Below are 61,116 nucleotides of genomic sequence, written 5' to 3'. Positions count from 1 at the left end.
ACATTCTGTCCTGTCTGGAGCCAGGTTGCCATTTATTTAGAGATGGATGATAATTAGATCACAATCACCTTTCTCTCATATGGATCATGAGTGGAAGTTGGACCTTAGAAAAGGTTATATGTGGTTGGGAAATGATCCTGTTTCTTCCTTGTTAAGAATCTAAGATAAGATCATATTTGTTGCAATACATGCCATTAAAGAACAGATGTGAAGTAAAAGACAGCTACAAATTACATGTACACAAACACACCACATATGCATACCTAAATCAAATATTGAAATACTCTTGGCACATCTTTCAGGAGATGTGTTCAATAATGTAGAAGAGTATAGGAAATATATTAACAGAGTAAGGATAAGTACATATCCTTGCTTTAGTCTCTACTGTTGAAAACAATTCTGTTATGTGATGCACACCTGACTACATTGCATCAACAAGAATAAAGGAAATATATTAACAGAATAAGGATAAGTACATATCCTTGCTTTAGTCTCTACTGTTTAAAACAATTCTGTTATGTGATGCACACCTCACTACATTGCATCAACATTTTCTTTGAAACATGACAACCATGGGTCTGTTGACCAGCCTGTTGATGGTGAGTGTCACGCCTTTCCTGTTTCTATCAGGACATATTTATTATGGCCATGCCAGGGCTACATGGTGTACAATAAAGTATAAACACTGACCACATGTGTGCAAACAGGGCCTGCTTGATACAGGATGGGCACCTCTTTATCAAGCTATCTCAGTATTTTTAAAAGCTATCAAGCATAACATGAAAATATGCTGCTCCAAATTTAAAAGTGTAGCTGTACTCATGATCTTATTTAGATTAAACTGATAGAAGAAGATGAAGAAAATTTATTGTACATAAACACCCACAAGGGACAGAGTACAAGACATGAACATGAATAGTTATAATGAAAAGTTGTAAACATTGACATACACAATGAAATACAAATATTGATATGTTTTCTGAATATAATTTCAAGTTTCATACAGAAATAAAACCAACATAGATATGTTAGAATTTCCATTGAATTGTGTTTTTGTGCTCTAAGTAGAATATTGATATAATTTGTTCAAGAAATCAAGATAAACAGCGTAGTTTATTTTCAAAGAATTTATGAACCCCTGTCCTCATCAAACTCGGGAAGGTATTTCAACAATTAGTCTGCATCAACAGATTCCCTTCATGCACTCCCAACAACACACTGGCATCTCACACCTCCCAAGCAGTGCATGTCAGATGCTGTGATAGTATCAAGTTCCAGCATCGAATTCTAACACTTGGTGGAGATAAACCTATGGCAGTCCACAATGGCTGCCTCCCCAAACTTGATGGCAGGTCAACATCTATCGCTTCCATATGAACACCCACCCAACCACACAAGTCAATGGCTACCATCCAACCACCCAATTACCCCTCCACCACAGTGCCACAGCTGCCACTGTCAAATCAACTCACAACCCCATGGCTGTCACCATACGGGCTACCCACCACCCTCCATCCCATGGATGTCACCATCCAGGCTACCCACCAACCTCCATCCCTTAGCTGTCACCATCCAGGCTACCAACTACCCTCCATCCCTTACTCGTCATCAGTCCATCATATCTCCACCCAATGGCTGCCACACGCCACCATTCTACCATCCCACACCTCACAGTCAACGTCCCATGGCTGGCGCTCCCCACCTATCTGACATCACACCACCTCATCACATGAAGGCTGACAAACAACCTGCTTTCTGTTCCATACCCCCCCTCCCAATGCCTACCACCACAATACAATCTGGTGTATACCATGCCCTGCTGACATGGCATATACTATCTACTCCTATAACCCTGTACCTTCATACCAGACCTACCTCCTGTGGTCAAGCATGCACAACAGCATATGCCATAACTGTCTTTGGCAGCACAGGAACTGCCTCCATGGGATTATTTAGTGCTAGTTGTGTTGATGAGATGTGGAGGTGTGGGGAGTCCGAAATGGTGGTCAGTGACAGTCCACTTAGTCTACTTCACAGGTCCTGATCTAGTTCACATGAATCTAGGGCACCAAATTTGGTATACAATGAACCCTTGATAGTCAAATCTAGGATAACCACAAGACTTCACAACTGGAGCCATCGTACATGTCTTGAGCACAATGTTTGGGATATGAAAAGAAGAAAAACATGTTAATCTTTTGTGTAAATTAAGCCATACTTTTCGAACTATCAGTCAAGATTAGCTTGCCCTGTATTTGCCATCAATTCATTAAAACAAATACTCAAAATACCTCCCCATAGAATTTCTTTCTGTTCTAACTGCCCATGACACTTTATGAATTATATTGCAATGTAGAGTTTATGTTGGACGTTTGGCAAGACAGAGCATAGCTTATTTGACCAAGCCAAGTGGCCTACTGCTGGGGATGAAATGAGGTCATGTCTTGGATGAATCTGGATGCTGGTGGTCTAGAAAAGATCTGGTTACACAAGTGATTGGGTCTATTATCAGTAGAAGCAGCATGAGGGATAGCCCTGTGATTGCAGGAGGGTTTCCACAGGGGGTCCCTGTAGGCTGTCAGGACAGGGCACCTGCCTTCAGCATCACAATGACTGACACCACCTCATGTTGTGGTCATGGGCACAGATGATGTCTACGCTGACCAATTGCTTCTGACATGGACATCTTGATTGGTAACATGCATGGTGTTCCTCAGGTCATAAGGTTCAGAGTTCTGGTGTAGCCTTCTTTCGGACTGTCATCGAGATCCCAACCACAGACATAGGATGTTCTGCTATGATTTTAGCTGAGATGAGATGATAAAATGATAAAACACTGCTTTGGTAAAATAGGGACAGAAAACTTCCACAATAGACACAAAATACAATAACCGTAGAGGAGGATATGAGGTGTAAGTTTTTCACTTGTACTAAACGTGATGTAAGGTAAGATAATAACAAATACATCTGCAGATAATACACTACTTTCATTCTAAAATTATGATCAAAACTGTATGGCTATGAGAATTCATAAACACTCTGAGGTAAAGTGGCTAGAATTATTAGTCCTCGTCAACAAGTACTAGGTAAAGTGGCTAGAATTACAAGTCTTAGTGAACAAGTTCTTGGTAAAGTGGCTAGAATTACAAGTCTTAGTGAATAAGTTCTTGGTAAAGTGGCTAGAATTACTTGTCTTAGTCAACACGTTCTTGGTAAAGTGGCTAGAATTACTTGTCGTAGTCAACAAGTTTTTGGTAAAGTGGCTAGAATTACTTGTCCTAGTCAAACACATAGATTATCCTCGCTTGACACAAGAATGTCACCTGATTCCCGCTGTAGCCTATTGGTACTGTCTATAATAATACAGAGGCATACTCAGCAAAAACATACAAGAGTAAGTAAGAAAGATCAGTGAACAAAAAGGCCTTTTCTGTGTCTTGCACCCTCAAGTGTAGAGCCTCCTTGGTAACATGGTGAGATAGAACTGTGAGATCGGAAATAACCCCAGTGTTTATTACACATGGGTGGGTCTGCTGACTCTCACAACCTGGTTACACAGGATGTCAGAAATGGCCACAACCTTCCATTCTTCTGGCACACTGAGGGATTCCTGGTTATGATGTTAGCCAAACAATGTACTGATCAGAATCATCAAGGCAACATGTACTGGAAAGAAATTGGAAATTGGTCTAGTTTAGCTCTGGCTTGTCACAATGGTCTTCAGCACCAACTTGAAGAGTTTCAGCATTGCTGATACAGCAACATTCTAACCTTAATGACTGAAGAGGCCATTGCTCTTTGATATGTCAAAGCTGAGAAATAAACACATGTATTCCGTCTGAGTATTTCAGTCATTTCTTTAAAAAATCTGTAAATGTATGTTTCAAATGTAAAAAGTCTTAAGACATTTCATTCAAAATCTTTTTAAGTAGTTTAAATGTACCATTTTATATAATGCCATTGAGGTATGCTCCAATTCTTAAGGGACGATGTGGGAGAATATGGCCATAGTTTATCACTGTGGCAAATTCTTCCTAGGTCAGCAACCTACAACCCCAGACGTATCTCACTTATACATATGATGTCAATCAGAATGGAAATTTGAGCTGACTTGAAAAGCGATGCAGTGTTGGTCTTTGTAGCATGGCAGGGGAAACTTTATTATATATGAAAGAGAAATTGTTTATAAAAGACTTAAGATTTGGATATCCACAATCTTCAGGTCGAAATGCCTAAGTATATTTCAATGATTTGACAGTACTTGAAGGATCCTGACTTTTTCCAATAGAACTGACATTGTCCATTGAAATAGTTCAAACCCATACCAAGACAGTCATATAACAGACCAGTGATTATGCATGTAGATGCATGGTCCTTGGTTCTTTGACATTTAACAATTTTTAATTTGGATTCTTCATCCATTTTTGCTGAAGCAAATTTCTTTTTGTAGCCTGACATGTCAGACTGTCAAAACTTAGAAAATATACATTTTACTATTTTGAATTTGATAAGGTGGCTACAAGATTGTGACATATTAGTTCCATTGTTTTTTAACTAATGTTAATCAGGAGAACTTGTATTTTTCACATCTAAAGAAAAAGAACAAAATGCCCTTATTGTGTCATTCTTCAGTCAGGATTAACGATCAAGTGGTCTCCATACTTACCACAGCAGTGTTGATAGTATTTATATAATAGTTAATCATTCATGCAAGTGAATAAAAAGATTGTATGCCTTTTAAGAAGTTTAAGAAAATCAAATCAAATCAAATCAAATCAGTGTAGACATAATAAAGTTCTGAATGGTGAAAAAATTTAAATGAATCACATGACTGTCCCTGTGTATGTATATTGTATAAGCTGATATAATATGTGTTGTATGAAAAGAAAGATGGAACATTTAAGGTATAGCCAATTGCACTTTTGTGTGTTATTGGGTAATAGCCTGACATTGATCAAGATACAGATATTTTATGGGTCATTTGTAAGTGAATACAATATCCTCTTTGTTTGAGTTATCTCCCCTGGCTAGGCCCTCGGTGGATGCAAGTCAGTTTGAGCCCAACCCGTACTCAGCAGAGCCCGAAACCTGGCAGCGAGTGGGCAGTGGTCAAGGATGGCATTATGAGGGGGGGGGGGGGGGGGGGGGGGGGGGGGGGGGGAATTGCACCTTGTTAACCCTTTTACCTGCCTTGTGTCAACAACAGTACATATCTACTTTGGCACAAGGATTATGCATGTAATGTGTCAACAACAGAGATTAATGAGTCTTAATCATCTGCTGAAACAGATTCCTTTGAACACACAATGCCATTTAGAAAGTGGTCAAGTGTAACAAATGTTATATTTGAGATTACACTTTCTATGTAAAGTACAGATTCTTGTACTTTTGGGGGTTGAGTCCCGTCCGGGATTCGAACCCACACTGGACATAAAAGGTAAAATAGTGGTGAAAGATATATGAATGGATCACTGAAAATAAGTGATGACACCAGTTGTTTTCAAACAGGGCAACAAAGGTGAGTGAAAGAGGCCTTTCAGTTTTATATGTATGAATGACCAGATTGTTTAATACATGTATCTAAATACGTTTTGCCAACGCTATGCTAAAAATGTTCCCAATCGGAAATTTGGAGACATCTCCATAGACCTACAGTGGGTACCCAGGTAGGGTCGGGTAATAGGGGGGTGTACCCGGGTAGTAAATTTGGATTCGTGCCAGCCCTACTGGATTGTCTGGTCCGGTCGTCATCATACAGCTGGGATATTGTTGAGTGTTACATTTACCAAACAAACAAGCATGTCACTCTCACGATGTACACTTGATCAGTGATACAACATTCAATCATATATTTGAATGTCAATCATAGCTCCGTCATGAAGTATAACCTGAAAACTTAATGATTAATTTATTTGTTTCTTAGCGTTGGTATTATCTGACCAATATACTTATCACATGTAGCAATGTATTTACAAAGACAAATTTGCACCTGTGTTATAGGGAGATCCTGGCTCTCCTGGTCTGCCTGGTCTTCCCGGAGAGGCTGGTACACCTGGTCTGGACGGTCTTCCTGGTATTAAGGGAGAACCATCACCTGTCGGAGTCACCCTCCCAGGACAGAAGGTAATGTAGTCTAAACTCATCCATATGAGTCAATTGAGCCTGTTCTATGTTTGTTTGAAACAGAGCTAGATAAGACGCTTATTTGCATAAAACACCCACCCCCCCAAATTTTCAAAACCCAATAACTTTCAATTAACTTGCGTACAGAAACGCATGCATTAAATAAAGAACCCAAGTGTATAAAAACAGCACACGTAAATGCCCAATGAAGCTTTTTCAGCATGCATACAAAGGAGCCAATTTCGGAAACACAATTACGAGCTAATTTACTTCACGAGTGAAGCCGAAATATTTAGAACGGTTATATACATCTAAAACATTATTTCATTTTTTTAAATCTTAAAATGTTCACTAATTTTGGGAAAAAACCAATAGAGTGATGAATAGATGGGTGAAAAAATATTGGTTGTCCAATGAAAAATGTAATAACCCAATTAAAATAGAAACCCTAGAGTAAAAACTCAATTGCTCAAGAGTTATCTGGAGCTCTGTTTGAAAGGCATATGAATACATATCAAACAGCATGAATGCTGGTTTGCCTCAGTTTAAAATTAACAAACTTTTGAATGTGCAGTTGGATTTTAAGGGGAAAATGTAACCATATATGTTTAATTTTTAAAGAAAATTGTAATCTCAGGTCATTACATGAGTTGTAAACCTGTATCTCAAATTGTTTGCATTCAGTTATCATAATTATCTATAATGCTTTTAAGTGTTTCTATTGCCTCTTGATATTATTGTCTGTCATATTTCAGGGAGAGCCTGGAGCAGATGGCCTACCTGGGTTGCCTGTGAGTACATACGATATACTGTACTGTCTAGGATAATTTCAGATAAGCACAGACATTGTTTGAACTTTGTGCTTTGGAATCTGCCTTCTCCATAAAATTGAAACATGAAAAAAATTAAGATAAAAAGCAGTTTTTTTATTTTGCTGACCAGAAATAAGTGAAATGTAAAAAACACCAACCTGTTTACCATGTTTACTGTCACTATCAATAAAAGTAAATTATTTCAAATACTATAATTGAAACCAGTTATTGTTATTTATCCTCCAATACTGGTTTCCTAAGGTGATATTGCTACAATGAAATTGCATCGTAATGAGGTTTTGATCAGTTTCCATGACATCACAATCAAATGTCATCACTTAGCAGCACTTGTAAACAGAAACTGTCTACAGTTTACAAGTATAGGACAAATCTGTGTGAATATCTATGTAAACATGTGTTTGTTTATGACAGGGAAGTCACGGAAGAGATGGACCCATTGGCCCCAAGGGAGAACCTGGCTTGTCAGGACCGCCTGTATGTAGATTAGTGTTTTCCTTGTTAAAAATGTTTAAAACTTATCAAATAAGAAATTAAACACAGGTTAGCTTATGACATGTGTTCAAACATCTATAACATTACTTAAGCAAAGCTAGAAGCTCCGAGAACAATTTACAAATTTTACAAACATATTAAAACATTTCACTGCTTTCCGTTCATGTTACTGCTGCAGCCGTTTGTCACAGAGTGAGCCGTTCATGTTACTGCTGCAGCTGTTTGTCACAGAGTGAGCCGTTCATGTTACTGCTGCAGCTGTTTGTCACAGAGTGAGCCGTTCATGTTACTGCTGCAGCTGTTTGTCACAGTGAGCCATTCATGTTACTGCTGCAGCTGTTTGTCACAGAATGAGCCGTTCATGTTACTGCTGCAGCTGTTTGTCACAGAGTGAGCCGTTCATGTTACTGCTGCAGCTGTTTGTCACAGAGTGAGCCGTTCATGTTACTGCTGCAGCCGTTTGTCACAGAGTGAGCCGTTCATGTTACTGCTGCAGCTGTTTGTCACAGAGTGAGCCGTTCATGTTACTGCTGCAGCTGTTTGTCACAGAGTGAGCCGTTCATGTTACTGCTGCAGCTGTTTGTCACAGTGAGCCATTCATGTTACTGCTGCAGCTGTTTGTCACAGAATGAGCCGTTCATGTTACTGCTGCAGCTGTTTGTCACAGAGTGAGCCGTTCATGTTACTGCTGCAGCTGTTTGTCACAGAGTGAGCCGTTCATGTTACTGCTGCAGCTGTTTGTCACAGAATGAGCCGTTCATGTTACTGCTGCAGCTGTTTGTCACAGAGTGAGCCGTTCATGTTACTGCTGCAGCTGTTTGTCACAGAGTGAGGTACACATTTGGAATGACAAACCAACAGCAATTTAGAATTTACTTTGCAGGGTCCATTTGGAGAACGAGGACAACCTGGCGAGAAAGGTAACATGGGTTTGGGCACACATGGAGAGAAGGGACAGAAAGGCTCGCTTGGACCCCCTGGCAACCCTGGACCCCCAGGTGGTTTAGAAGCTCTCACCAACCCCCCAGGCCAAATCCAGGGACCGAAGGGACTGAAGGGCATGCTAGGAGATGAGGTGGGTGGTAATGGTATATACTGTAAATCTTGAAATTAAGGCGAGCGTGAATCAAAGGCGAAAAATGCGAGTGGTCTGTGCTTGCATTATTAAACATAAAATTTATATCAATAATGAGACATTATCACAAATCATGTGCATCATATCGTGATAAGAATAAAAACACTTGACTGAGTGTTAGTTTTGTCATTAATTGGTACACATTGGAAACATCTCTTAATGTACGTATTTCTCTATATGTTTCTCTGGTTCACGTTTCTTTTTGCAGTGAGTTTATTTACATTTGTTGGAAGCTTCGTATCCATTGGTTCAGCACTTGATGAATCAGCATCTTTGATAAATATTGTTGACTATGTTGTAGAACTCCATTCAATCATTATTAGAGTGACTATCAAGGTCATTTTGACTATTGCAATACTTAAAAACACTGTTGCAATACTACGGCAATAATATTTTTTATCTTTTCTGAATTTATGCCAATTTGTCTCTTAATACAAAATGTTAACTATTGATATTTTAATCTGTCATACATGTTTTGTCCTCCAGCATGGACATTGCACTGCATCACTAGTTTGGTCAGCCATGACACCTGTACATATTGAAGATCTGGGGGAGAATAGGTCTTCAGCAACCCATGCTTGCCGTAAAAGGCGACTATGCTAGTCGTAAAAAGCGACTGTCGGGATCGAGTGGTCAGACTCGCTGACTTGTTCGATGTATGTCATCATATCCCAATTGCGTGGATCGATGCTCATGAAGTCAATCACTGGATTGTCTGGTCCAGACTTGATTACTTACAGACCGTCGTCATATAGCTGGAATATTGCTGAGTGTGGCGTTAAACAACAAACAAACTCACTCAGAGTATCTGTGAGCACCACAGCGGTATGCTGTAAGTATGATGCTGTCTGTTTCAGGGCATGAAGGGTGAGCCTGGTCTGCCTGGCATGAAGGGACCCTCTGGTCTTCAGGTAGGTCCTCACACTCTGCTTCACCTGTCACTATTACCTCAAAGCAACATGTTTGGTCTTCTTCCATATAGTGAACTTTTGTTGTGAACCAGGTCAGTAATGATGTGAGAAACAGATCAGTTGACAGGTATTTGTGTTTTTACAAGATGGCGATTAGCGAATCAGATAGCTGGATCTTATTATGAGTAATGATAAAAATCAATACATTAATATCATGACATCGGCTGACAGATATTTGTGTTTTCACAAGATGGCGATTAGCAAATCAGATAGCTGGATCTTATTATGAGTAATGATAAAAATCAATACATTAATGTCATGACAGTATGTCATCATTGTATGAATAACAAATATAATGATAAACTCTGCTATTTGACAAGTTGTGTTCCTTATTGTATTAAGGATGCTGTTTCTATTCCTGTTTTTATTGTTTATTTCAGGGCCTACCTGGTCCACCAGGAATGTTTGGCGAGAAGGGTGTACCTGGCATTGCTGGTCCTCGTGTGAGTTGACAATACTAATATCTCTATGAAACAATTGTACTGAGAATCAAACTTATGAATAGCATTTATGTCAAAGAAATGAAAGCTCAAGTCATGATTTTTGACTTTCTTTGTTCTATGATTCTATTTCATAATATTTTTGCTTTTCAAAAGACATCAGAAATACATTGCGAAAATAATTTGTGTATATATTGCTAGTAAGGTACAGTTATGTGTAAGGATGCCAAATAAGGACTGCTTGAAAGTACAGATAAATGTAGTAAATGAATTGTTTGTTGTGAAAGCTTTATTAGCTGTTCATTTTTTATTGTTGATGTTTTCCAGGGTAAACAAGGTTATCCTGGTGTTCCCGGGCAACCTGGACAAAAGGTAATGTCAGCTAAGTAAAAGCGACAAAACCATTTCCATATTCATGTAAACAGAGTCGATTGTACGATTCTGACAATATCCTGGGCATGAGTTAAATAATTTTGTGTAATGGATGAGATCCTGCTTGAGATATTGTGGTTCAACACCCTGACATTAAGCAGAAGCAGACACTTGAGAGTTTCATAGTTTATCAATGCCAGGAAAGCATTTTTTTGTTTTTAATTTCTTAATTATATCAAAATTATAAAAAAATTTTTTTGAAAAAATCTCAAAGTAATAAAAGAAGTGAAAGCCAAGGGGACACATAATTGAAGAAATGGAGGTGAATATGGAACAGAACTGAAATGATTACAAATATTAACGTTAAATTAATCGGAATAATATCCTGAATAAAACCTTGTGGTTTTTAATGATGTAATAAATGCGATCAGAGTCAGTGAATCATTTATTTCAATGCTTTAAGATATGTGTGTGCGTGCGTGCGTGCATGCGTGCGTGCATGCATGAGAGAGGCATGTCTATATCATGATTTTTCCTGTCTGTTGTGTAGGGTGATCGAGGTATGGATGGTCTTCCTGGTCTGCCTGGCCTGCCTGGAATGAAGGGAGATCGTGGTCTGGGTGGTGTTGATGGTCTTCGTGGTCAGAGAGGTCCCCCTGGTCCTGCAGGAGTAAGTATGGTCTATAACCGTAACTACCCTTTTGAAATAGTCATGGATCAAACATCATTTCTGAGTTAAAAAACATTTGTATCAGCCGAAGACAGAATAGGGGAGAGAACTCTCACTTGCAAACTGCAGAGTGAAAGTACATGGCGCCAGTCACACTCTTGAGTATGACTACGGTAATTAAACAGACAATGAACAAAGACTTCATTGTCTTATCACAGAAGTTTCCACAAAGTCTTAGAAAAGAATTATTGTCAGTATTAATTTTTGTGATGGTTATAGCTAGGGTGTGATTAACAGGTTATTTATTTTTGCCTTATAAGATATTAGATATGAAACCTGTCACTTATGTTGTGTGAACATTGAGTACCTTGAATGAATGCTTTACAATACCATAACCCAGGTGAAAGAAGTGTCTTGCTCACCTCCTAATGTTACACTGTGTAGGGACCTGGAGGAGATGGTCCACCGGGTCCAGTTGGACCTGCTGGTCAACGTGGTCTGCCTGGTGATCCAGGACTGCCTGGCCTCCCTGGACCACAAGGTTTGCGTGGTAATGATGGTCCTTCCGGTGGCCCTGGAATCCCTGGCGTGCCTGGTACACAAGGTCTTGATGGTCCCAAAGGAGACAGGGGAGACTCTGGAGTTCCAGGTATAGTTTATCTGTTCATTCAAGCAACACAACACTTACCCCAATTAACTTAACATGTACAGTCGAGCAATAGCTGTTCATCTAGAGACAAATTCTCCATTTTCACAGAAATTATCTCAAGACTTGCGCTGGACATGAGACTAAACTACTGAGATGAGTGAAACATCTCCTGTGAACAAAGACTATGTTAGTTTCTTATCAACGATTATTTTTTTCTTTGAAAAGAGGAGCCAAACAAAAGTTAACTACAATAAGTCAGTAAAAAGTCACACACATCTGTTTGATTTACAACTTACCGCTCGTATAAAGATAAATATCAAATGATCTGTTGGTATGGCTTGTCCTCTATGTGACTATTTGACAGTTGGTCAAGGATGGCAATTGAAGGCCCATCTGGACATTTGTTGAAGAACTTAGCCAAATGCCGCAATGGAACTGATGCCTCTGTTTATCATCAGGTATTACTGGTCTGGATGGTCGCCCTGGTGCTCCTGGCCTGCCTGGACAGAAGGGAGAACCTGGTTTTCCTGGTGAATCTGGAGGAAGTATTCCTGGAGTCCGGGGACCATCTGGCTTACCTGGTCTGGATGGTATTCCTGGTGGCAAGGGAGAGAGAGGTGCTAAAGGTCTGCCTGGCCCACCTGGAAATTCTACCAAGGGTTTGCCTGGCCCCTCCGGTCCCAAGGGAGAGAAGGGTCAGGGAGGTTTCTCTGGTTTGCCTGGTCGTGATGGTCTTCCTGGTCTTCCTGGAGATAAAGGTCAGTTGGTAGAGATACTCACATTTTATATTCCCTGTGCTAATAGTAAGAGTCATGTTGTTATTTATCCATCTTCAATTTGAACACACTGTTAAGCACACATTGTAAAATTAAATGGAGTGTATCCTATGATCCGATTGATTGAAATAAAGTTTGGAACATGGAAATATTCGGGACTGCATTTAAATAGATGTCTTGTCTAAGTATCTAAGGTCATCGGTTGCAACTCAATCTGCCTGGGATCAGTACTCAATAACACACTCAAATCTGAAAACTCATTATGTTATCTTTTAAGTAATGCTGAAACAATATTGTTCCTATGTCCACAGGTGATCGTGGTGGTTCCTGCAGCCTGTGTCAGAATGGTCTTAAGGGAGAGAAGGGTCTGTCTGGTCTAGATGGTCTGCCTGGTCAACCTGGTATACCAGGAGATTCAGGACCAGTTGGAACCAAAGGAGAGCCCGGAGAGGATGGTCCTCCAGGTCTGTCTGGCCTACCTGGTCTCAGGGTTAGTATCTGCACTCAATTTACAGAAGATTTCATCAGCTTGGACATATGTTGAGAATTCAAGAATAATGACATAAATATGTTATTGTGCACTCGGGTACGTAAACTTTGAAATGTTACTTGCCCAGAGAAAAGATTTCTCGTTCAGCAGTGTAAAGACACCATGTTTGCAATTTGAGGTTATTGGTGTTAAATCATGATTCGGGGTCGTACAGTTTCCTCTATCACAAAACAATATGTTGTAAGTGAAATACTGTTCAAAGCAGCATTGAAACCCAGGTCAGCCACTCACAATTGATTCAAACTTCTTTTGAAAAAGTTCCCAGATAACCCTAAGTGCCTCAATTTGGGGATGGCATCTCTGAATGTCATGCATGTGGGGTGTGTTATCAAAACACAATCACCATCCTTAAACCCTTATGTCAAGTTTCATAATAAGTGTCTGTACATGGATATTTCAACCACATAATTCCTTTTTTGTACAACAGCTTCAGTTAGGTATGACTGGACAAGTTGTAGCATGGTAAATGCTGCACAATTGCTGATGCGACTTTAAGCAATAATCACTCCCCTATCTTGGTTGTCGCATATGGCAGATCACCTGACTATTGTGTGTGTACATTGTATGACATTGGCCAATGTCTCTGTATTCTAGGGTGAAGATGGTCTACCTGGCCTGCCTGGTATTCAAGGTATAAAGGGAAATGATGCAAGGGCAGAGGTCATCCCTGGCCCTGAGGGTAAGTACCTTGACCAACCCATTTTATAGCTAAAATGGATAGAATTATCATTAAACTGCCCACCTGTTATCAAAAATGAGCAGGCCACTGTAACCTGATAATGCCCTCATATTGCTTGACGACGGGCCATTATCACGCTTGTGTTAGGTGATGTCATTGGATGGGGATAGGTGACATCAGGTTCAATAGTGATGTCATCCAGTTTGTTCTCTGATGTTTCCATATTTGTAAAAGTGGGTCAATGACATTCATGTTGATTGCAGTAAATGTTTCAAAACCGATATTTCTAGGTTTGTCAGCACCATACCCATGCTTTTGGGTTTCACCAAAGTGGTAAATGTCTGATACCTGCATCACTTGGGTTTTCCTCCCACAGTAAGCTGAAACTCTGTGATATAATTGGAATACTGTTAAGCGGCATAAAAACCAACTCACTCACTCATTTGGATAGTGAGTGAGTATAGTTTTTGCTGCCTTAAGCACTATTCAAGATATATAAAAGCACAGGACTCCAGAAATCACATATTGTGCTTCCATTAGGCTGCTGCCCCTCATCTTGATAGAGCCATCAGATAGATAGCTATATATGTTTAGAAGGAATATCAACAATATGTTTGTTTGTAATGACTGCTGGTTACCCATTTCCAGTGTAGGTATAAAACTGCTATATTGATAAACATTCTAATGTTTGAGTCTACAAAGGGGTTTTGAAGTAAAGGAATCAAACTTGCTTGGACTTAATTATGTTGAGTTCGTCATTAAAATAAGAAAACTATGACCGACAGTCACAGAAAGCTAAGGAATTGTTACCTGTATGATAGTATGAAATTTTCATTAGACTTTGGATATTTTGACAGGATTCAAGGGTGAGCGTGGTGATGTTGGTCTTCCTGGTGAGTCTGGTCGCCGAGGTCTGCCTGGTCCTCAGGGACCCCCTGGGGCTTCCGGTCTACCTGGAATCAAGGGAGAGAGGGTATGTCAAATAGGAAGTCATACTTCAGCCCTACTTCATCATCCTATTCATTTTAAAATGAACATTCTTAATTGCGGCACAAATAAGTTTGATGCCCATGAATTGAAATCACTGATTCACTGAATATTTCATTGTTCTTATTGGTTTCTGTATCAGGGAATGAAAGGTCTTCCTGGTTTAGATGGTCGCCCTGGCAACTCGGGAGAGCCTGGTATTCCTGGCTCAAGAGGACAGCCTGGAATTGGCCTGCCTGGCTTCCCTGGTGACCGTGGTGACCCAGGAGTGTCTGGTCTGCCTGGTCTTCCTGGTATGGAAGGACAGAAGGGAGAACCAGGTAAGCTGTTCAATGTTCACAAGTAATAATAATAATAATGATAATAATAAAAAACTTTCAGCTCCCTGGGGAGTATTCAACCCAAATGTTCTTCATGTGTTTTTTCAAAGAGACCAATACTTCCAATATCCCATGGTTTTGTTCATAGCTTTAAATGATGGAAATAGTTTTGTTAAAAGTTTTCAACAGTTTGTTTCTGAAGATTTTTGGAAGTGCTCCGGATCACAACATGATTCAGAGTTGACTGTTAGAATCTGGCTGAGTTATCACAGTTTGAACATTATACTTTTGATTTTTCAGGAAGACTTCCCAGCAACATCAGGGACACATTGAAGGGCGAAGCTGGACAACCAGGTCTGCCTGGTCCGTCAGGTATTCCTGGCATGCCAGGATTGCCAGGACAGAAGGGAAATCCAGGTGAGAATGTAACTTGACCCCTCTGATGGTTTAATTGCTCTAAACTGCTAATGGAATGAAGCCTTCTATTTGATGTTGATTAATGATTTATAATCGACGTCTTTCAGGTTTGCCTGGTAACTCTGGTGTGGATGGCCTACCTGGATTTAAGGGAGAAGGTGGTCTGCCTGGTCTGCCTGGATTGTCTGGTCCAAGAGGTGAGGCAAACGGCAATGAAGTCAGTCTTTGTGTTGATGCTGCATCTAAGGTGTCCCCATATCACACATATACAGTGAAAAACTACACTACAAACAACAGAAATTACAAATCAACTGACACTACTAACTACAGAAACTACAAAACAACAGACAATACAAACAACAGAAACTACAAAACACAAACTACAGAAATAACAAAATGGTGACACTACAAAACAACAGAAACTACAAAACAACAGAAACTACAAAATGCTGAAACTACAAAACAACAGATGGTAAATTAACTTACATTGCTTGTCACTTCTTGTTGATATGAGTCACAATTTCCCCATTCGTTTGTCAAGTGTTGAGTCATGTTGATCTACTGTTGCAGGTCTGCCTGGTCCCCGTGGTGACAAAGGAGAGCCAGGATTGCCAGGATTGCCTGGACCAAATGGTCTGAAGGGAGATGGTGGTCTACCTGGTTTGCCAGGCATTTCAGGTATATACTCATTTGGAATGAACAAATATTCCTGCAAAAAACAGTTGTGTTTTACTGAGTTAGAAGTTTATCATACAATGAAATGAAATTGGTTCTCAGGCATTGACTTTTGAAAATATGTTGTGGGCGGTGTTCAAACAAGTATGTAACCAAATAATCATTTGTGTACCATCAACCTGGGAAAGGGTCTCCCTACATAAACAAGCATACAAACTCCTATTGCATGACCATAACACAAGATGCACAGTGAATCAGTGCCCATGTCAAGGGAAGTAACTGCATGCTATATTGGATCGCATTGTTTTTAAGTATTAGGATTTTTAAAGTTTTTTTGAAAATGGAAATATAAACGAAACGTGCTGCAGACATTATGATTATGGGTTTATTTTAGCCTTGTGCCAAAAGGAAATCTTGAAAGTATATTTGGATCTTTTTCCTGTTGGTAGTTTTGAGTGAGGCATTGATCTGGAAAATATGCAAATCAGGAAAATAATATTGGTCTATTAACACAATCATTTTTTTTAGCCTAACATATTGAATTCTTCTGCAGCATGATAATAAATGAGTTTGTCTGCATCATCACTCTCTTCTTCCAGATTGTCTTCAATGTATAATTCACCATTTTGTAACTATGTTCTAGGTTTGAAGGGAGAGCCTGGCTTTCCTGGAGAAGCAATGGTAGGACCCAAGGGAGAACCTGGTCTGCGTGGTCTCCCTGGAGAAGCAGGAATTGTTGGCTATGCTGGCCCAGAGGGTACGTGAAATAAGGGCAGATAAACCTGTGTTCACAATTAAGTGATTTCAAATGTAGATTTGATACATGTAAATTTCATTTGAAACTGATCACACCAGCTTGATGCACTGATGTAGTCATCAGCCAAATCATGGTCTAGAATAGTGAGTGAGAGAATATGATTTTATGCCTCTTTTAGCAATATTCCAACAATATCATGGCATGAGGCAACAGAAGTGGGCTTCACACATTGTACCCATGTGTTGAATCGAGACCTTTTGGCGGGACAAGCAAACGTTTTAATCACTAGACTATCCTACTGGCCCAGGTCTAGAATAGATTTTATATCTCTTCCAGAACAATCAGAATGCAGGAATCAGAATTCTAAAATATAATGGAAGAATTATTCTGTTCTGGAGTTCATTCAGTCAGTGACCTGTCAAGACCCGGGGTAGAATAGGTATTAAAAAAAACCATGCTTTCGTAAAAGGCGACAATGCTTGTCGTAGAGGCAACTTACGTTGCTCGCTGACTTGGTTGATGCATGTCATTGCATCCCAATTGTGTGGATCGATGCTCATGACATCAATTACATGATTGTCTTGTCCAGACTCGATTATTTATAGACCGCCGTCATATAGCTGGAATATTGCTGAGTGCAGCATTAAACAACAAACAACAAACAAAATCATTCAGTCAGTATGGGAGGTGTAATATTCATTTGCTAAAAAAATAAGAAGATCCTGTATTTCATAAGAGCATCCTCTTTTTTATTCAGTACAAACATAGATTATATAGCCTGATAGTCCAGAGATATTGTAGTTTATCATTAAGGTCATCATTAAACTGAAATATCTGTTTGTGATGGAACTATTGACATCTTGAATCCCACATTGTGGTTTAAGGAAAGAATTAAAACTGGCTTGTTGAATGTCCTTGAATGTTATACTTTGTGGTATTGATGTGATCATTCGAAACATTATATATTCGGTGTATTTCAAATTTGAAATCTGATATTGCTTTTACAAGATGATTTTCGAATGAATTTGTTTCCTATGGTAAATTTATTCATTTGTGCTATTGCTATTGTGACATATTGTCATCACAGGTACGAGAATAATTGTAGATTTATCAAATCCAATTTTAAAAACGCATTCTTGTTAGAGGATACAAGGAGAGGGCGATCTAAGATGTTGTGAGATGTACTCATTCCTTTTCTTAGAATAAAATATGTTTAAGCTGAGATTCACGGAGACTTTTCGTTTGCTAGGTTTGCGTGGTAGTCCCGGCTTGCCTGGTCTCAAGGGGGAACCCGGCCAGCCTGGTTTGCCTGGTCTTGATGGTCTTCCTGGAGTGAAGGGGGAGTCTGGACGGGATGGACAACCTGGCTTCCCTGGAAACGATGGACCGGAGGGTCTGCCTGGACTTCCTGGTGAGTAGGATGTTCGTACATGAAGACTGCTAAGACCTCCTTCCAGTTGAAATGCATACCCTGATGTTCAGATGTTGAGAGTCATCATTAGATACAGTACAAATCAAGTGTATAATAATATTGTCATTTATGACTTGCCTGTTGTTACCTGCTCTCCCTGAATATTTTCTCCATTTATTTCAATTCATTATATAATGCAAAGATTTCCACATTCATTATATAATGCAAAGATTTCCACAATATTCATTTGCCGACTCCCAAGTCAGGTCTGATAATTTATAGTATTCACTTGACTAAAACTAGAATGGGATTATCTGTTTGGGGTGATATCTGTGTTTTGGATCTCCTAACACTATCATAGTTTGATATGTTGAATCAGCTTTCATCTCCTTATTATATGATAAAAAACTAATAGACTATATGACGTCATTACCTGTTTTTATGGACCTGAAAAATGCAATATCGAACTCGGACTTTGTCCTCTGTCATTGTATATTGTATGTTGTTGTGAAGCACTAATTGTTGTTTGTTGTCCTCCACAGGTGAGCCTGGCAGTAAGGGTGACTCTGGTTTGCCTGGCCTCCCTGGACTCTCGGGGCCAAAGGGTGAGAGTGGTCTTCCCGGACCTGCTGGACAATCCGGCCTTCCTGGACTTAATGGCGTCAGAGGACAACCTGGACTACCTGGTCAAGATGGTTTGCCTGGACTGCCAGGTCAGTAGAAGGAACATTTGTCGTCTTCCCTTTATGATTTTCTGTAATAGAAATTTATGGTTACCATATACGGCCCAACAATTCTTTTTACCGATCCCCAGTAACCTATGCTGGTCGTTAGAAGGAACCAAATGGATGGAATGGTCAGACTGAATGGCTTGGTTGATGCCGTGTAATTGTACCTTGACAGCATGGATTGATGCCCATGATGTCAATCACTGGTTTATCTGGATCAGACTCGATTATTGACTGGCCGCCGTCATATAGCTGGAATAATTCTGAGTGCGGCTTTAAACAACAAACAACAATTTAAACAGTGTAATTGTCTCTCAGATACCAGATAATGAACAGTGTCAGTGTCTGTTTAACAACTCATTTCTACACTGCTGATGCTGCAGGTGTGAAGGGTGATCCTGGACTGATGGGTTTCCCCGGTGAACCTGGACGTGAGGGACTTCCTGGTCTTCAGGGTTTGGCTGGAATCAAGGGAGAACCTGGTGCAGCTGGCTACCCTGGAGAAATTGGTCGTGAGGGCATTAGAGGTAGGTAATACTTGGTGACCCTAATTCTCGACGCTTGATTTCCTGAGGTATTAGTTGTGGAAGTGTCAGTGGAAGGTGTTATAAAGTTACCCTAGTCCTGGTTTTCAGTTATGTAGGATCTTAGCCAATAGATAATGTTATTGACAATGGGTTGATGTATGTGATATGTTCATATTTAGTTGAAGATAATAAGTTCAGAGGTAGCATGTCACTGACTATGAAAAAAGAGTGATTAAGATGTTCTAATGCTGCTTGTGTTTGACAGTAGGTGCCTGTTTGTTTCAGGACCTAAGGGCAACGGTGGTCTGCCTGGACTGCCTGGTCTGAAGGGAGACGCTGGTGAGGCAGCACTGCCTGGACTTCCTGGTGACCGGGGTGAAGATGGTCTACCTGGATTATCTGGCGAACGTGGACAGGATGGTGGGCTTCCAATAATTACAATCCTGTTAAAATCCATACAAACAACTTGCTAAGCTATATTCAACCCCAGATATTACAAGTGGGATATAACACACAATCTGTTATATTGTATACTGTTATAATTCCAATTAGAGAGACAATTGCTTTTATCTAAATGTGAATATAAAACTTTGGTTTTGAGGGTTCCCAGGAAATTTCTATACAGACAATCCAAACTGATACAGAGAGACTACATAGTTTAACTGTGTGGACTTGTTTGAAGGTCTGCCTGGTCTGTCTGGAGAAAAGGGAAACCCTGGTGAGCCTGGTATCGGCCTGCCTGGCAGAGACGGTGAGCCCGGAGTGCCTGGCCGTGACGGAGAACCTGGACTCCCTGGCCTGTCAGGACCAAAGGGAAATCCTGGACCTGTAGGCTTCCCTGGCCTCAAGGGAGAGAGGGTATGCATTCCCACCATATGATAAGCTCGTATTTTCTCCTATAATATCGGTAATCGGTATATCAGCAATCTAAATCAAATATAAATGTTTGTTTGTTTGTTTTTTAATGCCGAACTCAGCAATATGCCAGCTATATGACGGCGGTCAGTGAATAATCGAGTCTGGATTGACATCATGAGTATCGATCCACGCAATAGGGATATGATGACATGCATCAACCAAGTCAGCGAGCTTGACCGGCTGATCCCATTTTTCGCGTCTTACGACAAGCATAGTCACCTTTTACAGCAAGCATGGGTTGCTGAAGACCTATTTTACCCCGGATCTTCATGGGTCCCAATATTAATGACTGTAGATATAACATTAAGATGTACCAGATGAATTTCAGGTTGGAATTTGTCATTACATTTTGCAAAAGCACAGGCTCATAGATGATGCATATATCTCCACTGATTAGTGTTTCCTAACTCGTTATGATTGTATTTTGGTCATGTGTAGGGACAGCCTGGTCTTGATGGTCGCTCTGGCCAGCCTGGAAGAGATGGTCTGTCTGGAATGAAAGGTACGTCATCTACATACCATATTTTCTAGAGTATAGTGCACACTGTTTGAAAAAAACCCACAGCTTTGTAGAAAGGGGTGCGCATTACACACGCCATAATGAGTTTTGACGTTTTTGAGTTATGTCTTAAACATCTATTATGTTCAGAATGAAACCATTTAGGATACAGAAATTATTACCCTTTTGTGTTGCCATATCATAAATATATATTAGGAATATGAAATATGTATTATGCTCACAAAAGACTCATATATTAGTTTTTAATTCTCAATACGAGGTATTTATGATAGAGAAACCCACTTGGCTAAAAGTCTATTGATTACATCTCCATTATTCTTATAATTCCATAATTCTGGCATTATACCTCAAAAAACAAATTACTTGATTTGTGACAATGTACTGACATTTTGATTGTAGGAAACTCTGGTCTTCCCGGCCTGCCTGGAGCTCCTGGTAACAAGGGAGAGTCTGGTCTGCCTGGCCTGCCAGGAACTTCTGGCCTCAAGGGTGATGGGGGTCTTGATGGGCGGCCTGGCCTGCCTGGTTTGCCTGGTCCTAAGGGAGAGAGGGGATTCAATGGACGGGATGGAGAGCCAGGTAAACACAGATGCATGTGGACTACCATTACAGTGTCACTTTGTTGTAACATGAAGTAATTACACAATGACCTATGAGCAGGGAGTACCTACCGATTATCGGACTATAAGTGCAATAATGAGACATTATATCCAATTTCACCTGATATCGGTTCCCAGTAAATTATTGTAATGCATTTTAACACAATTTAATGAAATTTTCTTTATATCCCCGCGGATTGAAAATGCAATCTTCATATCTGTAGCCCAGTGAGTGTACCACTAGGCTACAGAGGTGCTGATAAATCACTATGCTTTTAAGAATGTCTTTTTCAAGTACCGTACGCCAGCAACAGATATTTTATGCCCGTTTCCTAAGGTTCATGTAAAATATGTTTGAAACATTAACATATTGATAAGTGTTGTTTTACGTTTCTTTTTTTTGGTTTATAAGTAAGAGGAAACACTTACACTCGGGTTTTTATCCTTCAGGTTCACGTTATGTAGCATGAGATCAACATAAAACATTTGTGCTTCATATGATGTATGGACAGTTACCATGGTAACTCATATATCTTTTCAGGTCTTCCTGGACTTAAGGGAGATGTCGGTGACTCTGGTCTGCCTGGTCTCCCAGGTTTGTCTGGAGCTAAAGGATCACCTGGTCTGTCTGGTCTGCCCGGAGCCCCGGGTATGTGAATCCTTCTTTATCATGGATAATCTCACAAACAGGAAAGCTCTTCGTAGTCAGTCCATTTGAGTGAGTGAGTGAGTCCTTACTGTCACCACTATTGCCATACATGTGAGTGAGTGAGTCCTTACTGTTGCCACTATTGCCATACATGTGAGTGAGTGAGTCCTTACTGTTACCACTATTGCCATACATGTGAGTGAGTGAGTGAGTGAGTGAGTGAGAGTGTAAGGCTACATTTAACAATATTCTAGCACTATCACGGCAGTCATGTGAATATGAGTTGTAAACACTTACATGTAATAGTGTAATATACGAGGTGCTAGCTATATCAGGGTGATGCTTGCTGTAAATGGCGACTATGCTTGTCGTAATAGGCGACTAATCGGATCGGGTGGTCAGGCTCGCTGACTTGGTTGTTGCATGTCATTGCATCCTAATTGCATGGATCGATGCTCATATCAATCACTGGATTGTCTAGTCCAGACTCGATTATTTACAGACCGCCATCATATAGCTGTAATATTGCTGCGTTAAAACAAACAAATATATCAGGATGATATATAATCAATCACATATAAAGTTCTTACTATGAGCAGTGTGATGATGTTACAATCTGTGCTTTCTGTGTCCAGGAGAGAAGGGTGAGCCCGGATTCCCCGGTCTGGATGGACTTCCCGGTCAGTCTGGACAACCAGGAGAGAGAGGTATGTTGTACACTTCCCTCTGCCAACTTTCTAACTGCTTTGTATCAGTGTTATATAGATTATTGCACTTTGAATTGTTTACTATTAAATTTTGTGATCACATTTTGTGAGTATAGACTAGATATCACCTAGGAAGACATTGGGGAACAAACCCTCACGCTTATCAGTGGATCGTACTGATAATATTTCATTCCTACATGATACTGGAAATCGACTGGTTATATTTTGATTCATCTCGACATATGTGGACTACTTTGGCTTGAACAGTAGGAATAACTGGTATATTTTGAGTTCTTGTAAATCTCATGGGAATAATTTTCCTTAAGGGAAAGTAGTTACAGTTTGTATACTTGGGACATACGACCCGTGAAGATCCGGGGTAGAGTAGGTCTTCAGCAACCCATGCTTGCCCTAAACGGTGACTTTGCTTGTCGAAAGAGGTGACTAACGGGATTGGTTGGTCATGCTCACTGACCTGGTTGATGCATGTCATTGGATCCCAATTACATGGATCGATGCTCATGAGGTCAATCACTGGATTGTCTTGTGCAGACTCGATTATTTACAGACCACCATCATGTGGCTGTAATATTGCTGAGTGACGCGTTAAATAACAAACAAACAAACAAACAAACTTGTGACATACATTGTAGGTTTGGATGGCCCGGCTGGCCCTCCTGGTCTTCCTGGACGCTCCACACAGGGTCTGAAGGGAGAGCCTGGACGTGTGGGAGGACCTGGCAATGATGGACGCCCAGGACTGAAGGGAGATCCAGGTGAGCAAATCTTACTTTGTGTGTATATTTGGTGAATGTTTCAGTAATGTGGATGGAGTACACAGATAGATTGTATTTATCATATAATGGGTAGGTTTCTTGGCAGGATAAAGCCAACGGGTAAAAACGATATCGGATATTGGGTCATGCGTGGATAGAGATGCAAATATCAATAGTCAAGTAGGGACTGCTTTCACTGTTTATAAATAAATATGGCGTCTCCTTTGTCATTTGGCAATGGAAAAACTATTGGGATAATTGCTATCATTATCAAAAGAATGGTCTAATATTCTGAAAATCAGTGTATAACTGTGACATAGCTAAGGCTTTTACAAGTTTTGATAACTTTGGAGATATAAATTGCGAAACAAATTAGCGAGGACACTGTATAAGAAACAGGTTTCAGTTGGAACTATATTAACTGTTGTCACTGTTCGACTGACAAATCACTTACCTTCTGACATAATATATATTAATGCGCACATTCCAGGAAGACTTGCAATGTTTAGGTAATGTCTGTGAGAGATAGGAAGATATTTTTTGAGCACAGAATTGGAGAGTGACATTATACCATCCCCAAAACACACTCGCGTATTAACCTCTTTTTCATCTAATATATGAAGGTTGGCGGAGTAATAGATCATGTTTCACTTAATACATGAAGGTTAGTTGGATACAGAAATGGTATGTACAAGATCTGGGGTAGAATAGGTTTTCAGCAACCCATGCTTGCCCTAAAAGGTGACTTTGCTTGTTGTAAGAGGTGACTAACGGGATTGGGTGGTCAGGCTCGCTGACTTGGTTGATGCATGTCATTGTGTCCCAATTGCGTTGATCGATGCTCATGATGTCAATCACTGGATTGTCTGGTCCAGGCTTGATTATTTACAGACTGCCATCATATAGCTGGAATATTGCTGAGAGCGGTGTTAAACAAACAAACAAACAAAAGTTGCAATTAGCTGCAAAATTGCTGATGCAGCATTAAGCAATAATCACTCGCTTCATCTTCAGATTTGTCCAAGGATATACATGATAGGTAAAGTAACCCAATGGACCAGGTCTTGTTATCAAGAATTTCATCCTTTCATATTTGAATGATTTCATGACGGTCATGTAATGGATGATGTCCCTGGCTTGGTACGTGTAATGGAGGTGATGTTGAGCCAGAGGTAGCTGAATACTTCTTATGTTGCAGGTATGCCTGGACTGGATGGTCTGCCTGGTGTGAAGGGAGATCCAGGACAATCCACCGACGGTCTTCCTGGACTTAAGGGAGAGCCTGGACTACCTGGACGATCTGGTCAGTGTTAATTAAATTATGATGTTTAAAGAGGGACTATGGTCTTCTAAGGGGCCACAATTCGCTGTGAAGAGAAAACTATGATTTTGGGTTCGAATCCTGGTTTACCCCGATTACCTTTCTAGGTTTGTCAGCACCATACCCGTGCTCGTGGGTTTCACCAAAGTGGTAAATATCTGAGACCTGCATCACTTCAGGCTTTCCTCCCACATTAAGCTGACACGCTGTGATATAACTGGAAAACTGTTAAAAGAGATGTTAAAACCCAGCTCACTCACTCAAACTCACTATGACCTTTGTGAAACTGAGACATTGTCTTGGTGTCATTAGTGACCTGTGTGAAACTGAGACATTGTCTTGGTGTCATTAGTGGCCTTTGTGAAACTGAGACATTGTCTTGGTGTCATTAGTGGCCTTTGTGAAACTGAGACATTGTCTTGGTGTCATTAGTGACCTGTGTGAAACTGAGACATTGTCTTGGTGTCATTAGTGGCCTGTGTGAAACTGAGACATTGTCTTGGTGTCATTAGTGACCTGTGTGAAACTGAGACATTGTCTTGGTGTCATTAGTGACCTGTGTGAAACTGAGACATTGTCTTGGTGTCATTAGTGACCTGTGTGAAACTGAAACATTGTCTTGGTGTCATTAGTGACCTGTGTGAAAATGACACATTGTCTTGGTGTCAATAAGTTCATCATTAACTGCTAGATTGACATACATGATTGAGTTTTTAGACAAACAACTTGGTTTTGCTTTTGTGGACTGCCAACTGGCCTTATCATAGCACCCCTTCATTGCAACTGTGGTTTCCATTTTGTTTGAGCTGTGTTCCAGTGATTTTCCTCAAGAAAAATAGCAATAGGAAAATCATTTCATCAACAGTTTATAGGACAGACTTCCCTATAATGACCAAATTTGATAAATAGTTTCATGACATTTTGGATGACACTCCTAGAAAATGAAAAATTCTGAAACCCTGTGTTCTGTTTTGTGTTTCAAAAGATGCTTGTCTGAAACTTGACATTTCAGTTGAAATATTAGTGATGATTTATGATTTCTTGTTGCTGCCCAGGTCTGCCTGGAGATCGTGGTCAGTCTGGAAGTGATGGTCTGCCTGGTTTACCTGGCCTCAAGGGCGACCGTGGACAATCTGGATTCCCCGGAGAGCAAGGACGTGATGGACTTCCTGGTCTTTCTGGATCCAAGGGTACGTTTCTTCGTGGTTTTATTTTTCATAAACGAGTATTACCTCTTTATGCCAATTGTTTTTTTCTTTTGAAGATTTGAACCATTAATAGTATAGTTTTTGGACAAAATAAGTTTCAAAGTACCTAGCAGGGTGGATCGATTAACTGTACTTGATACATAGGACGCTTTAGCGGAAGGCAGATGCACCGTTTCATTAGGCAGCAGATTGTAAACATGATCAGTCAAGGTTTCATGTTTGGTGTGTGCCTTATCTTCCTGTACTTAATACATTGATGATATTTTGGGATATCAAATTGTAGTAAACACTTTGTAGCCCTAGTAGCTTGTGATGTTGTACATGAAGAATGTAACCATATTGAATCTCAACTGAATTCTCAATGACCTTTCATTCAGGTAACTCTGGCTTGCCTGGACTCCCTGGCATCTCTGGTCAGAAGGGAGAGAGTGGTCTTCCTGGTCTTCCTGGACTCCTGGGACCAAAGGGAGAGGCTGGTCTGCCTGGTCTGTCTGGTCTGGATGGAGCACCTGGTTAGTTACTATTCATATACACTGCTGCAGTTCTCTGTCTGGTCTGTCCGGTCTGGATGGAGCACCTGGTTAGTTATTATTCATATACACTGCTGCAGTTCTCTGTCTGGTCTGTCCAGTCTGGATGGAGCACCTGGTTAGTTACTATTCATATACACTGCTGCAGTTCTCTGTCTGGTCTGTCCGGTCTGGATGGAGCACCTGGTTAGTTACTATTCATATACACTGCTGCAGTTCTCTGCCTGGTCTGTCCGGTCTGGATGGAGCACCTGGTTAGTTACTATTCATATACACTGCTGCAGTTCTCTGTCTGGTCTGTCCGGTCTGGATGGAGCACCTGGTTAGTTACTATTCATATACACTGCTGCAGTTCTCTGTCTGGTCTGTCCGGTCTGGATGGAGCACCTGGTTAGTTACTATTCATATACACTGCTGCAGTTCTCTGCCTGGTCTGTCTGGTCTGGATGGAGCACCTGGTTAGTTACTATTCATATACACTGCTGCAGTTCTCTGTCTGGTCTGTCCAGTCTGGATGGAGCACCTGGTTAGTTATTATTCATATACACTGCTGCAGTTCTCTGCCTGGTCTGTCCAGTCTGGATGGAGCACCTGGTTAGTTATTATTCATATACACTGCTGCAGTTCTCTGTCTGGTCTGCCGGTCTGGATGGAGCACCTGGTTAGTTACTATTCATGTACACTGCTGCAGTTCTCTGTTATTATTGAGCTTGTTTAGTCAGTGGCGTTGATATTATGTTGATACACTTCATACACTGCAAAATATGTTAACAATTACTGAAAAGTAGTTTTGTGGAATGTCAACTGTTAACTTTAGCATACTTTTACTTGTCCTTTTTTAGGTCAGCCTGGTGGCTTTGGTTTGAAGGGAGAGCCTGGTTTGCCCGGTGTTGTGAATTACGAACAACTTCCTAAAGGAGATCGAGGATACAAGGGAGACCCCGGTCTTAATGGTCTGCCAGGTCTGTCCGGACCCAAGGGAGAACCAGGACGCCCCGGTAAGAGAGACTGCTTGTTCTAATGTAATGGTCAAATACATATGTTATTTTGGAATAACTATTTTCTTGATTTAGTACGTTTGTGGAGGATCCTGTGGTAGGACAGATCGTGTGAACCTACTAAATGGGTGAAGTGTCATTGTAACACAGAGGTGTGGATCCTTATATCAATCACTTGATTGTCCTGTGTAGATATTTTAGGATACACCAGTCAAGACAAAGCTTCAGGTTATATATAGGCGGTTGTCATATAGCCGGAATATTGCTAAGAGCTGCATTAAACAACAAACAAACACACAGTTGTGAAAAAATAACATTCTTTGCTTTTGGACTAGTTTTTGATTTATTACTGATGTACATGTACAGCCAAGAGGAACATAAATGTTAGATGTTCCATCTTGTGTTTTTCTCTTTGCTAAGGCAGATGCAGGTTTTTTATACATGGCACATTGCACAGAGAGGACACAAAATGCTGGAAAAGTGTTCAGACATGAAATTTTCAACAATTATTATGACCTGATTTTCAGGATCTCCTGGTATTCCTGGTGAGCCTGGTCCAAGTGGTCTGCCTGGATTCAAGGGAGAACGTGGTAACTCTGGTCTGCGAGGTCTGGATGGTCTGCCCGGTACTGCAGGAACACCAGGTAATCCTAATTACTGATGCTAGTATTGAAAACAGTGAGGTGGCAGTGTTACAATGTTCTCTCATGATGACAAAGTTCTGGCATCCTTCAATATGATATTACTGGAATATTGCTGAAAGTGGAATAAAACTGTGCTCACTCACTCACTCACTTAAAAAGAGTGAAGTTATTTCCAGAATGTTTGTTTTATTATAGGCAACATTAACCTCGGTAGTTATCCCATTTTTTGGCAAAACGTGTACAATGAACAAAACAATGTCCTGAACATTTTGTGGGAAATTTTTAGTAGTGAAGACTGAGCACACTATTTCAGTGAAAATATCCACCAGATTAATCAGGATCCCTTACTTTTTGAAAAATGATACAGAAAGAAAACATTGGTACACATTTTTTGTATGGTATACCTGACTATCGTAAAACCTGAACTCTCTCTCGTCTGAAGGTCAGCGTGGTCCATCTGGCCAGCCTGGTGACCGGGGTCTGCCTGGCCGCTCCCCACCCACCGGCTTCCTCCTGGTGCGCCACTCCCAGTCCCAGGAAGTACCCAGCTGCCCACGTGGTCAAGCCCAGATGTGGGATGGTTACAGCTTGCTCTACATTGAAGGAAATGAGAAGTCACACCACCAAGACTTAGGTGAGACAGCTTCACAGACAGCAGAGGGTTCCTGTATCAGCTGCGGGGTAGAAAGGGCCATCTGACTTTACAGGACTTGGTGGCTACAATGTTGTGATGTGCAGATGATGCCCTCATCTGGAGCCTGTGGTGTATAAACATATACTGTCCTCTAAAACCAAATGGGAGTGTGTGCTGACATCTGATTGGTTGAAAATCAGTGCAGGGCTTGTGTTGCCTTATTGTTCTAAGCTATGTCCCAGATTTCTTATTGGTGTTAATGATTGCTGTTTTGCATCAATGATTAAATAAGCCGTCTGTGAAGTTATCATTGTTGACATATTTATTATGTATTAACCTCAATCTGTTTTCGCATTTATGCCTCCATAAATTCAAAAAAAGATTGACGTCAATTCTTAATCATAGGAATCTTTAGTTGATTTTTGCAGTTGATTATGTGGAGTAATGAAACCGGCAGGTGATCATCTGTAAACAATTAATGTTAAAAGAGCAGTTGCATGTTTGCTCTTAGGGTATATCCTGATGTACCCTATTTTTGAACAGTTAAGATGGCATTTCTGATATTTCGAGGGATGAGTGAATCAAAACTCAAATTCTGGTTCATAACAGTAGGTGATGTCTTTAACGATAGAATTCAGCTACTTTCCGATATAAAAAAAGTCCTCGATGAATGGCGTGACCTCCATTTCCCTGTCTGTAAACTTCCGCTGCACTCGAGTGACGACACCTATTTTTGAACACCTGATTGGTTTGGTACTTTAGCAGTGTTTCGACATGTGAACAGATATGTTTTGGCGCACAGTTGTCAACATAATTACCCAGGTCGTTTTTTAAACTCAAACAGTGATTGAAAGTTTGAAACCTATTCACAAAATATGAATACTTCTCAAATTATAGTCTTCACACTATTCCACTCTTCCTTTTCAACATGACAAGGGCACCAAAATTCTGAATGACGACGAATGTTCTGACAGGTGTAGAGTACTTCACATGAACCATATGTTGACAGGCCAATCGTGTGAACTGTCAAGCCTTGATGACATCACACCTTTTGTTATAATGCGACAAATCACTATCAATATGGCTGTTTGAAAATAGGTGTCGTTCGAAAATAGGGTACTCAACGATATATGTTATGAAAGATTCAGTCAACTGTTGATACCCATCAATCAGAAAAAATGATTGTTTACTGACGATGAAGGTACTTCGTCAGTTCATATGAGGACAGTCATAATGTCTATCACTGGATTGTCTGGTCCAGACTCGATTATTTACAGACCACCGTCATATAGCTTGAATATTGCTGAGTGCAGCATTAAACAACAAACAAACAAACAAAGATAAGGACAGATCATTTATAAAGGTTAAGTTTCAAAAAGTGTTACTATATAGTACATTGTTTACAAACAACATATGGTCATGAGTGAAAAAAATAGTTGCTTGTGCATCTTTGATATGTTAGTTTCGTATTTAATCCAACTTTTTTGTCATTAACTAAATGTTTTTCTTGATTTTCAGGATGGGCCGGATCCTGCATGCCTCGTTTCAGCACCATGCCTTTCTTGTTCTGCAACGTGGATAACGTTTGCAACTACGCCAGCAGAAATGACAGGTCCTACTGGCTCTCAACAACTGCCCCTATTCCCATGATGCCTGTAGCTGAGGGAGAAATCCGTCCATATATCAGTCGCTGTGTTGTGTGCGATGCTCCCGCTAATGTGATCGCTGTCCACAGTCAAACGCTTCAGATACCAGATTGTCCAAATGGATGGAATGGCCTCTGGATAGGTTACAGTTTTGCCATGGTAAGTTTATCAGTGTCCAGAAACTGACTTCTGAAAGAAATATTTAACTTCTTTTTCTGAACTTCTATGCCATCTATTCACAGTTATCAAACATATACATTAGAATCATAGTTTTATTTAAATATCATTTCTTTCCTATTCTATCCTAAGACAGCTTTAATCCACTACCTTTTAGTGGTTGATCTGATTGATAATATCATTACGAAAGAAAATAGTTTCTAATGTCAGTAAATCATTATTGTCCAATATTTAGAATATTTGAGAGTTGCTTGTAAGATTCAAATGTATTTACTCTTGTATTCATTCTTGTTAAAGCAATTATAGTTAAAGTACATACCCAGATGTCTGTAGGTTTCCGATTACTGAAGTGCTTCTGTATTAGTGTCGAGTATTAACACAATGTATATCCATGTTGTCTATTAACACAATGTATATCTGTGTTGAGTATTAACACAATTTATTACTCCCCAATGAAGTGCTCAACCATTCAATAAACATACACTGTATTACACATTGTGTAATCCCAAAGCACATGCTCATGTACTGCAGAACAAGTGTCACGAACAAATATTGAAAACTCCCAACATCCCTCAGCTTATTCAATGACATTGCGCATAGTAATGATAGATCACTGATAGGAGCTTATGCACACTCATGACCCCAGCCACCCTGTTGCTAGGCTGACATCACATGGCATTGTTTTGCCGATGATCTTGCAATGAATTCCCCAAATTATGTCTTAGGGCATTGCGACGAGATTGTAAGCTTTGTGGTGCAGAGCCCTGCTCCAAAAGGTGATAGTAGCGCAGCGACAGTCCTAAGACTATGAGTTACGTTAACCTTAGCGCTACAATAACTTTATGGAATGGACTCAAGTATAAACACAATGTATATCCATGTTAAGTATTAACACAATGTATATCCATGTCATGTATTAACACAACACATATCCGTATCAAATATTAACACGATGTATATCTCTGTTGAGTATTAACACAATGATATCTGTGTCGAGTATTAACACAATGTATACCCGTGTCGAGTATTAACACAATGTATATCCATGTTGAGTATTAACACGATGCATATCAGTGTTGAGTATTAACACAATGTATATACGTGTCAAGTATTAACACAATGTATATCTGTTTCAAGTATTAACACAATCTATATTTGTGTCGAGTATTAACACAATGTATATCCGTGTCGAGTATTAACACAATGTATATCTGTTGTTCCAGCACACAGCAGCCGGTCCTGGCGGCGGTGGCCAGTCTCTCTCCAGCCCTGGCAGTTGCCTTGAAGACTTCCGAGCCACTCCATTCATCGAATGTAACGGTGCTCGTGGCACTTGTCATTACTTTGCTAATAAATACAGCTTCTGGCTCACTACTATAGAATTAAATGAACAATTTAGTTCACCACGTTCACAAACACTTAAAGCAGGAAACCTCCGGACTAGAGTTAGTAGGTGTCAAGTTTGCATCAAAAATGTGTGAGATGGTCATAATATGGTCTCTTGTTCATAGTATTGTAAAACATGTAGGCGATATTGATGAGTCAAGAAAAGGGAAATTTTGTCTTTTGTCCTAAAGGCATGAAAAATGTGATGTTTTTGTTTGTACTATTATGGAAGTCAATTTTGATGTCTATAATTTTATAACTGACTACCAGGGCAAGCCAACTCGTGCCTTATAACTGATTCAATGGTGCTATGTTTTCTGCGGCGAAGACGTGAGAGTTTCATGCTCAAGTTTACTCTATTTTCTATTATCGCATAAGAAACCTATTTACGTCCGGGATTGCCTGAATAACTCTTTACTTGACAAGGCACTGACTTAGTGTAAGAGAGATTGGACAGGAAAGCAGTGCAAAGCACCGAAGGATCAGAAAATCTTTAACTGTACAATAACAACATTACTGATGCTCAAACTATCTGAAGGTACTCAACTGGTTGGTCAGAAACTAGCAATACTGATGTGCTTTGTCAAGTAAAGAGGTCCTATGATCCCAGCAACTGTGATTATAAAATATGTCACTGCCATCAATCATAACTTAATGTATTTCTGGATTATAGTTCCCCGTTTGCAGCATTCTTGTGATGTATTGTCAATACAGCCAAATAATAGTCATGCATTTTATACCCTACTGATGCCTTTTAAATGAAATCCGGCCAAACTGTTTTTCAGTGTTTTCTTTTAAAACAAATTTGTCAATTGTTTTCATTGTCTGAAAAATTGAAAGCCCTTGTGAAGATGACTTTTGTTAGATACCTCGGATCACAAAGTTCCATCTGACAGGCTTCTGTCCTCTTCGGAAGCATTCTTCTGGCATAGAATACTCATGTATATAGATGACGTTTGTATGCTGGTCTTGTATGGTCGTTTCTATTGTATAGTACAGATTTGACACTCTTGTCTCTTTCTCTCCTAGTCATAGTGTTTCGTAAGTGCCAAATTTCTACCATCACAACCTCTGTGCTCTAGTAGTTCTTCTAGAGGTATTAGGCATAATGTGCAATGTTCTGAAATCAACAATTGATGAATATATGAACAAACATTTGATAAGAACAATAAAGTCTTTTACACAAATACTGCTTGGTCTTGTTTTCATTAGTATCTGAACCTCTGGGGATAAGCAGCTTCATCAGGGTCCACATGCCAGTTATGTCACAGCAATGACAGCATGTTTGTTTTGTTTGTTTGTTTGTTGTTCCAAGCCGCACTCAGCAATATTCCAGCTATATGACGCCGGTCTGTAAATAATCGAGTCTGGACCAGACAATGCAGTGATTGACATCATGAGCATCAATCTACGCAATTGGGATACGATGACATGCATCAACCAAGTCAGCGAGTCTGACCACCTGATCCCGTTAGTCGCCTCTTACGACAAGAATAGTTGCCCTATAGGGTAAGCATGGGTTGCTGGAGACCTATTCTACCCCGGATCTTCACGGGTGTACTGGATGGAAAGAACGATACGAGCAAATCTTTTGGGAAGATACATATTATTGTTTGAAATGTTTGTGTTATTCGTGCTGAAATATACACCGATCAACACAATGTTCAAGAGGCGTTTTTGTGTTTCTGAAGTCGAACATATGATGACGAGGAATCAACGCAAAATAAATACATATCTTTACAAAAATGCGAATAACAGCATACCAAAAATGATTCAAAATATTTCTGAATAATTTGACGGTTTTCTAATTCCCCCCAAAATCACAATTACAGTTTTGTAGTTGAGCGGCCGTGAACAACAATGCTACTGTTTCAGATTTAATGTTTAAAGTAACGTACCACCTAGATGTTTTCCGAGCTTGCTGCTGCAGCTCCTTATAAGGAAATAGTAGTTCATCCAAGACACAGAGCTAAAAGAGAAAAGTCAGCAAAGCCACAACGTTTACACAATGTTGCCTGGATGTTGTCACAATATAACTACTTCCTTGCTGTAATCTCACAACTCAGTGTTTCCCATCTTTCCACTAACTTAAAGTGTTCGAGATGTGTAACCTTAGAATTGATTTTCACATTGTGCGAGGTCGATGGAGTAAGGTCATTTATAGTGTTAGTACAGCAATGTATGAAAGTAAGAGCTTGCGATGTTTATCAAAAAATGAGAGTCAATTCATATTTTTCCATATATTTTTTGTTGGTATTCCGTAGGAATAATAGCATCCCGTACATGTGACATAATGTGTCTGTATGTGCGCAAAATTACTACCAATATTGTCTTGTACTAAAGTAATACACCATTCAGCGATTACATGAGCATTTGGACCTGTGAAGACCCTGGTTAGAATAGGTCTTCAGCAACCCGTACTTGTTTTAAGAGGCGACTGACGGGATCGGATGGTCAGGCTCGCTGACTTGCTTGATGCATGTCATCGTATCCCAGTTACGTAGATCGATGCTCATCGATGTCAATCACTGCATTGTCTGGTCCAGACTCGATTATTTTCAGATCGCCGTCATATAGCTGGAATATTGCTGAGTGCGGCGTTAAGCAAGAAACAAAACAATAAAAAAAAACATTGGCTGGCGTCTCATCCCACCGCAGATCATGCTTTACATTTGGCGAGTTCAGTCACTATGGAAGAGAGTGTCTTTTCTCACCACAGTCGAGAACTTACACTTTTTGATTTGCCAAACGTTCAGGCAACATGGGATACTGATGTACCCCTCGCCATTTTATCTGATCACTGACGTGCTGTCCATGCATGATGTAAAATTTCAGTGTGTGTTTTGTTTGTTGTTCAACCCCGCACCCCAATATTACAGCTATATGGCGGCGGTCTGTAAATAATCGAGTCTGGGCCAGACAATCCAGTGATTGACAGCATGAGCATCAATCCACGCAATTGGGATCAATTGACAGCGAGCTTGACCACCCGGTCCCGTTAGTCGCCTCTTAGGACAAGCACAGTCGCCTCTTACGACAAGCACAGTCGCCATTTACGGCAAGTATGGGTTGCTGAAGACCTGAGTTCAGACGCAACGCGGCGGTATAGTTCCCTTATTCTTTGTCGGCAGTATATCATGACCTTAAGAATTTAGAATTAAAATGGAAAGAAATATACGGAAGAAAAAAAAGAACAAGATGTTTATAGTCATGATTCACTAAAATAACAAAGACAAGCTTTACAATGTATAGACATTACTGCGACTCTCATACCTTATTTTCAAAAATACTTTTAACATGGTGTCATCCTTCACTCAACCCGCAGCCAGGTGTAATTATGTTTACATTGTAATCAGTGACCTGAGATGACGCGTTCCAATACGAAAAGTATATACTACCGACTTATATCGGTCAGGAAAGTTAATTTGACTTAACCAAGGCAATTACCAGTTATTGTTTTATTGGGTCACGGATGACATAGTCGTCATGGGGACACAATTCGCTGTGCAGAGTTGCGTCCCTTGGGCGTTCCAGGACTATATAGTCGTGGATTCGAATCCAAATTTTCCTCTGATTTTGAATCGAGTTTTTTCAGCACCATACCCGTGTGTGTGGATTGCAGTCCATCGGTCTTTCATCCCACCCCATACGGACATACCTTGATATAACACCTTCATTGCAATACGGCTGAAAACTATTTTAGTAGTATTATTGGGAGTCAGTGAGTGAGTGGGTTATAACGTCGCTTAAAACACTATTCCAGATGCCCGAAGTGATGCAGGTCTCAGACTTAGACACGTTAGACACGTTTGAGTTTTGACAAATGAACACTTGAAATATTGGTCACATACGTTCAAATGTAATATTCAAAGGAACTTTATGGGACAATGATTAAAGACCAATGTTAAGCATCACCACATATTGTGAGATGTAAAACAGGGTTTGAAATTAACTATGAGACTCAAAGGGTACTTGTCTTGTGAAAAGTTGAAAATTTAGGGGGCTTCCTTAATTCAAATACTATAGCAGCAATCCTGGAGGACCCCAGGACCACCTTATTTTCCAACATATAAGAAAACAATTCATAACATGAATGATTTCTGTTAATTTCAAGCACTGCCAAACATTTTTGCCATTTCTTACAAGAAAAGTGATCAATAAATTTAATGGCCTGAACAACATATATGATTTAAAGTATCATCTTCCTATACTGGTCCCTATCTCAGAAAAAATGGGTCTTTAATGTTCAATATGCCAACAGGCCCGTGAAGATTCGGGGTAGTATAGGTCTTAAGCAACCCATGCTTGCCGTGCAAGGCGACTAACGGGATCGGGTGGTCAGGCTCGCTGACTTGGTTGATGCAGGTCATTGATCCAAATTGCGTGGATCGATGCTCAGGATATCAATCACTGGATTGTCTGGTCTAGAATATTTACAGACCGCCGTCATATAGCAGGAATATTCCTGAGTGCGGCGTTAAACAACAAATCAAACCAAACTAAACCAATATGCCAACAAGACATTTGACCGGCATGAACAATCCGTGAAGATCTGGGTTACAAATGATCTTCTGCAATGCATGCTTGTCGTATCTCTAATGAGATTGGGATATCAGGCTTGCTTATGCGGTTTATGCATGTCCTGGCATCCTAATTGGTTAATTCAATCACCAGATTGTCTGATCCAGACCTTATTATTACGGACGCTGTCATATTGCTGAAATACTGCTGAATGAGGCGTTAAACAACAAACAAAACTAGCATGTACAGCTTTGAGCCCCATAAATCTGCAGCTTCCTCAGCTGTTTCTTGGAAGGTTTGAAAAAGTTAGCTTTAATTTAGGTAAAAATCAATTAATAAACAAATAGGTTCTATTATAAGTACCATTGTATATTCTACATCATAGCAAAGTCTTTTGGTCTGTGGTCTCTGAGAAATGAAGTGTGAAAGATTCTTTCAGATTTTTTACCATTTTCTTTTTTGGAAGTGATTCATATTTTTCATTCTTCAAGCAGGAACAGCTCTGAGTCAGATGTGTTTCTATATAGCATATCAAGGTTACTGTTTTCTGTGCCCGTTGGATCTTGAGAAGTAGTTTCTAAAGATTACGCATAATTTTACTGAGGCAAAGTTACGGTCAAAACCTGCTATTTACATACCATAGTCAGTGGCCACTGGACATATATTGAATTATCTGAACAAATAACACAGGTGTAATGGCTTACACTTGCGTGCTTGCCATTTAAACCAAACGGTAATTTGGAAAGAGAGTTTTTTTAACAAACTTTAGGCTGACATTATTAGAGAGATATCATGCGAGTTTAAACAGCGTTGTGTTTTTTATGAGAAATGGTCAAAACAACCCAAATTCACACTGGATACACTCACGGCGCATCTGTGAATACAAGAATGCTTTCCATTCACAATTATCGGTCATTATATTCATGAACATTGCTTCATTATTTCCTGAGAGGATTGACACCAATGAGCATGTCTTGCCTCGGCCGCACCCAATGCCTGTTGGTGCAGTCTAGTGCAAGTCTTGCTAGATCCGTGTCTACAACTATATCTATAAATGCAAAATATCCTTTAAAAATATTTATAGTACAGAAAAAAAAAACCTTATGTATCTACGGGCTGATAAGGTATCCCATGGCACATCACATTTTGCTTATAAAACAGCTAACATCGTCGTTGCCAAATTTAAAATTCACTGCCTGGTCGCCATTTTGTTCAAGAAAGTTCAAGGTCGTGTTGGATAGTGCTAGACTAACGCCTGGACTCTGAAAATATATATTTTTGAAAGAAACAACTCCATTTAAATTGAAAAGGAGCCCTAGTGAGACGGGAGATTCCTGATCCTGAGGACAAATTTGCTATTGCATTGCAGAAAGGGCTTGGCAGAAGGGAAAAGAATATGGTTCAGGGGCTGTAGTAAGACATTCTAGGATCCGCTTCTACCCACACATACAAATAATGTAAATTTGTCAATATCTCATCTTTTTCATTTACAGTTTTATACAATAGATCGAAGTAGGAATGCAGTTTAATTTTCTATTTTAAAACAGTGTCAATAGATATCTGTGTGTGTATATCAGAAGAATGTGTGACCCACAGTATGAAACATACAGTAATTTCGAGTTTATTCTACTTACTTTCTGTACCTGTCAGGTTTACGCAGAATATTAGATTTGGAGTCAGTCTCTATGTAATTATGCAAGTTGCGACACAAGCAGAAGAGTACCAGATAAATTTAGATGGATCTTTCACAGAGGGCTTGAAACTGGTGACGTCAGGGATCAAACACATGACGTCATTACCTTTGTCCTTGTATCTTATAAACTTGACAGTGACTCAGCTATAAGTGGTATCAAGTCAAATCTCAGCTTGGCGTGAAAACCTGTAAGTTTGAAGGAATGTTAACAATCAAAAGGCGTGTGCTTCATGACATGGATTGTCGGATTTGCACTAACACCATAATGTCCTCTGAAGGAAGAATGGATTTGTGTTACCCAAACTTAAAAAAAAGAGACAACGTCTCGTTACGTAATTGCGGGTGTGGTCAGAAATTGAAGAGGCAACATAATGTGAACTTAAACATATTGACGCTAAACAGAAAAAGAAACTTAGTTTTTGACAACCCCTTAAAGTACTTTGGGGGATCATGAAATTATGTCATACAGTGTTAAACACGAAAACAGAATTTACAATGTACAATTTGTGTTTGTTTGTTTGTTTGTTTGTTTAACGTCGCACTCAGAAATATTCCAGCTATATGAGGACGGTTTGTAAATAATCGAGTCTGGACCAGACAATCCACTGATTAACATCATGAGCATCTATCGTGGTATTACTGTTGAAGCAAAATTTATAGAAATTGGCATGGAGATTTAGTACACATTCAGAAATCTATACAATCTCCAGTGGAATGTATAGATGCGTACGTGACAGCTCTGTAGACCATCTGGTTTACATTTATACATCAGACCCGTGAAGATTCTGGGGTAGAATAGGTCTTCAGCAAACCATGCTTGCCGTAAAAGTCACCTTGTCGTAAAATGCGACTAACGGGATCGGGTGGTCAGGCTCGCTGACTTGGTTGATGCAATCACTGGATTGTCTGGTCCAGACTCGATTATTTACAAACTGCCGTCATATAGCTGGAATATTGCTGAGTGCGGCGTTAAACAACAAACAAACCAACAAACCAACCAACAACATTAATACATCAAGTGTTTTCTGCTGGCACTCGGGTGCCTTATTGTGTTCATAAATGGGGATTACAGTGCTGAAGGAAAAGGACAGGATGGTTCATGTGAAGCTGTGATTTTTCAGTCAGCCCTTCACAACATGTGTAAGGACATGCCAAAAAATACTTTATCACTCAATACCTTGCTGTCTAGGACATTTAGCTAGTCCAGTGTACGATTTCTTCTTCAATTTGAAGGATCGTATGCTGCACACGCGCACGCCCGCACGTATTCAGTGGATGTCGTATGAAACAGTGAAAAAGTTACCTTACATGATACAACTTGATGAACATTTCCAAAGCACATGGAATTTTATTTGATTCAGAAGCATTGTTTTAGTATGCCACTATTCATTATCATCCTAGACTGGTGACTGTTCCCTCCCCTCGGGGTAGACTTGTTCGTGGTATTTTTCCACTGGAGGTTGTGAGGTTCCGGAGGCGGTGGTAATATACAGTCCAGTTAAAAAAAACCTATTTTTTTGCGGACACAAATATTATCAGTGAAGCAATCGAGGTACATTCGAGTTCTGTTTCTAACATGACAAACTGATGGTGAAAGACAATGGAACGAACAGGCACAATTCACCAGTCATGACACTGGTCACATTCCTAGCAATTATCACCAACGGTAATACTTACAAAGACAACAGGGCAACCGGGCTATCAAATTATATCTTGTTTGGCTTAATGCGAGTCCTATTTGATAAACATAATTCCGAAGACATAGGTAATTTACATTAGGGATCTAAGGTGCAGTAATTCTTTCGAATAACTATAAACGCCCCCCCCCCCCCCCCTCCTCCCTCCGTACCAACCATGCCAGAATCCTCCGATAGTGGGTCTCTATTCAAGATTCTCTCATCTGATTATAACGACTATTGACTATCAAACGTGTATGAGATCGATGATCAATGTTCCCGTGCAAACGTGTTTCCATTAACTCACCTGACTCGATTACTTGCAGATCACCACCATCATTACAGCTGCCCGAGTGCACTGTTAAACAACAATCAACCAACTGTTCGTAGTTGACGTTCCAAACTGTGCCAAGTATTTGTACAGAGAGTGTTGTGTCACTGTGCATATGTTGGATAAAACACGAAAATCCTCATCCGAAGATGTTTTATCTTATTTATAAACCCAAAGAATTGTCAACACTTTCCGTGAATCTTTGGAAACGGTCGTAAAATATCTCTGACTGGTGTATAATTATATTCTTGAAAATGAGATTCTTAAAGCATTGTGATTTATTTAGTGTTTTTTCCCCGAGCCTATGGCTACGAACGATTGATCCATTTAAATGTAAAATCAACAGTATTTTGTGTGTGAAATCGGGGAAGAGGGTAAACATTGGTACATTTGTTTGTAACAAATTCATGAAAATGAGTTGGTAGCATTAATACGAGAAACGTTGGAATACGCTTTGGGATATGTTTGTTTGTTTGTTTGTTTGTTTGTTTTTTAATGCTGCACTCAGCCATATTCCAGCTGTATGATGGCGGTCTGTTAATAATCGAGTCTGGATCGGACAATCCAGTGATTGCTTTAAGGTATCAATGATATACACCTTATATGGCATCAGGAACTCTTTGGGACACATTTAAATTGATATATAAAGTTTAAATCTATGTTACACTAGACAAAATACTTAAGTTTGAGAATAATTAACATGTATATATAAGAGATACCCCCTTAATGCAGTGTCAGTCTTACACAAGTGAGATAATTTCATCTAATAAATGATAGTGAGTTAGTGACTAAGGGTGATTTTACGCTGCTTCAAGCAAATTCCAGCAATATCATGAAGGGAGAACCCTGTGGGGATTTGAAACAGCCTTCGGCATGACCAGAAAACACTTTTACCAATAGACTAGGGTAGAACACATGGGTTGGTCATCAAAGGTAACAACCAGGATGTTTATGCTAATCTTGAAATAACGAGGTAGGAAATGAATTCTAAATTTTTATATCATATATCTTCGGATTGTTATTTATCAAAAGTAAACTTGGAAGATTTTGAGTATATGATTAAATGTTTTGAATTGATACGTTTGCTAATATAAACCATGCATGATATTTGTAAATAATCAAATTATAGTGGTCTACTATTTAGTTTTGAATTTTGGGGCGAAAAAAGATATTTTGTAAGTAAAATTAACTTAATTTGCGAAACAAATTGTCTCAATTGTTTGCATACATATGAAATAAAATATCAATACCCGTAACGCTTTATCATGTGACGTAGAGTAGCCAGAATAGTTTTGCTACACAATGACAAAACGCCCCCGAGTAAATAAATGTATGGTACACATGCTTACGCAAATGATACTATGATGGCGTTTTATAGTGTAAACCTATCTACCAAGTAGGGGTATCATGTGTCTATTATAATGCTACTTTGTTTATTTCACAAAAGTGATGTGGTAGAGCGTCCGCCCAGAGAGAGGGGGGTCCGAGTTCGACCCCCGGCCGCGTCATACCAAAATACGTTATAAGATGGTACTTGTTGTTACCCTGTCTGGCGCTTGCTTCGGATACATTCCAAGCATTATTATTTGGTGTCTATTATTCCGCGTCCTTTGTAATTCACCAAATGAGACAATACTAACCAACTTCAAGGCAAGCGTATGTAGCAGGTAGGCAATAGGATTATCGCTTGAAAGGATCTTTCTCCCAAAGGAATAAGTGTATCATATAAATACTTACCTCAGTAATAGTGTTATGGCATCTAAGTTTAAATTCCAAGCATGAATATTATGTGTCTATTATTACGCGTCTTTCGTAATCTACCAAATGAGACAATTCTAGGCTCATTTCGAGACAAGTTGTACATAGCGACTACGCAATAGTAGTATCTCTTGAAAAGGTCTTTCTCCCAAAGGAATAAATGTATCATATTAAACCTGCCTAAATGTTAGTGTTATGGCTTCTTAGGATATATTCCAAGTATGAATATTTTGTGTCTATTATTACGCGTCTTTCGTAATCTACCACATGAGACAATTTTAGGCTATTTCGAGGCAAGCTGTTGATAGAACACGCAATAGTAGTATCGCTTGAAAAGATCTTCCTCCCAAAGGAATAAATGTATCATATAAATACTTACCTAAATAATAGTGTTATGGCTTCTTAGGATATATTCCAAGTATGAATATTTTGTGTCTATTATTACGCGTCTTTCGTAATCTACCAAATGAGACAATTCTAGGCTATTTCGAGGCAAGTTGTACATAGCGACTACGCAATAGTAGTATCGCTTGAAAAGGTCTTTCTCCTAAAGGAATAAATGTATCATATTAATACTTACCTAAATAATAGTGTTATGGCTTCTTAGGATATATTCCAAGTATGAATATTTTGTGTCTATTATTACGCGTCTTTCGTAATCTACCAAATGAGACAATTCTAGGCTATTTCGAGGCAAGTTGTACATAGCGACTATGCAATAGTAGTATCGCTTGAAAAGGTCTTTCTCCCAAAGGAATAAATGTATCATATTAATACTTACCTAAATAATAGTGTTATGGCTTCTTAGGATATATTCCAAGTATGAATATTTTGTGTCTATTATTACGCGTCTTTCGTAATCCACCAAATGAGACAATTCTAGGCTATTTCGAGGCAAGTTGTACATAGCGACTACGCAATAGTAGTATCGCTTGAAAAGGTCTTTCTCCTAAAGGAATAAATGTATCATATTAATACTTACCTAAATGATAGTGTTATGGCTTCTTAGGATATATTCCAAGTATGAATATTTTGTGTCTATTATTACGCGTCTTTCGTAATCTACCAAATGAGACAATTCTAGGCTATTTCGAGGCAAGTTGTACATAGCGACTACCCAATAGTAGTATCGCTTGAAAAGGTCTTTCTCCTAAAGGAATAAATGTATTATATTAAAACTTACCTAAAAATAGTGTTATGGCTTCTTAGGATATATTCCAAGTATGAATATTTTGTGTCTATTATTACGCGTCTTTCGTAATCTACCAAATGAGACAATTCTAGGCCAGTTCGAGGCAAGCTGTATATGACACTTCGCAATTCTGCCCCATTTCAAGCCACCTCTGTAACAGTAGTATCGCCATAACACCTACCCAATAGTACTATCGCTGGAAAGGCTCATTCTTCCAAGGAATAAGTTTATCGATGAGCGTACCGAAATGATACCATGACTGTTTCTGGGGATATGTTCTAAGTATTGTGTGTCTATCAATCAATCCGCATCCTTGGAAAATCACCAATCAAATCCATATCGCTTCTTATAGGATAAATAATGCTTTGTTTCCAAACTTATTACAACAGTTTTTTTCAAAAGAATGTGTACAAATCACAAAACAGAATATAATGCAGTATTTACTTGTTTAATGTTTCAGCTGAAATGTAATCTAAACCCACTGCCTTGCCACATTTAGCATGATTAACTGCCATCTGGACCACCCCATGCCTTGTATTTGCCTCGAAAAAGACCAGTGTCAACATGGATAACAGAACTCCTCCATTAGCAACATCCCCTATAATTTTCAGGAAATAGGCCTTATTAAAATAAATCACCGAATTCCACATTATATAAAGACTGATATTCGCGGTTCCACTTATTGAGAACAACATTCTTATTTGTAATAATACAATCCTCCTGGATTAACTCCCCTGGTATAGAGCTGCGTTTTTCATTAGCTATACCAATTTAGTGTATTGGTTTAAAAAAGTCACGGCTGTCTGTTTACAATAATCCAAAAGCCGCTGCTGTTCCTTTGCCTGAGAGTCCTCTATCATTAATAGAGTCACTTTGTCAAATGATTTTTTCTCATACCCATACCCATCTTCTCCCTAAGGCCGATTTACAATTAAGTCATTCCCGTTCTGAAGAGATTTCATTATCCCATGCACTGGGACTGAAGTGCGTTACACCAATAAAAGTTTTTGTAATGACTTGTCCGAGAACCAACAAACATTTCTCTGAGAGGTAAACCCAGCTTTCCGATCAAGTTCAGGATACACACATTTAATAATATACATTCCAAATTCTCTACAATGGAAAGTGTCCTTCACTTATAAATCAAACCTTTGCAGAGGCGGATCCAGCTTGTTTTATCTATTTTTGAAAATGTTCATCATAACATTATATAACCCACTTTACATAAACTGTATATATTAGAGTGAATGTGTGAGTGAGAAGTATGTTATATCCATAAAAACTCTAAGATGTACTGAGTTGTTCTACATGTCATGGGCTTTCCTCTACCCTGGACAGAAGCCCACTTTACTAACAGGTATTTCTTTTTATAAACAAAAAAGGAAACAATAATACACAACCGATTGTCCGATAGAGCTATCTGTGCATATAGCTATGTGATGTCAATAAACTTGGTAACATGGTTTAGTTTGACTTCTTGGCGCGTGTCTGAATTCCATTGACCATTTCCATATCATAAAACTGACTTTATCAGCAAATCTCTCTGCTCTGTGATGGACATACACCAGAGAAAAACATGCCCCGAAACCTTCTGCCTCCCGAAGGAAGTCTTGGGCATATCGTGCGTCAAAGGATCGGCGGAATGTGAATGACCGTCAACATTTGTACTGGGCGGAGCAAAAAACATCGTTTTCCCGTCTATTTTATGCTTAAAAAACTTAACCCTTTTTCAGATACTTTCTGGATGCTTACCAATACAACTGTATGAAATAAATTGTAGCAGTGGTTATTGTACCATGGGTAAATGATTTAGGCTGAGATTTCAACTCAGCCATTGAAAATACACCATCCAGTATAATTGTTACAAATGTATCTAGCCTGCCATGTGAGTGACAAAAGGGCGCAAAGTCAGCATTATTGTCCAAGTGTTATTGGAACTTATTGTCACAAATGTATCCAGCCTGCCATGTGAGTGACAGAAGGCATAAAAGTCAGCATTATTGTCCAAGTGTTATTGGAACTTATTGTCACAAATGTATCTAGCCTGCCATGTGAGTGACAGAAGGCATAAAAGTCAGTATCATTGTCAAAGTGATATTGAAACTTATTGTCACAAATGTATCTAGCCTGCCATGTGAGTGACAGAAGGGCACAAAGCACATACCGGCAGTTTCCTGCTCGTTATAACCGTTCCCTTACTTTTTCTGTCAGTATATGTAATACGACCCGTGAAGATCCGGAGTAGAACAGGTCTTCAGCAAACCATGCTTGCCGTAAAAGGTGATTATGCTTGTCGTAAAAGGCGACTAACGGGATCGGGTGGTCAGGCTCGCTGACTAGGTTGATGCATGTCATCGATCCAAATTGCGTGGATCGATGATCATGATATTAATCACTGGATTGTCTGGTCCAGACTCGACTATTTACAGACCGCCGTCATATAGCTTGAATATTGCTGAGTGCGGCGTAAACCCAACCAACCAACCAACCAAACTCTAGTAATACACATTTACTGCATATATCAAGTATACATACATTATATAAGCTTATATAACATACTGCATTGCTGTAAAGTACAAGGTCTCTAACATTATTGTTTTAGTAGGAAACTAAAATTAAAACAAAAATTGCTCCTCATTTTCGAAAAGTTTAAGATACAACATCCAAGCTTCATACAATTTCTGCTGATTACCTGTCTTGAAAGCAATATCTTTTTAATGTTGTATCATGAAAACCATCCTCTTTATAATTTGCATCTATAACTATAGAATTTTGCAATACCTAAAAGTAAATTGAACACTTGATCGGTTTTCAGGTTCTCTTTAAAGGCTGTGTTTTAGTTGGTTACAACTGTAAAAGTAAAAATATGACATGTTTGTTGTAGGGATTAGAAGGGACTATTATTAATTGCGTCTTTCAGTTACTTACACTCAACATTGTTTTTGGTATTGTTTGTAATTGTAATCCGTGCAGCCCCCTGACCATACACACGCGCCATTGGTCAATTGTTCCAGACATTGAAGTGTGTTATAAAACAACATAACAAACTTCCCCACTGTGGACAGTGGAACCATATATAGGGCGTCGTCTATTTCAACAGCAGTACACTCCGCGAACTGTCTAATCAAAACAACTTAATGCACGACTTTATGCACAGTGCCTCGCCTACTTTTGCCTACAATGCCGTTTGCCAACAGTGTTAGCAAAACAGCTTTATGCACCAGTGATTTATGTAACTTCCAGTTTACCCCTTCTGTTACAATGTAGACTCACACAGGCAGCCAGAAACAATAGAGTTGTTGCCGTGGATCCATAACACTGTATCCACACACTAATTTAAGGACAATTTATTGCTGGCAGTGAATAAAATATTGCTAAAATATTGTCACGTTTCCCATCAAGCACCAATGAATTTCACATTGGTATAAATCAATCGTCATCTAGTTGATACATTGTGGTACATTTTCCAGTTCAACATGGTTTTACACATAGTTACACATTAGTTACAAACAAACCGAGGAAACACTGGCACAAATAGGCTCTCAACCAATCAGAGAGGCTATTCAAAATGGAAATTGGCAAAATAACTAAGAAATATATTTTAAAAATAATTCTTAAGGCAGCAACACAATTATCACTGCCGAACTTTCTGTAGTACCCTTAATTTGGCAAACAAAATACCAGAACCCTTTTGAAACAAATTAAAGCCATAAAGGGAATTTCAAAATCAACTATTACACCCAATATTCTGAACTTATCCACAAACTAAGGAAAAGGTAATGATATTGCAGCCCTCCTTTCTAAAACTATCAGCTCCGCCAACCACCCTACAACATTCCTAAACACTATGAAAAATCACACTAAATACAACCACAAACCAGCACACACACAGTGGGAGCCTGTTCCTGCTGCCCGTCTCCCAGTTGCAAGTCTCTCCCAACAGGGTGTAGCTAGACTTGCTCCAAGGCTGTACTGAATGCTAGGGCCAAGGGTGTAAAATTACAGCTTAAAACAATGTATAATCAATATGGAAATTTTCAATGTCATGGGATGATTTTGTGATAGTATCCATGGTCAGTTAGTCAATATGCATTGTGATTGGGGTTAGAATTGGTCCAGGGCAAGTTTGTTGTGTCAGGCAACTCATGATTGAATGGATCGCATTGTCGGCGTGTTGGCGTGCCCCGACGACGTGAATCGTTGCTCTTTGTATCAATCACTGGATCGTTTGATCCGGACTCGATTATTTACAGACTGCCATCATAAAACTGGAATATTCCTGAGAGCGCACGCACGCACGCACGTACGTACACACGCACGCATACACACACACGCACACACACGCACGCACGCACGCACACGCGCGCACACACACATACTTTTATCAAACTGGAGCACTGTAGCCATTTCAAATAAAGGCCATATGCATATATCTGTTTCGAATATTCAGCAGAAAATATGTATATTAACCAGTTGTGAGTTGCGATTTTTTAAAGATTTTTTCAGGCAGGCGAACATGGGGGATAAAGGACCCCACTCTGATTGTTTACTTAAGAAATTCATAAGCCAAGTTAGATGATGTAACCAAACGCCAGTTGTGATAACGGGCGATAATGTAGCTGATTAAACCAGTTACAGTTTGCAGGTGTGTTGGAGTTTAAACTAGCAATCAATTGAGGCTGTAGATAAGCGTGTTACTCACTTTTTGAAATACTGAACAGTTACAATAAACCTTATGAACATCTTCTGACACAACTAGGGATTTTTACCTATACACTGTTAAAAACGCCAGTCAGATTAATATTTGCGTACTATTCAGGTTGTGAGCTAGACTAACGCTAAGTCTATATACAATGTTGATATAAAGAAACAACTGTATTTAAATTGGAAAGGAGTCCCAGTGAGATGGAGATTCAGACTTTGGGAAAATCTAGACTTGCTTCATTGAGGACTACATCATTACAGTAAGGGCTGGGCGGAAGTTTAAATAATATGGTTCAGGGACTGTGCGACAGGCTAGTTGTGAGCATGTATCTTCAGAATTTCATTATTCACCTGTCTTCTTTCTGGCAAACAGTTCCAACAAATAGAGTTGTATATAAGTGATTTTCGCATCTCGACTTCAGTACCGACATTGGTGAAACTAATATATGTGGTGATTATTAGCACTAATTATGATAATGTAATTCGAAAAAAATAAAGACGAAAATATTTTCGTTGCTATGTTGCATGAGAAATGTTTTTATTTTGTATATTTTGTTTTATAAATACCTAGTAGTTCTATGTAATGCCATTAAATCAATTTACACATTATCGACTGGCATAACAGACAAAACCTTGTTATATGAGAGTTTGACTTTACAACCGTAACAGGCGTTAATATGTCTCCAAGATGACATACCGAGATGTGTTTACATCCAGTATTAGATATGTCAGAAAAACATATTAAATAATGAAATAATAAAGTTCACCAGTTCTCATGTTCAAATGCTCTATGGCAATAGATACCTATGGTCCACCATCTACAAAGATAATTTAGTAGTTCAGTTTCTGGGAGTTTTATTATCCTTCTCAGGAAAAGTATGTGTTGCACATTTGGACTTAGTCAATAAGAGTAAAATATGTTTTTACCAGGTATTGAACTTTGTATAAATACGCCCGTCATGCATTTTATGAAGCAGAAGTTCTGCGAAGATTTTTTTATGTATCAAAGTTATTCCTGTATCAAACTATTTCATAGCGTATTTACACATAGGTTTGAGAAGGGTACTCGGGTACTGTACGACTTGGGTAGATCCATTTCTCAAGTAGTCCTCTAGTACTCGGCGCACGTGAGTTTTCGCTCGTGAGGGTCAACGTCACGTGCGGATGTATTTTAAAGTGTCTGTGACACCCGATTCAGGAAATATTACCTACTACTAGCACAGATTTGATAGCAACTGTGAGCTGCTACTAGTACTAGTCGGTACAAAGACGGTCTCTCCGTCACTGGGGACTAATATGTAATGCTACTACTAGCTAACAGTAACAATTAAATAGTAAAGATCTAACCATATTAGGATGTGTGTTCACAGCGGTGCATTTCATGACATATTGGAACATGCAGTGTCGAACACAGCACTCCGCAGATGGTAGGATGTCTGTCATCATTTTTTAAAATTTTTTTTTTATCTCCGGTCTAGACAGGCTTGGCTCAGTATCTTCATATGGTATGTATTTTATACATCACCTAATGTACAAACAACCAATATAGATATAGTTATCCGGTCCTAAAATAGAAGATCGTTACGGTTTTCATTCATAAGGATAGAACTACCCATATTTATAAGGACTTATCCTTACAAAATATATATTGCGAACCCCCTCTTTGTATTTTGAAAAAAAATATCTTTATTTCTGTATAAATTACCACCAAAGACAATAAATAGATCTTAATTGTATACCCCCCCCCCCCCCCCCCCCCAATTTAAAAATAGCTGTATCCGCCCATGTATATGATCAGGGAAACATCTAATCTCATCTAGATTATTAGCGTTAACTTGTTGTTAACTTTTTGTTTCTGGCGATCGCTCCATTGTGAGATAAGGCCCACTCACTGATTCACTGTTGTTGTTGTTGTTGTTGTTGTTGACCCCGCCGTGCGAAAGCGCGGAGCGGGGGATATAGTATTCACGACCGTCCGTCCGTACGTCCGTACGTCTGTACGTCCATACGTCCGTCCGTACGTCCCACCTGTTTGTTGCCGCGATATCTCAAGAACTAAACACTGGATTGTCTTCATATTTGGAACTATGGTGTATATACAGACTCTGCAGACACCAGTCGGTTTTGGTGACCTTGACCCCATTTTCAAGGTCACAGCAGGCAAATCTGCTTTTGGAGTTGGAAAACGGTGTTGCCGCAATATCTCAAGAACTAATCGCTTGTCTTCATATTTGGTACTATGGTGTATATACAGGCGGGGGACATTTCGTCACTTTGTGACAAATACTTGTTGCTATTAACATTGAGGGAATATGTAGACATATGAGATTAATAAAGGATCATAAAGATCAAAGGGCATCCAGAAAATTTATAGTATGTATTCAATATTGTTATCATGCATTAACACACAAAGTCAACAGCATAGGTCATTACTCGTAATATTAGTTTACCGGATCGTCTGGTACAGATGCGATTATTTGATTACTTGAAATATTGCTGAGTGAAGCCAACAATTTTATGTATTTTTGCCAGGTGTCATTGCTTTACATTTAGGCTGTAGGTTAAACTATATAAGGTGTGTGGGACCTAATTCAACCAAATCTACAAGACCTGTAATATGGAGGTTTTACAAAATAAGCATATTTGACCACGGTTTCAATATTTCATTCAGCCTTACTTAAATTGTAAGTTCAATATCATTTCCAAAAATCTAAAACCGATTTATTCATTTGAAAGCATGGTCCAATGGAATGTGCAGGCGCGTCGCTGGGGTATGGCAGAAGATGTTAATTCGTATGTTTAAAAAGCCTTCAGAAATTTGATTGCCAGAGTATCATTTATATGCTGATTGTGTGGACATGCAAGAATATGGCTGGCTTAAATATCTTCAGGTAACATGTGTGTACATTGCAAAATTTTTGCTCTCCTGTGCATCGCCCAGTGTGTTGTGTCAGTTTCAACCACGTGAATTTCGTGCAGCGCGTGCACTACAGCCGCTCCGACTCACAGCGGACGAGAAGCCTATAGTGAAGCGGCCTTAGCCAGGTTATAAAACTTGGACAGACTGTAGACAGGTGCGTCAGCCTGTTAGATGTATGGTAACCATGGAGATTGGAACGTTTGACAAGCAACACACGAATTTGATTGCCAGGGGTATAAAGTGACACAGTAGCTTGGTCGTCCTGTGAAATTTTCAGAACTGAATGCACCGAGATACTTCACTCTACACCTACAAATGACAGCCTCAGAATAAAGCAACTTTGTTCAAGGATGTTCTTTAAAAAAAACGCGATTAATGATTCTGGGAAAAAGCAAGGACTCGATCTGTTGTATTATGTAGCTAAAACTGAAAACAGTCTTGTAATATTATGTAGCATGTGCATGCAAGTCGTCAGAAGGTGACAAATCCCCCGGGCCCCCACAAATTCGAAAGAAAAAATCATTTGACTGTTACTTTAAGTCCAACTTGATGAGCGAATTTCTATCTAATCTGTCTCTCCTATACACGATTTGGAACTTTGTATTTCTACTCAGGTACTTGTTGCGTGGAAACAGAAAAATCAATTCTAAACAGGCCTTTGAAGCAAAAGGCACCATTTGACAAACTGGTCTTTATGTGTAGAGTGTCATGAAAGAATACCTATAAGTTTTAGAGACACCACTATAAACTGTCAAAGTCAAACTTGTTGCCATGGCAACAGATAGTTTTCAAAAATAGTTCCTTCATAGCGAAAGGCACCTCTTCAGCCCTTGCTTAATACATGTACCAAGTTTGGATGAAAAATGTCAGACTAGTTCTTTAGTTTTTTTATTCTGCTCTGGAAACACCGACCTTTGTTTCAGCTAAGTCTGACTTGTAAAAAATGGAAATAGGGGAAAATCAAAATGTGAAACTTTTCTAAATAGCAAAAGGCACCACGTCAGCCTTTAGTTAATACAAGTACCAAGGTTTGGATGTAAAGTCTTTCACAGTTGTATGGTGTGCTACCCCTCCCTTTTGAGATTAAATCCAAATTGTTTTCATGGAAATAGAGAAAAATAAAAATGCCAAAAATCTGCAAATACTTAAAGGCACTACTTCGGGGTCTGCTTCATATATCAACCACGCTTTGCTGAAAGATATCGGACGGTTTCTGAGTTGTGCTCCGGAAACGAAATCCACCACACCCTCTCGAGACTAAGTAAAAATTGTTTCCATGGAGATCGAGAAAAATAAAAATGCCAAAAATCCATAAATAGCAAAAGGCACCACTTCAGGATCTGTTTGATATATCTGCCAATTTTTGGTTGAAAAATATTGAACGGTTTAAGAAAGGTTTAGAAATAAAATGTCAGTGCCAGAGAATAACCAGTCTTGATTATCAACCGAAACAGATTCCACTTTGAGAGCAAAATAGCTGTAAAGAATATATGAATGGGCCACTAAATATCAGTGATGACACCACGTGTTCGCGAAAAGGGTAAAGATGTCCCGCTGTACCAGTAGCACCTGCTATATCCACACAGTTCGCCCTGATAAAAGTAAGTGACGCTGTACAGCAGTACTCCTGCAGTGGGACGGCGGCTTGTGAACAAACCAGACAATCCAGTGATGGATGGACCAGAAATCCAGTAACACGATAGTGCATTTACTAATTTTGATGAAACTAATAAAACTAAGAAACGAACACATAATGCAGATTTCTCCTTGAAAGTTTAATGAAGTTGACCCAGGTTTAGTATGCTATATGATCATGATGACATGCATATCGCCACACCAAATTGGTATTTAAGATGTAGCTGTAGGTTGCACATATTTGAAAGCCTGACAAAGTAATAATTTGTCTACAATATTAAGCTAGACTTAACGAGCCAGTTATCTTTGCACCTATTCAATCACAGTCAAAGTGAAACAAAGAATCAACAAATGAATCAACTCTAAATAATTGTAGTTACACTAGACTACTGTTCAAGGTTATGCTTGTCACCACAGGCGACTAACGGGATCTGTCAGGCTCGCTGACTTGGCTGATTCATATCGACCATCGTTTCCCAAAGATCAATGATATTAATCACTGGATTGTCTGGTCCGTCATAGAACCATTCAATCTGAACACAACAGACCATGCATGGAGTGATTTTAGAGTATCATACATTGTACCCTATCATAATTATATCATACGTCATTCCTACTTTCAAGACCGCCTCCGTGGTCTAGCGTCTGTCTGGAGGGCGAATGTTGGTGGTTAGATCACCTGGTCTTATACTGGTACCAAGAGTCGGTAAAAGATGACCCGTACTTATTGTTACCCTGTGTGCTGCATGCTCGCCATTAATGGGATAAAACAAGGACTGGTCGGCTCGGAGTCAGTATATTCGTGTCTGAGGGCCTGTGAACATCCGACTTAGAATTTGCCTACAGCAACCCATGCTTACATTAAGAGGCGACTATGCTTGTCATAAGAGTCGACTAATAGGTTATCGGCACCGTGAAGAAAAGGTCCTTGATAGAATAGGTCTTCAGCAACCCATATGTAAAAGGCCACTATGCATGTCGTTAGAGGTGACTAACGCCATCGGGTGGTCAGGCTCGATGACTTGGTTGATGCATGTTATCGTATCCCAATTGCGTGGATTGATGCTCATGATGCCAATCACTGGATTGTCTGGTCCAGTTTCGATAATTTACAGGTGAGGTGATGTGGGGTTGAAAATGTGCGTTAGAAAAATAACTCGGTATCCAGCAGGTAAACACGACAGATAATTAAGAACCAGCTATTTGGTCTACAGAGCTGTCACACACATTCATGTAGTATCTAGTGGAAATTGTAGGCATATTTCTCAATTTGTACTGTTTATTTGTTTGTTTGTTGTTTACGCGGCACAAAGCAATATTCCAGCTATAATAATCGAGTGTGGACCAGACACTCCAGTGATTGACATCATGAGCACTGATCCACGCAATTGGGATACGATGACATGCATGAACCTAGGCACTTCTCCCGGCAAGCATGGGTTGCTTAAGATCTATTCTTCCCCGGATCTTCACGGGTCTCAATTTGTACTGAATCTCCATGCTTCAAACTTTTGCTGTAACGTTAATACTAGGAACATTTATTATTTAGAAAATCTATGCTACGCTAAGAAAAACAGTAATTAGCTCAGTAGTTCAGTAGATGTATAGCAAACCCAAACTCTTCTGGTACTTTAATTCATATCAAGGTCCTCATAATATAAGTATTTAAAGTCAGTTGTGAAGAACTAAAAGTTTCTTTTTCTGTATAGGGTCAATATTTTTTCAGTTTACTCCTGTTGTCTGCTCAATTTCTGTCCACGCCCGCCAACACAAGTCACATTATGTCATATGTATAATTTCTGAACATAATGCAGAACCCTTTTCCATAACACAATAAAATCTAAATTTTGTGTTAACATAAATCCATTGTTTCTAAAAATGGAAATTATTGAATATAAGTGCAAATCAGGCAAAGCGAGTATGTGAGACAGAAGCCTTTTGATTGAAAATATTTTTAAAGTTTACTGGTTATCAGGCCAAGCTGAGATTTGACTTGATACCACTGATAGCTGTCATTGGCAAGTTTTCGAACATGCACCGACAAAGGTAATGACGTCATGTTTTTAGCTCTGACGTCAGCATCTTCAGGCCGTCTGTGAAAGATTTAGATCAAGATTTGCTCTGGGAGGTTTCAACTGGACTGGTTTCCTTCTGTGTGTGGCGCAACGAGTTCTTGGTACTAGTTTATATAAGCTCCTCACATCGATGTATTGTTTCCTACACATTCAATACGGTATCAATATCGCGGGTAGCATGCAAAGTAATTGAGCTTTTTCTTAAATGCAAGGAAAACTAGTTCCACGCTATTGTTGCGCCCGAAACTTAGAGACGGGGCCAAGCTTTCGTCTGTGTCCAGCGGCCAGCGCAGAAGCACCATCCAACACGACCTTGAACTTTCTTGAACAAGAAAATGGCGACCAGGAAGTGATTTTTAGAAGTGATCGTGATGCTGTTTGCTGTTTTATAAGCAAAATGTGATATGTCATGGAATACCTTATCAGCCCGTGGATACATAAGGTAGTATCTTCACTATTAATACTTTTGAAAGATATTTTGAAAGTTTAGATAAAGTTGTAGACACGGATCTAGCAAGACTTGCATTCGACTGCACCAACAGGCACTGGATGCGGCCGAGGCAAGACATGCTCATTGGTGTCAATCCCCTCTCCTCTCAGGAAATAATGGAGCAATGTCCGTTAATATATTATAACCGCTAATTGTGAATGAACCGCATTCTTATATCCATAGAGTCACGGTAAGTGTCTCCAGTGTTAATTGGATTGTTTTGACTATTTCTCAGAAAAAACACAGGGAAGCTGAAACTCGGATGATCGCTCTAATATTGTCAGCCAGAAGTTTGTTCAAAAGATAAGCATGCTAATGTTAGCCATTACCCGTGTGTTATTTGTTCAGATAATTTGAATTTATTCATGTGGCCATTGACTTGTTTGGAAATAACAGGTTTTGACAGTAACCATGATAACTTGAAATTGGCACAGAGACCATAATCTGTTTTATGGTCTCTGCTTGCCCCAGTGATATCTTATGATCTTTAAAAATGTATTTTAAAAATTAACTGCGCACAGCAAGCAGTAACTTTGATATGATATGTAAAAGAATATAATTGTGATTGAGAGCTGTTAAATTCCTGAAACTTCAGGCTGACAATTAATATTAGAGCGATCATTGAGGCGAGGTGAGTGTGTGTGTGTGTGTGTGTGTGTGTGTGTGTGTGTGTGTGTGAATTTGAATATACTGATGTGGCCATATCAGGTGCTATGAAGTCACAGACAACACATTTCAATGTCATTTTCAAGCATGCATTTCCTCTCCCTGGCTCTCTGCAGGTGAGCCTTGTCATAGTCAGAAGATGTTGAATGATGCTGTCGCAGAGCTGTGTTCCATGCCTCGGCCATCTTTTCATTGTCACAAACCCTACAAATCAGCTTTGCTTGACTCTTGTTTCAGGTCTTGCTTGCTGGCCGCAGTTTGACCCAACAGCCACACAGAGGTAGAGATGCACTCACAGTGTGGCGTGGACAGACCAGTGCCATCCAACCTGGACTTGGTGACTATTGAGAAATCTTCAGCACTCATCCTGGTGACAGTCCTGGATATCTGGGGCGGAGAGGCACTTTCTGACTCTTCAGATCGAAAGGTGAGACCTTTGTTCCAGGGAGTGTGGCCCTTGCTGAACTGTGACTTGATTCTCATGCCACTGACTTTCATCATGATTGTTTTATTAGAAACTCTCAAGATTTACACATGTCTTGTGCAAGCAGTCCAAATTGCAGTTGAGCTGTATACACAGTCTGACACTTTTGGGCGTGTCAGCTGAGAGTGGTCACACCTGGTGGCTCGCTGCACTTGATTGGCTGAACACAGATACCTGGGCAATTTATCAGTTTAATGAGTAAAGATAGGGCTTTATGGGGAATGAACATTTAATAGTTTCAATTTTCATTTTTGTTGAGAAATGTGAACTTTAGTTCAATTACTTTATAAAAACATGCATGTATGGATTTAAAAATAGGCAAAGAAAATACAGAATTTGTTTACCATACTAACATTGGTGTTTGCTAGATGTTGGATCCAGGTTGATATTTTTGTGGTTTAAGTGACAAGTGGCAGGTTGGTCAGCATGCAACAGGAGAACAGCCTATGGCCAATATTAAATATGGTGGGCTGTCATGTCACTGTAATTGAAAAGGAAAGTAATTGTGATCTGAGGCCTTGTGATCTGAGTGGCCATATAGATTATGTGTTTGTGTTAAATTGCAGCATGGTATCTCAGTGAGTTAACACCATGGAACTGGCCTGAGTCTGGACTAGTAAAAACACGCACGCACGCACGCACGCACCCACCTCACCTCACCTCACCTCACCTCACCTCACCTCACCTCACCTCACCTCACCTCACCTCACCTCACCTCACCTCACCTCACCTCACCTCACCTCAACTCACCTCACCTCACCCCACCCCACCCCACCCCAACCTACCCCACCCCACCCCACCCCACCCGCCCCCACGCTCACCCCCACCCCGCCCCCACCCCACCTCACCCCACCCCACCCCACCCCACCCGTGATTGACATTATGAGCAACGATTATCACAAGAGAGACATGATGACATGCAATGAAGTCATCAAGACTGACCATATGAATCTGTCGCTTCTGAGGACAAGCATGAGTTGCTGAAGCACTGGGCTGCCAGGGGCAAATTTAGGTTCATGTTTAATGTGGATGGTCTGGAAATGAGATTCAGATTTAAGGATGGTTTGTGTAGCTTCAGGAAGAAGGCTCTCTCTGGAAATGTGTCAAGTGGTCAAATAGACTATGCATACTAACCAGATATTGGTTTGCATAGCTTTCTGGTTAAAGTCATTCTCTGGAGATAAGTCAAATGGTCAAATCAACTGTGTCCAGTGTCCAGGGTGTCTTAAGGGTGTTTTGTGTTGTTTCTCTGGAAATGGTCAAGTGTTCAAATAGACAGTGTATAGTAACCAGACACATCGTAGCATGGGTAGGTGTCGATTACAAGGTGTCTTAAAGATGGATTTGTGCAGTTTCTGGTTAAAGTCATTCTCTGGACATGAATGAAGTGTTCAAATTGACAGTGTATAGTAACCAGACACATCGTAGCATGGGTAGGTGTCGATTACAAGGTGTCTTAAGGATGGATTTGTGCAGTTCCTGGTTAAAGTCATTCTCTGGACATGAATGAAGTGTTCAAATAGACTCTGTTCTTAGAGCATACTGAGTGAGTATGGTTTTACGCTGCTTTCAGCAATTTTCCAGAAATATCACGGTGTAGGACACCAGAAACGAACCCCAGTCTTTGGCGTGACAAGCCAACGCTTTAACCACTAGGCTACCCAACCGACCAAAGAGGACATACATCAGGGCATGGGTAGAGGGTGTCTTAAGGGTGTTCAACGGAGCTTCAGGTTAATAGCATTGTCTGGACATGGGTCAAGTGGTGTTATAGAGTTGTACAGTGACTAGATACATCAGGGCATGGGCAGATTTAGATTACAGGGTGTCTAAAGAGTGTGGGATGTAGCTTCAGGTTAACAACATTGTCTAGACATGGGTCAAGTGGTGTTCTAGACTGTGCAAAACGACAAGTGGTCAAATTGACTATGTACAGTGATCAGATACATCAGGGCAGGGGTAGATTTAGATTACAGGGTGTCTTAAGGGTGTTTTGTGTTATCTCTGGTTAAAGTTCACCTCTTGAGATGGGTCAAGTGGTCAAAAAGACTATGTATACTGACCAGATACATCATAGCATGGTTAGATTCAGATTACAGGGTGTCTTAAGGGTGGTTTGTGGTGTTTCTGGTTAAAGTCATTCTTTGGACATTGGTAAAGTGGTCCAATGGACTGTTTTTAGCTCACCAGGTGCGAAGGACCAAGGTGAGTTTATGCCATACCGTGGCGTCTGTTGTCTGTCTGTCGGCCGTCGTCCTTATGTCAACAATTTTTTCAAACGACTCTTTTAATGAAGTTTAACTGGTGGGGATTCAAAATTGTAGAAATGGTGCGGCTGACCCCCCACAGGGCTTAAAGGGTAATTTGGCAATATTGCTTTAAATGACTTTTCCTCTGGAACTAAGAGATAGACATCAATTCACAGTTGTACAGATGGAGGGGTCAACCCCCCAGGGCTGAGAGGTAGGGCCAGAAAGAGTTCATAACTTGGACTCAGTTAAGATCCCCACCGTATGACCATATGTACAATTGCTGAGTATTATGAGAGGAATGCACTTATGCTACCAGGACTGGACCTTCTGTTCATTTGTCTGGAACTCCCAAAGGAGTTAGAACCTTGACCAATACATGCAAACTGATGTCATCCCCACCCATAAACAGATACCTTGTATACATGTGCCAACAGGATTTGCCTTGGGGTCCAGCCTTGCCTCTTGAAACTTGGATCATAACATGGAAATGGTTCAGATCATTATCCTACATTTGTATCTAGGGCCTCTTGTTTAGTGAAGTGGGGTAAAATGGGGCTAAAGATTTCTGCGTTCAAGATTAACTGCACTTACATTGCAACGAGCATGCATGTACATTGCGAAGTGGGTGCGTGCATGCGCACTTCCAGTCTGAACTTATGCCGATTTTATCAAGCAAGCCCACTAAAATAAATGGGTATCTCTTGAGCTCCATGAGTAGCAACAGATTGGATGATTTCAGTCTCTGATTCATTCCTCTAAATCACCGTTCAGTTTCTTTGGATTCCGTTACAGGATATCAGAGCCCTAAGCCTGCACAGACAAGTTTGTTCTTTTGTTTAGCCTTACAGCTGAGCTGCCATGTCCTGAACATGCAGACATGGAGAAGAATTTGTACAGTGCATCATTAATAATAGGTTATTAAAAAGGCAAATGATGTATTTTACAGAAGGGAAAAGACATTAAGGATTTATACATACTGGAACGAGCAGGTCAAATAATTATAGTCCATTTACACAGGGCTATATCTATATCCATGCATGAGCTCAAAAGTTGACAATGTCGTATTACTACCCTGATCATCAGATACACTTTACCCGACATAAAGAAGCAGACAAACTCCTGTTGCCCCCATCATGACCAGAACACGAGATGTGCAGTAAAGCAGTGTGCATGTAAAGGGAAGTAACTGCGTGCTATATTGGATCGCAATGTTTTTAAGTATTAGGTTTTTGTTTTTCTTTGTTTGTTGTTTTACGCCGCACTCAGCAATATTCCAGCTATATGACGGCGGTCTGTAAATAATCGAGTCTGGACCAGACAGTCCAGTGATTGATATCATAAGCATCGATCCACGCAATTGGGATACAATGACATGCATCAACCAAGTCAGCGAACCTGACCACGCCTTTTACGACAAGCATGGGTTGCTGAAGACCTATTCTACCCCGGATCTTCATGGGTCTTTAAGTATTAGGATCTTTAAGTTTTTCTTTTTGAAAATGGAAATAAAAATGAAACGTGTGGTGGACTTTATGATGATGCAGGCGGTGCCTGAGCACCAAGACTATTATTTGTTTGGCCTTAGTATAATATTCCCCAGAAAATATCTGCATTCTTAGCGGCCATGATGGGCCTCCGTATGGGCTTCAGTTTTGACCAATGAAGATCGGGGTAGAGAATAAGCCTTCAGCAACCCATGCATGCCGTAAGAGGCGACTAATGGGACTGGGTGGTCAGACTCGCTGACTTGGTTGATACATGTCATTGTATTAAAATTGTGTAAATTGATGCTCATGATGTCAATCACTGGATGGTCATGTGCAGACTGGATTGTTTACAGACTGCCGCCATACATCAAACAACACTTCGGTTTCACACAGTCTTCCCCCTTGCCATGCCTGCACGTGGCATGTAAAAATATCCGGCATGGTCCACAGTGGCTGGCAATGTCAATATTATTATCAATTCTATAAACCCCTGACATGCGCCATTGATGACCTGTGTAACACGATTCACTTGAAAAAATCTTGAAACTGTCCAAACTACAAATGTGTAAATGTGTGTGTCTTTTGATCTTGTGTGTGTAAACTATATGAATAGTTACATTTTTGACCCGTCTGGTCAGGCTCAGTGACTTGGTTGATTGCATGTCCTGGAATCTCCTTTATGTGTAGCGATGCTCATGATGTCGACCACTGGATTGTCTGATCCAGACTCCATTATTTACAGACGCTGTCATAATTATAGCTGGAATATTGGAATAGTGGTGACAACTCCCATACAAACCTGAAATAGCTCTAAAAAATAACTTATGGTATATGTCTACAAGAACACACACCATTGAATGTGTTAAATATTTACTTTTCTTTATAGACAAATTTGTTTATTATTTGTGAGTCTTATGTCACTAAGAATAGATTGTATTAATCTAGTCGTCAGGACATGCTGTATTATATCCTGACACCATGAGGGAATTCGGGGTTACAATTAATCC

At 39.7% G+C, this 61,116-nt stretch overlaps 1 protein-coding gene and 1 long non-coding RNA gene across 2 annotated transcripts in view; both read left to right on the top strand.

The window, feature by feature from the left end:
• Positions 1–572: 572 nt before the first annotated feature.
• LOC139444585 (collagen alpha-2(IV) chain-like) lies at positions 573–33,414 on the top strand. The gene is made up of 38 exons (XM_071225487.1): positions 573–599; positions 5,015–5,098; positions 6,001–6,123; positions 6,879–6,914; positions 7,368–7,430; positions 8,332–8,523; positions 9,441–9,494; positions 9,935–9,997; positions 10,322–10,366; positions 10,917–11,036; positions 11,481–11,685; positions 12,144–12,443; positions 12,773–12,951; positions 13,606–13,690; positions 14,548–14,663; positions 14,820–14,997; positions 15,298–15,414; positions 15,522–15,611; positions 15,985–16,092; positions 16,733–16,846; positions 18,096–18,257; positions 18,800–18,970; positions 19,369–19,512; positions 19,798–19,932; positions 20,195–20,370; positions 20,869–20,932; positions 21,350–21,529; positions 22,091–22,198; positions 22,834–22,905; positions 23,559–23,681; positions 24,880–24,984; positions 26,058–26,192; positions 26,588–26,722; positions 27,583–27,738; positions 28,266–28,382; positions 28,825–29,016; positions 30,535–30,821; positions 32,063–33,414. Exons 1-38 carry the CDS (start codon positions 573–575, stop codon positions 32,318–32,320), a joined length of 5,019 nt encoding a protein of 1,672 aa, XP_071081588.1. The 3' UTR covers positions 32,321–33,414.
• Positions 33,415–55,071: 21,657 nt separating this feature from the next.
• The window catches only part of LOC139444586 (uncharacterized), a 12,026-nt gene continuing 5,981 nt past the window's right edge, over positions 55,072–61,116 (top strand). Inside the window, exons 1-2 of the long non-coding RNA XR_011651842.1 lie at positions 55,072–55,172; positions 56,124–56,313. This is a non-coding gene — a long non-coding RNA (uncharacterized lncRNA). The remainder of the gene's footprint in view (positions 55,173–56,123; positions 56,314–61,116) is intronic.

This window comes from Haliotis cracherodii, unplaced genomic scaffold (assembly GCF_022045235.1).
Source record: "Haliotis cracherodii isolate W230 unplaced genomic scaffold, xgHalCrac1.p SCAF_58, whole genome shotgun sequence".
NCBI classification, from domain to species: Eukaryota; Metazoa; Mollusca; class Gastropoda; order Lepetellida; family Haliotidae; genus Haliotis; species Haliotis cracherodii.
The sequence above is the reverse complement of the archived record's forward strand: the minus strand, read 5'-3'. Positions and strand labels throughout refer to the sequence as shown.

Coding starts and splice junctions, on each gene's coding strand:
- LOC139444585 (XM_071225487.1), top strand. CDS start 573: ATGGGTCTGTTGACCAGCCTGTTGATG. Junction 14,998..15,297: donor AGGACAGAAGGGAGAACCAG/GTAAGCTGTTCA, acceptor TTGATTTTTCAG/GAAGACTTCCCAGCAACATC. Junction 20,933..21,349: donor TGGTCTGTCTGGAATGAAAG/GTACGTCATCTA, acceptor TTTTGATTGTAG/GAAACTCTGGTCTTCCCGGC.